This window comes from Scomber scombrus, chromosome 2 (genome assembly GCF_963691925.1).
Source record: "Scomber scombrus chromosome 2, fScoSco1.1, whole genome shotgun sequence".
Lineage (NCBI taxonomy): Eukaryota > Metazoa > Chordata > Actinopteri > Scombriformes > Scombridae > Scomber > Scomber scombrus.
Window position 1 is genome coordinate 32,202,370 of NC_084971.1, and position 72,089 is coordinate 32,274,458.

General features: G+C 38.9%; 2 protein-coding genes across 2 annotated transcripts; one reads left to right on the forward strand and one right to left on the reverse strand.

The window, feature by feature from the left end:
* Positions 1–16,324: 16,324 nt before the first annotated feature.
* LOC133998841 (ectonucleoside triphosphate diphosphohydrolase 7-like) lies at positions 16,325–34,985 on the reverse strand. Its single transcript, XM_062437898.1, is given in 16 exon segments — positions 16,325–17,981; positions 19,244–19,405; positions 23,175–23,260; positions 23,376–23,495; positions 24,503–24,520; positions 24,522–24,614; positions 24,616–24,681; positions 24,683–24,707; positions 25,694–25,860; positions 26,569–26,717; positions 26,825–26,884; positions 27,474–27,577; positions 28,465–28,615; positions 31,002–31,207; positions 34,600–34,785; positions 34,896–34,985. Coding segments are annotated over 16 exon segments (1,818 nt in total). The 5' UTR covers positions 34,904–34,985; the 3' UTR covers positions 16,325–17,764.
* Positions 34,986–38,277: 3,292 nt separating this feature from the next.
* On the forward strand, positions 38,278–52,122 carry LOC133997310 (mitoferrin-2-like). Its single transcript, XM_062436881.1, has 4 exons — positions 38,278–38,746; positions 46,330–46,558; positions 47,229–47,285; positions 47,930–52,122. Exons 1-4 carry the CDS (start codon positions 38,396–38,398, stop codon positions 48,514–48,516), a joined length of 1,224 nt encoding a protein of 407 aa, XP_062292865.1. The 5' UTR covers positions 38,278–38,395; the 3' UTR covers positions 48,517–52,122.
* Positions 52,123–72,089: the final 19,967 nt, after the last annotated feature.

Here is a 72,089-nt window from a genome sequence, read left to right on the forward strand (position 1 = left end):
GCGCAAAGAACCCCCGCAGGGAGGAGACGAGGCAGCGGGATAAAACTCACCCGGCTACTCCACCTCCTCCTCCTCCTCCTCTTCCTCTCTCACCCTCCTCCTCCCCCCCTTTCTTCGGGAGCACTACCGCCGCGAGCAACCTCCACGCCACATAAACAACCTCCACTCTCACAGCTTCCTTCCAAGTAAGAGCAAAGATGTGAAGTAGAGGTGTGGAGGGAGGATGTGAAAGAAGAAGACGAAGAAGAATAAGAAGAAAAGGAGGAGGGAGGGAGGGAGGGAGGGAGGAAGGAGTAGCCTAAACAAAAATGGGAGTAAATTGCCACCCTTGTTCCTCCTCCTCCTCCTCCTCCTCCTCCTCCTCTCCTGTTGGCCCTCCAAACAGCAGCCTTCTTCACTGCTCTGTCTCTGCAGGCTGCACCACAACCACCACCAAGCCAGAGCTGCTGCTGCTGCTGCTGCTGCTGCTGCTGACGTCTGTGTAATCTGTGTCCGTGTGTGTGTGTGTGTGTGTGTGCGTGTGCGTGTGTGTGCGTGTGCGTGCGTGCATGTGTGTGTGTGTGTGTTTGGACATGTAACATACCGTATGAGCGTGTATAGTGTTCCCCTCTCTCCCTCTGTGTGCTGTATTTGTATCCCATTGTGCCTATGAATAGACATTGCACTGTTTTTTGTAGATGGTCGTAGTTGTCGGCAGGGGAACCGGTAGTGAGCCGAGGGCGAGGGGGCATTTGAGGATAGAGGAAGCGCTAAAATAAGGAAGTGGGGAGGAGCCCTGGCCCCTGGAAAACAAAGAAGCGGGTGTATGTTTCTTGGTTTTTTTTTGTTTTTTTTTTATAAATTTGGCCGGGCTCCTATAGAAGCACTGCATACCATTCGGATTGCATCTGCATCTGAAATATCAGTAAGTGCTGCGACACACACACACACACAGCGAGCGATGGAAGCTCCAACGCCAGGCCAGCTGTTAAATGGAAACAACAGCTTGCTTGTTGTGGAAAAGTCCTTGGAGCTTTAATTCCCCAACCTCCCACCATCACCCCTTCTCTTCCCAATCCTCCCTTCCTTCCTCTACCCCCTTCACATCAAAATGAAAGCTAAGTCAAAACCGAAAGAGAGAAAAACTGCACCTTAATTCAAACTGACCAAAGATAACTGATACTGCTGAACCACTCGGACACCAAAACCTCTCACGTGCTTCAGATGCTGCCAATCATTAAAAACACGTCTTTTTATTTTTTATTTTTTTATTTGGGAAAATGAGGGATAAGAAACACCTTTTTTTTTTCTTTTCCTTTTTTTTTAAATATCGGATTATTCTCGTGTTTACCAGCATGCATCCTTCTTCTTCTTTTCTTTTTTTTTTTTCTTTTTGAAAAAGGATGTCGTTACTGAACCGAACTTTCACCTATAAATGCACTACCATTGCAGATCTGAGAGATTGCGGTGTGACACACAGGAAATGACTGACAGTTCACAATTCGGTCAGCCTTCTTAGCTCTGCAGCCTGGTGCTCCCTTTTTTAGATTATCTGCAGTGGCTTTTTATTTCTAACCCACAAAAGGGAAGAGTCCTCAATGCCTTCCCCAAGCCCTCTCCTCAAGCCCCTGACTCGATTATGTAGCGCACCTTCCTGAATTGCAATGACAAATAGAGAAAAAAACACTTGTAGATGTAGAAAGCAAATAAGTTTAAGTTGTTTTTTTTGTTTTTATATATATATATAAATATATATATATTATTTTGTTGTTATTTGACAATGTCACAGCTCACATAGTGGGCGATAAGTCTTGAGAGTTTTTTTGAAATCTGCCTTTTCTTCTGTGGTCTTTGCTGAAGCTGTAGACCAACCTGTCCAAGGTCTCTAAATGTTGTTGGACATAAAAAAAAAAGTCAAGGACCCTTTGATTTGCACTGTGGTAAGAGCAACTAAGCACCTTCAAAGAGGGCGTCAGATCCTCCAAAAGAAAAAAGAAAAAAAGACTCTTGGCACCTTTTTCTAAGGACAGATATTGATTGAGAGACTTGTCGTAGGCGCTCGGCGCTTTGTGACCAACCGGTGGTCTCGGTGTGTTTCGGCACGGTGCTACTGTATGATGAGAGAGAAATTTAAAAAAAAAAACAAGCAATGCAAACCTGAGCGGAGGCATCAGGCAGTAACTGCTGACTGGGTTTTGGCTCTGGAGCATGTCCTGTTGTAATAGGCAGTTTGTTTGCATAATGACGCCTTTCTGAAGTGCCTGGAGCTTAAAGCCACAGGGACATGTGTTATTATGCCTGATCTTTAAACCCTATTACAAAGTAAAACGTAACCCATGACTACTGCTCTGAGCCCAGCCTCACTTGACTTTACATGGAAGAATAAAAAAGCTGAAGGCCTGTGTTAGGTCCCCGTCACATGTTCAGCCAAAAAAGAGTCAACCAAAATATTTTCCTCTTCAGATTAAAAACCTAAACATGGGAACAGTAGCTGGCACTGGTTTCTGTGAACATCATCTCTGGGAAATATAAGTAGAGGAGTGGCTGTTAGCTAAGCGATCCTCTTTTGTTTTCCAACCTTGATGAGCTCCCGTCTGGGCTCCGATCCAAAGCTGCTGCTCTATAACACGCTGCTCTCCTCTTATGGAAACTCAAGTTTCCCCCGTCTCAACCAGGAAAGGAGCAGTTAACCTTTAACTCTTCGCCTCCTCGAGGTTTTTCGTCGCTCGTGGTCATTTTGGAAAGCTGCGGATCAGGGATGTGCGTCTCCATCGCCGAGGCAGATGAGATATACGTGTCTTGGTGCATCGCCAAAAAACTGGATAAATTAAAAACACATGACTCAACTACTGATGCGATACAATTCAACCGTTTTTTTCGATGCTTGTCTGATTTCACATGATTTGATTTAACACAATGTGATGCTATGCAAATTCACCATAGTACAAAGAGTTTGACTTTATTTCTTAAGCATTGTAGTTTTTTCTGTCTCCAGTTTACATGTAAATGCTCTATGATGCAAACAGTTACAGTCTAAATAGTTTAATAATCCACTTATTCCAAAGTGTGCAACAATACATGGTACACAGAGTTTGACTTTATTTCTTAAGTGCCATTTTTATTTAATTTATCTTCTTTCTTTTCGACACTTTCACACTCAGGTCTTTTTCACAAGTCCTTTTTGTAGTTGAGTGTTCTCTGTTTCCAGAAACCCAAACAATTACAGTCAAAATAGTTTAATACTCCACTTATTCCACTAAGTGTGGAACAATAATTTTATAGCTTAAGTTCCACCTGGAACATTTTGGCTGCGTACCACTTAGCGGCAGCATGGCATCGCCCTGGAGAAACAGTTAAGAAAAGAGGAATCAATCATAATATTAAATTATTGGCCACATTTCTAAATCATACAAGGCCTTCTACAACCGATACACAGATGTTAGAAACGATGCATCGAGAGTTCATCCCAAATTGTATCCAGCGCACACGTTTTTAATCAGTTTTTGGCGGTGCACCGATGCGAATCTGTGACTCTTCCCTCCCCTGCTATGGATACAAGAGTTCAGGGTGTTCTCGCCCATGTTTTAGTGTCTGTATCCTTTGATTTCTGGGAGATGTTGCTCATGATCGCATAGTACTGTACTGTAAACAGCGGATTCCTGTCGCTCAGCTGGAAAGGTTTCGTCATGGAGCTCTGCAGCTGGTGAACAGAGCTCCGAAAGCTCTGATGCCAAAGACCGAATCTGAGTCTGCGGCTTTTGCAAGAAAAGGATGCAGCAGCATGAGGCCCTGATGTCACCGAGGCTCGCCACAGAAACCTGGTCTGCCCGCTCAGAGTTTCATGTGATTATTTTACTGTAAAAAAAAGACTTATGATCGAGGACAAGGTCATTGAAGCGAGTGAGAAGAAGAACCGCTCTGTCTGTTTTGGTTAAAGGTGCACTCTGCACTGTTTTCTGCTGCTGAGAATTGCGTTCCTCTCTCCTCCCACTTCTCCCCGAAAGGCTTGGGAAGCTGACTGCGCTGCCAGCAGAGTCACAGGATCTCATGCTGGCAGCAGCTTCCTTCACATGCCCTCATGCAACAACAAACAAAACAAAAAAAGAGAGGGAGAGAAAGAGCGAGAGAGAGAGAGAGAGAGAGAGAGAGAGAGGAGGCCGCAGAAAACAACTGTACAAATCACAAAAGTTTAAAAGGTTGGACGTCCCATCTGTCACGTTGGAGGACGGCGAGGTCTTTGGGTTTATGGAGGGATTCCACTTTGAATGCACAAGTTTTTCCTGATGTTTTCCTTCCTCCAAAGTGGTGTTACGTAACACAAAAACACCATCTGCTGTGTACATTCATCTATATGCCAAAAAAAAACCGAAGTGAAGAGAAAACTGTTATAACACACAGTGAATTCTTGCCACAAGATTCAATCAAACAAAAATAAGACGCGATGTCGGATTTTGTAGTGTGCATGTGTAGCATTTTTTTTCCTCTTTAATTAACAACACACACAAAAAAAAAAAAAAAGCAACAACATTTTTGACATTTTGTATCATGGCATATCCCTTTAACTGTAAAGCTTTAATGGGGAGCGGCCAGTCTTGGCAAGGCCGCTCACATTCCTGACTCAGTTTCCCAGAAAGTGTCTGTTTATGTATACCTGGAAACAGGAGGCAGATATGTGGGGTAAACCCAAATGACCCAAAGATGTCTGCTGTTTGATCATGTTTCTGTAGCTGTGTGCAGCGAGAGCTCGGAGAGGGAACAGCCAGGGATTTAAAGACCACAGCACTGGTGCTCTCCGCTTACAGATTTAGCCAGCTCTGACCTAATATGGACGATGACTTTGCATAAACTGGACGATTTCTATCTGAGTAACTTCCTCTCTGGGTGTCAGCGTCTGCCAGACAGAGAGAGAGAGAGAAGTAAACAGTCGTGAAACTCTCGTCTGTCGCTGATGTCGCTTTTCGGAGAAAGTTTCAAATTGACCTTTGTCCTCACTGTGAGTCCACCTCAGCTGATCGGGGGGGGGGGTTTGAAACTCCCTCACAGGCGGAGGAGGAGACTGAGCTCAACAAGTCTCTCAGATGTTTAATATATTAGCCGGGCTGCTAATGAAGAAATGTGTTTCTATTTAATTCATTTAAGTCTGTAACATTTTGGCTCCAGCCTTTTAAGACTCTGCTGTGAACCAGTGTTTGAAATAAGTCTGATTAACCCCCGATGTCCACCAGAACTGGCTCTAAACTTAAGGTCCGTAATGTTTTGGTGTCATTTCTGGTCTCCTGTCTGTCGTCTCCTCTTCACCAGTGAACCAGATGAAGTGAAAGATAACGTTTTTAAGGTTTTACTCCGCTTTGACGACTATAATAAAAACCTACTAGTTGTTAATTGTTAGCTGTTAAACTAGCATGAACGTGTATAAATGTGATATTTTAACTGCTTTGCCGTCTGCCGTCCACTGCCGGTATGTTTAACACAGCCGCAGCACGCTAGTTAAGCTAATAGCTAATTACTGCGAACAAATTTAAACAAAAGCTGTCTGTGCCGTTCATCGTAGTTTGCCACGTAATTTATTTTATTGACATTTTTTACATTTGTTTCCAGCGAGTTTATACGGTAACTCTGCTGTTAGCAAACGTTACTTTTGCTGCTCTAGAAACAATATTTAGATATATAGTTGAATATATTGTTGTTGTTTTAAAAAAATAATATAGTTTTTAAAAAGCAATTCTGTAGCAATAAAAACTGATACAAGTATTGATAAAGAACCGACCCGAACCGATACTCCGTAGTCGTAGCCGTGTGCCGACTTAAGCTAACGTCTCTAAACAGTGAAATTCACGTTTTAATGTATGTAAACAAACATGAGTTTAATATTTAAAAGAGTAGTTGCACATTTATGGGAAGTATTTTCTTGCTGAAAGGTAAAAAAAAAAAAAAAAAAAGTTAGATACCGCTCTCATATTTGTCCGTTACATTTTAGGCTACACCCGGCAGCTAGCTTAGCTTAGCTTAGCTTAGCTTAGCATAAAGACTGAGAAACGGAGGGAAATAATTAGATTTGTCTAAAAGTAACAAACTGCTCTCACTAATCAACACGTTTTAATTAATCAAAATGACACCTTGTGGTTTAAGGGGGGGGATTCTTTGTGTGTGTGTGTGTGTGTGTGTGTGTGTGTGTTAAACTGCTTGAAGACGCTCTGCTTTTAAAACCCTCCAGTGGACATTTTTGAGGTGATCGTGGACATCCGGGGGTTAATTAGTCATCAGAAAAATTAATCAACAACCAATTTAATCGATTAACTATTTAAATATTTAGCCAGCAACACCGAACATTCACTACTTTCAGCTTCTATGTTTGAATTTGCTGCTTTTCTCTATTATCATCATCATCATTATTATTATTATCATCATTATTATTATTATTATTATCAAAAATCTTCTGTTTTGGACTGTTGATCAGACCAAAACAAGCAGCCTGAAACAACTTGACTTCTGAGAACTTGTTATGAGCATTTTTTTTTTTTTTAATAATAATAAACTAAATAATTGACTAGTAGATGATGCATTTATAATAATAATAATTAAAGCTGGTGAGGTTTGAGCTTCAAACCTGTGTCATATATATAAATCCTGCCTTTGCCTGGAAACATTTCCCTCCATTTGTGCCGGCGTGCTTGGGTCAAAATGTCCAAATCCTACAAATTGTCCCAGTTTTGAAAAACACTAAATGGGAAGTATAGTATTAACAGAGTGAAGAGGGAACGCCTCCTTTTCCTTTTTCACGTCACCTTTCATATGACTGCAGCTGGGTTTGATTTTTTTTTTTTTTGGACCAGTTGCGGAGGTGTTGTGGAGCGTCTTGGCTGAATAGACCCATCAGTAAACCTACACTGGTGGGACGGCGCTGACCTGCGGGTGCTCGTCCCAACTCTGCTCCAGCAGTCGCATTGTCGGAGAGACACTCAGGCTTCTCCTGTTTCAAAGGGGGGACGGGCAGAGGAGGAGGAGGAGGAGGAGGGGAGGAGGAGGAGGGGAGGATAGCACTTAGCAAGGGCAGAGGAGTAGTTTATCTGAAACCTTTTAATCTCCCTCCATCACCTCCTTCAACCCTTCAGCCTTCAGTCGCATTGCCGCCAACGCCACTCGCGAGCCGTGGTGGCCTGAATCTCGATGCCCCCCCCCCCCCCCCCCCCCCCCCCAACCCCCGTCTCGTTTGACACCGACCTGGAAACCTCCCTCTGGGACGGAGCCAGATGGGTGGAAGGTGTCAGGTTGTTTTTTTTTTTGTTTTTTTTGTTAGACCACGTGGAGTTTTTTCTTGGAGGAAGCCGGCTGACGCTTGCTCCAGTTTGTGCCTCTCGTGTTGTTATTGTTACGTTAAAATCATCGAGCTGAGCGTCTTTTATCGTGAGGACATTGAATGTGTGGCGATATTTCAAAAAGCCAGAAGATTATTTAAAGATTGTCCTGCATGAACACACCATTTTCTGACAAAGTTGGAACCATTTTAACGTCAGTATTTATGTTTAAACTCTTCTTATTTATTAAAAAGCAGACAAGACACAGTTTTAAAAAAGGTGATTTTATGTATTTTCATGCACCAATCAGGATTTAACTACATTTAAATCAATATGCGATGACTTTTTGGTTTCATTTCTCACTCAAATCTGATCAAACTGAACCAGAAGAAGCAGATTTAACTGAGTTTTTGAGTGTTGAAGTCAACTACTGTTATAGAGATTTACTTAAGATTTAAATCCTAGTTTTTTGGGAGGATTTATCAACACTTTTAATAGTATTTCTACAGTCTCTAAAGAGTCTTTGCATGTCCAAAAATATCCTGTTTTCCAAGTTGTACCTCTTACGAATCCCCCCAAAAAAGAGAGAAGTGTTTATTCTTTATATCACAAGAGAAAATGAGACCATGTTGTGGATGAAAATGTAGAATAATGAGAAACCGTAGGGATGCTGCCATCCAATTAGCGGATGTGTATCAGCAGCGATGTTGGCGTCGACCAGGTGTGAGCGTCACACGGTGTCTTTGTTGGTGTAATGAGTAAAATTCACTGTGGTCGCTATCGGTAACATTTATTCAGCCATGGAGGGGGTCGGGGGGGGGGGGGGGGGGGGGGGGGTGTCAAGGTTTCAGTTTAGCTTATCTACACCCTCGTGTTTCCTTATGTAAACAAGTGAAGGTTACATATTTAAGGAATCAGTGCATCCTTAGAAAAATAGCACTGATATTGATAAATGCACCTTTAATGAAACATTTTAATCATATTCATGCTTCTTACAAACTGTGGAAGCAGATATATGTACTGTTTTACTTCTGGTCTGTGTCTTTTTTTGACCAATAGACATTTGCATTAAATTTGGACATTTAAGAACAAGGAGACCATATTTTTTTTAAGGTTTAAAGGAACAGTTTGACATTTTTTTAGGAAATATTCTCTATTATAACCTTTAATTACTGACTGAAAACATGCATCCTTAGAAAATAGCATTGATATTGATGCTTCTTACAAACTGTGGAAGCAGATATATATATATACAGTATCACATCTGGTCTGTGTCTTAAAGCGATGGTTCGGCGTCATATGCACCATGAGGTCTATCTAATCACCGCCTCAGCCCTTTTTTTTCATTTGGTCGCAAAATAGTGGAGTTAGAGCCATCAGCCGAATGACTTAGTACAGGCGCTAACGGGACCACCAGTGTATCTCGTAAATTACCCCACTAATAATGCCTGGATTGTTATCAAACTTAAAATAAACACTTACCTGATGGCTTTTACTCTGCTGCTAATGCTAAAGCTGTAAACATCGGCGAAATCTCGCGCGATCACTGAAATCCCGTGTGGTCGCGCGAGATCCCGCGCAACCACACAGGATTTCAGTGATCGCGTGAGATTAGGTCGAAATTACGCCGAACCATCGCTTTAATTTGGAAAAAGAGCCACAACTTGGGAAATAAGATGAAAGGATCTGATGATTCTTTATCTTTTTTTAAAAGATTGACACAATAAATTAAAACAGTTTGACTATTTTTGACCAATATTTGGACATCAAAGTACAGAGAAACTACATTTTGAGGGTTTAAAGGAACAGTGTGACATTTTGGGAAATACTCGACACCTTTTAAACTCTTTAATTACTGACTGAAAACATGAGAGTCTAACCTATAAACACAAATATTACCAGTATATATATTCATGTATTTGCACTAGCCGTCTCTTAAAGTAACACACATCCTCCTTTTTCTAGTTTCTAAAATATCGCCAGTGATCTGAAATACAGATGCTCAGCTCCGTGTCTTTAAATGTAATGAAAACAAATACGAGACGCCGCTCAGACCAAAACCAAGTCAGTCAGTCAGTCAGTCGTTTCTGTCGAGATCGACGAACGAGTCGAGATCAAAGAGCCGGTTGTTGTGGATGTGAGCGGGAAAAAGAAACATGCTATCTGATTAGAAAATGAAAAGGTAGTTTGTTTTCCTGCAAAGACATCCTGTTGAGAAAGAGAGAGAGAGAGAGAGAGAGAGAGAGAGAGAGAGTAATCACTTCCCTGATGGTTCTTTAATCTCTCTGAAAACATGCTGAATGATGGGAAAGGAAAACCAAGAGACTAGCAAACATTCCACGATACCATGTCATATAATGTACAGCAACCCCCCCGACTTCTCTCCCTCCTCCTTCTTCCCCTTCATCTCTCTCTTTTTACCCTTTCCCTCCTCTTCCTCCTCCTCCTCCTCCTCCTCCTTTCCTCTTCTCTCCGTCTGTCTTTTCAGTAATCCAGTAATCACAATACTTCAGTAATACTTTTTGGACCTGTTAACACATTAACACATCTTTATGTACAGCTCCCTTCGTCAGTAACCTTTAAAAAATATTTAAAAAATTAAAAAAATAGCACAAAAAAAAAATGAAACAAACAAACAAACGAGAAAAAAAAATTACAAGAAGTGCCGTACAAATAGAAGCCTAATATTTTTTGTTTTTTTGGTTTTGTGTGAGTGTACTGTAAACCTGTATAATGTATATTTTAATATTTATATGCAGCTGTTGTATTAAAGTATATTTTTAAAATAAAACAAAAGTGCTGTTTTCTTTTTCTTTTTTTTAATGTTTAATTAAGTAGAGATGAAGCTGAGAAATGTCTCCATGTGATGAATAATGAAGGTAAAACTGACAGAAAGTTGTTAATTGGTTTTTTGAGTAAATTTGGCAGCAAGGTGACAGTGAGGATAATTAAAGGGTGTTGCTTTGTCTTTTTTTTTTTTTGTTTTGTTTATTTCATCTTGTTGCACCATTAGGCATCAGAAGTTCAGATTTTTTCTCTAGTTCATGAATGCACCACAGCGCCTCCAGCAGGTCACACAGGCTTCCAGCAGCAGTTAATTAAACTTTTTACTAACTTCATCCTGCAGGAATGAAGGCACTTTTTTGGCGAGTACCAGGCGGTGATTGTTTTACACGTTGGCAAAGAGTCTCGGCGAAGGATCCAAGTCACACCAGGTTTATGTGCTCGAGTGCCAAACTGCTCATCGGTCTCCTGCTTTTAGCTTTTTTGTAGAGTTTCAGCCCCTTCAGTGTTTTCTCACAGAGAGAGAAGCGACAATCTCCACCAATCTAAATCTCTCCAAGTTTATAATCCCATCATTCCTGTTTTATCTCACCAAACCCAATTTTTAAAGGGCCAGTTCACCTAAATTACACTTATTTTCAGAAGCAGTTAAATTTGCATTAAATTTGGACATTCAAGAACAAGGAGACCATATTTTTTTTTAAGGTTTAAAGGAACATTTTGTCATTTTTAGGAAATATTCTACAACTCTTAAACTCTTTGATTACTGACTGAAAACATGCATCCTTAGAAAACAGCACTGATATTGATGAATGCACCTTTAATAAACTTTTCTAATCATATTAATGCTTCTTACAAACTGTGGAAGCAGATATATATACAGTATCACATCTGGTCTGTGTCTAAATTTGGAAATAGAGACACAACTTGGGGAAATAAGATGAAATGATCTGATGATTCTTTGAGTTTCAGCCCCTCAGTGTTTTCTCACACAGAGAGAGAGAAGCGACAATCTCCACCAATCTAAATCTCTCCAAGTTTATAATCCCATCATTCCTGTTTTATCTCACCAAGCCCAATTTTTAAAGGGCCAGTTCACCTAAATTACAAATAGTCCTTTAAGTGTCCGAAATCTGAAGGTGTCAGTTTGTGCAATTTGTCTTTTAGCCACGACTTAATTTCAACCAATAGACACTTACGCAATAACTTTGGACTTTTTGGACTTTTTTGTAAGGTTTAAAGGAATAGTTTGGACATTTTGGGAAATACTCAACACCTTTAAAGCTCGGGTGAATAACTACTATATTAGGTAACTTCCATAAACATCCAAAATAGCCTCCACATGCCTCTCTGTGAGGTTTTAGAACCATGTGGATTTATTATATTTAGACTTTTTGGAAAATGTTTTACCCTATAGACAGTGAGAACCATATATGGTAACTTCACTGATCTTGATTTGCAACATAAATATGAAAAAGCAAAAAAAAAGTCATGTAATATCCCCCCAATAACTCTCTAGGGTTGACATTTTGAATTTCCAAGTATTTCAATGAGTGTCCTGTTATAAGATGTTCCTTTATTAGTCCCACAGAGAGGAAATTTACATTATTGCAGCAGCAAAGTGGATGTAAAAATAAAAAAGAGCATCAATAAAAAGAAAAGAAAAGAAAAAACAGTAGTAGTAAAACATATAGTAAAGAAATAGTAACATTATGTACAAGAGTAATATTGGTGTTGATGATAATAAACCTGAGTTCGATATTGTTATTGTGCAGATTTTAAAGTGAAATATATATTATAAGGGTCAATGACGGGGTTTTATTGTTTGTGTCCATGTGGTTTAATTTAAATTTAAAACATATTATATTCTATCAAATGTTCTCCTGGACCATAAAGTAGTGATTGTGAATGATTGTAAAGGATTAATCAAACATTTATTAATAATTAACGGGGGAATTTATGCATGTGAATTAATGTAGAGACTAATTATGAGTCAGAATATGAACAGTATGTAAGTTAGTAAGTCAGTATGCTTCCACCGGAGGAGCTGGACCCCACCCCCCCCCCCCCCCCCCCCCCAAACACCTTTCCTACCTCACATCCAACAACATCTTTAACTTTCCAAAACTGACAATCCAACAAACACCTTCCCCTCCTGCTGTGATCTTACAGCGGTTCAGAGGTGAGAAACTAAGCAAGATTTAGAATTTCTCCCTCAAGCCATCTGTTTGGGGTTTTTTACATCTTTTACACGTTTTCTTCTGTCGTTCATTTCGTCTCACCTCTGCTCGGAGCAGCTATGAACACTTTTGCCTCCTCTCGTCTTTTACAGACTGCCAGTTCAAAAAAGAGTTACATCAGGGGTGTCAAACATGCGGCCCGCGGGCCAGAACCGGCCCGCCGAGGGGTCCGATCCGGTCCACTGTCCTTCCTTCCTTCTTTCCTTCCATCTTTCCTTCCTTCCATCCTTCCTTTTTTCCATCTTTCCTTCCTCCTTCCAGCTTTCCTTCCTTCCATCTTTCCTTCATACCCTCCTTCCTTCCTTCCTTCCAGAACCAGCCCGCTGAGGAGTCCAATCCAACCCACTGTCCTTCCTGTGTTCTTTTCCTTCCTTCCTTCTTTCCTTCCATCTGTCCGTCCTTCCTTCTTGTCTTCCTCTCTTCTTTTCCTTCCTTCCTTCCTTCCTTCTTGTCTTCTCTTCCTTCCTTCCTTCCTTCCATCTGTCCTTGCTCCCTTTCTTCCTTCCATCTTTCTTTCCTGTCTTCTTTTCCTTCCTTCCTTCCTTCCTTCTTGTCTTCTCTTCCTTTCTCCCTTCCTTCCATCTGTCCTTGCTCCCTTACTTTCTTCCTTCCATCTTTCCTTCCTCCATTTCATCCGTCCCTCCTTCCATCTGTCCTTCCCTCCTTCAATCTGTCCTTCCTCTCATCTTCCCTTCCTCTCTTCTTTTCCTTCTGAATTAAAACATGTTATATTCATTATATTCTATAAAATGTTCTCCTGGACCATAAAATAATGATTATGAATGTCTCCCCCCCCCATAAGATGAATTAAACATTTATTAATAACTAATGGGGTGATTTATGAATGTGAATGTGGTGTAGAGTCTAATTAGGAGTCAGAATATGAAACCTCTAATCTTCTTATAGGTGGAACCAGGGCGAACGTGCACCAGAAAGCTTGTACCTATTTAACCAAGCAGCCAAAAATACTACCTTTTTACCTGCAGTGAATGCAACACAGAACTGAAGACACTGAAAACTGATTTCCATTGAAAAGATTTATTGGATTAGAATCGTTTTTTTTTTTATTATTCACATTGACGTCACACAGGTCCCTTAATTAAGAACATCCAAGTCAAGTTTCTCCCCCTTCAGTGAATTATTGTTCAACATTGCACAATGCCCAGCTCTGCAAAGAACACACTCGACGATTGGTCCTTTGTCAGAAGTCGAAACATCAAAAAAAAAAAAGAAGAAAAAAAGAGCAGCAGAAATCTTAAAAAATACACGTCAGGATGGATCAGAAACGACAGCGCGGGTGTTTGATCCCCTCGTTGTCAAGGTGTGTGCAAAGGAATCAGAAATTAAACAGAAATTAGTCTGTCAGCGATCAACTATCAGGCCGCTGTCTGCTCCTGTTACCGAGAGTTCAGGATGAGCGGTGTAAAGAAAAGTGTTTTTTGAAGTACCGACGAAAGAGAGATGCAGGTTACAAACACACACTGACAGTTTGACAGCTGCGTGTCAGGATTCATCTGTCAGGGTGAAAGAAAAAAGAGGAACGAGTGTGTACAAGACATATTTAGCACACTTGGAATCACATTATTAAACCGTACAAAGCTTCAAAAACAGTACAGGTTACAAAAAAAAACAAAAAAACAAAAACATTGGAGTCCATGAATCATGTCCGTACACCTCTGGAAATCTATACAATTAATTACTCATTTACAATTTGGGTACATAAAAAAAATCTCCCACTATGGGATCAACACTTTATTCAACTTCCCAGGAAGTTTCATCAGGTGCTTCTCAGACACACAGGTTTGCGTCGTCATTGTTAGCACATAATATAATGTCAAGAAAAGAAAAAAAAAGACGAGACACTAGCTGTAAAAACAGAATAAGGGTGTTAAATTCCCCTTTAAAAAATGGCTTTAAGAGTTTAGTTGAAAGTCTTTTTATATATTCTGCACATTCCCAGATCTATGGATTTAATCTGGAATATATTTGCATGATTTAAAAGGTCTTTATTTTATCTTATACTGGTCCTTTATGAAGCAGCTTAGTTCAGCCTCTGTCTCTTCACAAGTCGTTTTTAGCACCTGTCTCTTTAATACGACCCCCAACCACTGAGCCCACTCTGGTGTTACTGGCCAAATGTTGGAAGCTCTGGAGCATGGATGTATTATAAGAACTGGATACCAGACTTTTTTAATAAAGGTCTATGAGGAAAATGCTTTTTAGGACTGAGGGGATTTTTTTTATAGATGCAATACCACAAGTGGCCACCGGGGGAAATTGGCAGTATAGTCAGTTGTTTTAATACAGCCACGCTGCAGAGGCTACATTCATAACCTACATCAAACTAAAATAAGATTTCACTACTTTTTCTTGTTTTTCCCTCCTCAAAAATGGCTTTAAAAGAGATCTAGGGGTTTTAATCTGGAGCTCTACTGGAATACCTTTGCATGATTTGACCATCCTTATTTATCTTATACTGGTCCCTTAAGAAGCCCCTAAATTCAGCCTCTGTCTCTTTAATACCCCCCCTACCACCAACCACTGAGCACACTTTGTTGTAATTGGCCAAATGTCGGAAGCTCTGCAGCTTGAATGTAGGGGATTTTTTTGGATGCAATACCACAAGTGGCCACCGGGGGAAAATGGCAGTATATCCAGTTATATTAATACATCCACGCTGCAGACTACATCAATAACCTACAACAAACTAAAGCAAGATTTCACTACTTTTTCTTGTTTTTTCACTCAAAATGTCGACTTCTCGAATATATCCGTACACATTCGAGCCAAAATACGATCTAAAAAATGAGTTGTCGATTGTTGTTTTTGCTAAACAACCTTAGCAACGACCTTAGCAACGACGGCTATGAAAACAGATGGCTGTTAATGTGTATGTACAACGAGTTGACATAAAGAAAACAAAAAAAACATTGCAAAAGAAGCATTAATTAGAGGTTGAAGCAGGGTTTTTTGTGTTTTTACGTACATTAACCTCAAGTTTTGGACCTGTGACCATGTTTAACACTGATATCTGACATTAGAAACAGTTTATAAATAACAGAAAAATCCAAAAACAGCATAATATGGTCCCTTGTTTCTCTGCATTTCACCACAACTGGCCTTTTCATGGAGTTATTGCGTTGAGAAATCAGCCTCCGGGGGTCTTTCGCCTTTCACCGCCTTCATCCAAACACTGAGCAGATCTGTCAGCTTAATTCCAGCTAAAATTGCCTCTCGGCTGCTTTTCCGCTGACAGAAATCTGCGCTGGAGGACGAGAGGAGCCTTGGCAAGACAACAGTGGCATTCAAGTATCAAAGCTCAAAATCTGAGGCCAGAGCTCTGCGGCTGACATCATCGGGGCTGCGGGATCGCTCTCGAGGAAATCATCCCATTGGTAGATGAATGGAGGTGTAGATGAAACACTCAGAGGAGTACTGCTGCAGCGGTAACAATAACCCACCGTGATATCACCTCAACGTGAAGTGCAAGTGCAATGCTAAATCACTTTTTTTTTGGGTGGTGTGAACATTGCAGCTGCTACATTGATGGTGGTTTTTGTAGCTGACGTTTCATCACCATTTTATTTTAATTTGGGGAGTGAAATCAAAGTCGCAGCTCCTCTACATTTTTACATTTTTGCTCTCGTTGCAACACGAGGTTCAAATCTGTTACCCGTCACCTGATGTAGATAGAAAAAGAGTCACGTACATGTCAAAGGGAAGTGGACACTGCTATAAAAGGAACTGATCCTCACGTGCAAAGAACGCTGGGAAAGCAGGGGGAATTTTATGTTTGACAGTTAATGTTATATTTTCACTTTAACCTTCGTCTTCATGTCAATTCAGACCCTGAGGCAGCAAATGTAAAACATGTCCTGAGGGAGGCATCAGAGGAGAGACTGTGTTGTTACCTGAATTAAAATGAATCCTCTCACAAAAGATAATATATTTTTTAATCTTGAGCGTCCAAATTGGTATGTTGTTTGCACAAGATTATAATATATATATCTTTCAGGATGCTAACAGTCCCATTTACAGCTGCAACATTTAGCTGATTGACAGAACATTGATTGCAAACTATTTTGATAATCCATTAACTGTTTTAGTCATTTTTCAAGCAAACATGTCCAAAAAGTCTCTGGCTAAGCGTGAACATATTTGGGTTTTGGTCGGGTTTTTTTTGGTCGGACTAAAGCAGCGATTTGAATACATCTCTCTGAGCTTTGGGATATAATAATAAGAGACATTTTTCAATATTTACTGACTATTCGTAGACTAAGCGATTACTCAATTATTCGGGAATTCAGATCTATCGATAATGAAAGTAATTGTTAGTTACATTCCCATGCTCCGAATGCTGAAATGTTAATGTTTAGCATGTTAAAAATCTGTACAGCCGGCCTCGTAACAAGACGATGTTTGGCATGTAATGTAACGTTGCGTTCATGTTACATCTGAGTTACTGTAATTTCCAGTTTTTCAATCTCTAAAAAGGTGTTTTTCCAACCAATTTACGAACGTACATCTGTGATTAAAGCAACGTGGCACTACAAAATACAGAAGTACCTGAACCCATCACCAAAGGTAATAAACCCCAATGTAAAGGATCCGTAACCTTAGATGACCAACGTTGCAAACATATGACAGTCATTAGTTGACTTTGCTCACACAAATCTTTCCCTTCTCTACCATCTATCTGAAAACGACACAAGCTGAGGCTGATTTACAGGATTAGTTTTGCAGATATCCTGTCATGAACTACAAAATGTTGGACAGGTTTAAAATTTTAGTGGCGTGAGATGAAACGTCAAACGGAGATCGAGGCTCGTTCTGCGATGATGAATGTCTGAAACGAATTAAACGGCGACTGGAATGATTGAGACGTAGTTGAAATGTTTCACCCTGGACGGTAAGATGATGGGAAGGAAAATATGAATCCTAAGAGGAAGATCACAGGAAGGAGTTTCATTGCCATCAAATGTTGATTCAGATACGTTTTCCTCAACAGATGTTTATAGACGCCAAATTCAGTTCCAACGTCCAGACAGGACTGTTGATCTTGAATGAAAATGGAAGAAAACAACTAAGAGTGGTTTAATCCTGTGATGATGAGTTGATTCTTTTCTTCCGAAGTTTTTTTTTCTTGAGAATAAAAGTTGAACCCGGAGAACAAGTTTCCAGCCTGAGCTCTGGACTTTGAGTTTAAAAGCTGCACGATCAAAGAGTACACAGAGGAGTTTGTTTTCAGGCTCATTAAGCTTGTCTGTGCTGTGATGTTGTTCCATGTTCGAGCCTCTTGGGTCCTCCCATAAATCCTCCTCAGCTAGCTCACACCCTCGGCCTGTGAGAAGGATCTTTATCTGTCCTCCGTGTTCACATTCTTCTATTGTCGCGGTGTGCAGATACAGTACGAATAACACATCACGGAGGCCATGAGAACATCTGGAGAAAGACCCAACAGGTGAATCAGGGGAGTAGAGCTTCTCCCTCCTCCACCCAGAGCAGGTTCAGGGCTTCGGTCTGCCGCTGCTCTCGCTGGTGGATCCTCCGCAGGCGCAGGATGTAGAGCAGGATGGCCAGCACCACCACCAGGATGCAGAGGGAGAACAGGTGGTGGTTGTAGACGAAGGAGGAGCGCAGCCAGTTGGGGTGGTTCTGCCGCAACGTTTCCTGCTGCAGGTCCCTGGAGAGGACACGAAGGGGGAGGGGAGGGGGGGGGGGGGCAGGAAGCGTCATGAACAGACATACCGACACACGTTTAAAACTGATGAGCATGAAAATACTAACAGAAATCTGTACGTGTGGATCCTTTCCTTTAATTCACTTAAAAACCGAGTTATATGCATCGTCTGTGGCGCCCTGAGGCAAAAAAATTACCACCTTAAGAGCATCTCACGGATCAGAGATTTAATGTCAAAGGAGGATTTGGAGAAACTGGGTCATGCCTTTGTGTGTAGCAGGTTGGACTACTGTTACAGACTTTTCTCAGGGCTCTGTAAGCAGATCCAGTTGATCCAGAAAGCTGCAGCTAGACTCTTAACAAAGACTCGAAATAAAAAAAAAAAATCTGATCACATTACATAAGTTCTTGAATCACTACACAGGCGGCCGGTGTGTCAAATGATTGAATTTAAAGTGTTGCTGCTTGTCTGTAAATCTCTGACTGAGTCATGTCGGATCTTCTCGTGCAGTGTGAAGCTTCAGCAGCTCTCAGATCAGCTGCTTCTGGGCTTTTTGTGGCTCCTAAAATTTGCACTAAAGACCGTGAAGCTGCTTTTAGCTTCTATGTAATAAATTAGCTGAAGATCTTGAAACCAGAAACAATACTAACTACTTTTAAATCTAAACTTAAGACTCATAAATCTGCCTTTTAATGACACTTTCAAGCCGTTTTTATCTTTCACGCTGCCTTACTTTTTATCTAAATGATATTGTTCTATTACTTCTACTTCTGCTTCTTTGTCAAAAACCCTTCATGTTTCCTAGTTCAGTTAATTAGAGGTAGTTTAATTACTTTATCCTCTTCATTTAATCCTTTATAACTGTAGGTGAGAGGCAGACTGTGTTTTGGGAACACACTACTTCATTTGAACGACCGTGTTTTCATCCACTGCACTGTGATTTTTTAACAAGGCACATCTTCCTTTACCTTATTGAATTTGAACTATTTAATTTTAAATCTAGCCTCCGAGGTTTCATTCCTGTCTCATAAAAGAAATAAATGGCTTCTACTTGAATTCAGGGAAATTGAGTTGTTATGAAAGGATGTGGAGGGATGTTATGTTTTCTTTCATCCTTCTCAGACTTAACACATTCCTCTGAGAGGCTGTTGAACCTGAAGGTAAAAATGTCACTTGGTATGGATTCAAATTCAACACTCATACTGACTAATAACAAGCTTTTATCAGAGGTGCTGTCCTGGTCGGTGTGGATAAGGGTGTTTACCTGAGAGGCAGGAAGCGGGTTTTGAACAGGATGGCTCCCAGAGTCCACTGGACCTCCTTGTCATAAACCAGCTTGACGGTTTTCAGACTCGGGTAGTCGCTGGGGAAACGGAAACCGGAGTGCAACACCTCGTACATCCAGGCCGACTTGAAACACTGAGTCCTGGTTTTAATGAGAGCAGAGCGATCAGTCAAGAGAGGGATTCATTCACAAAAGGACGAGAACTGCAACTACTGATAACTTTCACTATCTGATGTTTTCTCAATGAATTTACTAGTCTTTTGAAACAGTAAAAAATGCCCATCACAATCTCCTAAAGCACAGTGTAACACTTTGAAAATGTCTTGTTTTGTCTGACTAAAAATGTTCAATATTCAAATACTCAATTAACCATAATAGAAGAGTATAAGCACATGTGAGAACCTGTAACAATCAAATATTTTACATTTTTTGCTTAAGTGATTCCTTGATTATTGCAGCAGTTATGGATTAATTTTCCAAGGGACAGTAAATATCATCTGGCTGCACAGCTGCACCTCCAGCTGTCTCAGAGCTGCAGTTACAGTTCAACATGCGCCACCTGCAGGCCAGAAAAGTAACAGCAGCTCAGACCAATTTGGCAAATTTGACACTTACAACAAGAGTCATTTTTCCTTTTAACTGGTGTTCATGTGAGAGTTTGATCTTTTAATTTTAACTTGCAAAGTATTAAAACTGTAGCATATATTACTGAGAAAGTGTGCGGAGTCATTTTACAGAGAGTTTACTTTGAAGAGGGAAGTTAAAAGCGAATCATTTATGTAGAGCTGAATATTTAAATCATGAACTTGGGTGAAGAGAAGTAATTTACTAAATCTGCTGTTTATTGGTGCAACAGGTGGCTGTGAGTATTTTCTCCAGACATTCACACTTAGTCTCACATATCTGATGACGAGGCTTTATATCGAGTCCAGTTCACAGATATTTAAAAAAGGAAAGAAGTTACAAATACATTTTAAAAATAATCTTGCAGGAACCAAAGAGTCTTTGGTGTTTTACAGGTGGTTCAGGTCAGCAGAACGTATCTGAGTGAAGCTGCACATACTTAAAAAAGGCTTCAATTAAGGTTAATATAATATCAGAAAATTGTATGTTTAAGATGATGGTGCAGGCCAACTTTCTAATTCATCATTAATAACAACATAATCTACATGAGCTACTCCTTGACACATTTTCTCTTTTGCAGGATGTCTGTTTGATTTAAAAGCGTCATCAATATTAAAATAAAGAAGTTGCAGAAGGCGATAAAGAAACTGGAGAAGGGTATAAGTAGACATTTAAGAAGGGTGATTTGTTATTAGTATGTATTTTAAATAGTCTAGCAGTCTTGGTTTGGATGTTCAAGGAGCCGCTCTGTCTAGAAAAACATGTCTACGAATGACGAATATCAGACCAGACTAGCAGGCAGAGCCCCAGAAGGATATCATACATCTGACCTTTCTGTAAATGTATAAGAACCTTGTACTCAGTGTTTCATGCGTGAGGACATGAACCGAGCTATAAACCATGCATGCATTGAGAGAAAGAATTCCTGATTTGATTCATCATTGCCGATCGACGCTCAGCACAGAAACGCGTATCATCAGGTTTTTGGACTTTATTTAATTTTCTTTTTGTCTTCACAGCTTGAACAAAATGACAGTGTGACATTTTTAATTATGAAATGACTCCATTGACAACATAAAAGGGTCCATGAATAAAATGGAGATTAACTAAATTCATATGTTTCTTATGTTTTTCGAAACACAGACTTGACAAAAGTGATGTGATGCTTAAATTAGTGACACAAACCAGACTCTTCCTTTATCCATCTTGACGTAATTACCACCCAGGTGTAGAACTGGTCTGATAAACACAGAACAGCTCCCCCTTGTGGAGGCTCACACAGAGGTGCCTCACATTTAAAACAAGTCTTTAACCCTTACATACTGTTCAGGGGCTAATTTGACCCATTTTTCTACATTTGAGAGTAGAAAAAAAACCCATTAAAAACGTTTCTTTTAGTCAGAAGTTTGTTGACTTATCCTCATGTCTGCAATATACATATAATATACATATATTTCACTTTAATCTGTGCAATAACAATATAATCCACTCAATATCAATATTACTCCTGTAAATAATGTCAGGAATTTTTTTTAATATATATATTTTTTTACTATTTATGTTCTTATTGTTTTTCGTACTTATTATTTATTGTTCTTTATTCTTTTTCTTAATGTTGCTCTTCTATTTAACTGTCCACCTGCTGCTGCCATTGTGGGACTAACAAAGGAATATCTGATCTTATGTGATCCAGAATATACAAAAAAAATGGAAATATTTTGCAACTTTCTAAAAATGTTTTTTGTGCAGCTGATCTACAAAATTATGTAGAGAGGTTAATTATGAGGGGATATTAACAAAAGCCTGAATATGAACAGTGTTGAAAGGGTTAACTTACCATAACCATTAATTAATACACTAATAGGTATAATATTAACCTTTGTAAAGACTATTCTACTTTAAAAGACACAATCTGCATTAATGTGCCTTTTAATAATTGACATTTTTGATTCCTTTAACTAAAAAAAAGTTTTTGTTTTTTTATGTATTTTATTTTTGGGCTTTTTATGCCTTTATTCAGACAGTCAGTGACAGTTGGCAGAGAGACCAACAGGAAACAGGGAGCGAGAGGGGAGTGACCTGCAGCATCGGTCCCTGGCTGGATTTGAACCAGGGACGCTGCGATTATATGGCATGCGCTCTAACCACTTGACCACCAGGGTGCCCCACAAATTCGCTTTTTTTATTGAGTATCTGATAGTTTCCTTTAAAAAGCTCTGGCACACAGAAGTGATCAGTTGTCAAAGAGAGCAAAAAAACAGTGTGACGTGTTTTCCTTTTAGAGCAAAGTAGTGAAAATCATCATGACTGGACAGAGGACGTCTTTATAAACCCAAACTACACAGAAAACATGATGATTGTATGGTTTTCATGTCTGTCTTCCACATTTGGTTCACGGTATGGTCAGTGGATCATTGTAAATGGTAAATGGACTGTACTTATATAGCGCATTTCTAGTCTTTACGACCACTCAAAGCGCTTTTACACTACATCTCATTCACCCCATTCACACACATTCATACACTGATGGCAGGCAGCTACCACACAGGGTGCCAACCTGCACATCAGGAGGAAGCTAACCATTTACACACATTCATACATCATGTTCTGGTGTCAGACTTTCTATAAATATTAGAAAATATCGACACATTGGAGAAGAATACTTGGCAAGGCCTCAGATGCATAGATCATATTCTGTTTAGGTTACTTCTTGGGAAATACCTGATATGCCATCAAGACTATATATGCTGTTTTCTCTCGGTCGTCGAGTATCATCACAACTGTATTTATCCTGCATGCTGTCTGATGATCCAAACCCAGCATTTAATATACGTGCATTAAGAAAAAACTTCAAGATCATCGCAGAAACATCCACTCTCAATGCTGAAGACACATGAGGAGGAGGAGGAGGAGGAGGAGGAGGAGGAGGAGGAGGAGGAGGAGGAGGAGGAGGAGGAGGAGGAGGAGGAGGAGGAGGAGGAGGAGGAGGAGGAGGAGGAGGAGGAGGAGGAGGAGGAGAAGAAGAAGAAGAAGAAGAAGAAGAAGAAGAAGAAGAAGAAGAAGAAGAAGAAGAAGAAGAAGAAGAAGAAGAAGAAGAAGAAGAAGAAGAAGAAGAAGAAGAAGAAGAAGAAGAAGAAGAAGAAGAAGAAGAAGAAGAAGAAGAAGAAGAAGAAGAAGAAGAAGAAGAAGAAGAAGAAGAAGAAGAAGAAGAAGAAGAAGAAGAAGAAGAAGAAGAAGAAGAAGAAGAAGAAGAAGAAGAAGAAGAAGAAGAAGAAGAACAACTTACTTGAGTCTGCTGATGTCGGCCTGCTGAGAGAACAGCTTGTTGTCCAGACGCTGTTTCAGTGTCGACCACTTGGTGGAGCAGTAATCCTGCATACAAACCAAAACACAAGACACCAACCTTTAAACTCTCCATGAACAAATAAAAAAAATCCAAATTCTTCTCAACCCAGTTACAGTTTTTCTGTTTCATCTTTGTGGTTACCGTGGCGAATCTGGAGTACTTCTCGCTGTCGTACTGTCCTCCGATCCTCAGCACGTCCTCCATACAGTAAAAAAACTCGGAGAAGCCGTAAAACTCGCTGTTGCTGAAGTTGATGGGAGCCTGGAGAAACATTCAAAGTATTTAAAAGTTAATTTCAGGCATTTCTAGGATTTTCATGGTATAGATACAAATCTAAGCTCAGTGGAAGCCTCTTGATTTATTAGTTTATATAAATGTAAAAGGATGTCAAGGAAGGAAGGGAGGAAGGAAGGAAAGGAGGGAGGAAGGAAGGAAAGGAGGAAGGAAGGGAGGAAGAAGGAAGGAAAGGAGGGAGGAAGGAAGGATGGAAGGAAGGAAGGAAAGGAGGGAGGAAGGATGGAAGGAAGGAAGGTAGGACGGAGGAGCGAGGAAAAAAGGAAGGAGGGAGGGAGGGAGAAAGGAAAAGAGGAAGGCAGGAAAGGACAGAGGAAAGAAGGAAGGAAGGAGGGAAGGAAAGAAGTAGGGAGGGAGGGAGGGAGGAAGGAAGGAAGAAGGGAAGGAAAGAAGGAGGGAGGGAGGGAGGAAGAAAGAAAGGAAGGAAATAGGGAAGGAAGAAAGGGGGGATGGAGGAAGGAAAGAAGGAAGGGAGGAAATAGGGAAGGAAGAAAGGGGGATGGAGGAAGGAAAGAAGGAAGGGAGGAAAGAGAGAAGGAGGGAGGGAGGAAGGACAGACGGAAGGAAGGAAAGAAGGAGGGAGGGAGGGAGGAAGGAAGAGAGGAAGGAAATAGGGATGGAAGAAAGGAGGGATGGAGGAAGGAAAGAAGGAAGGGAGGAAAGAGAGAAGGAGGGAGGGAGGAAGGACAGACAGAAGGAAGGAGGGACAGAGGGAGAAAGGAAAAGAGGAAGGGAGGAAAGAAGGAACAGTCAAAACAGACGGGGTCAATTTGACCCGGGAGGACGACACAAAGGTTAATATTACATGAAAATATTTCACTGATTTCCAACCTTCCCATACTGAACAGGTTTTTTGTTTACTGACTTGAATTTATTGTCTAATAATCACTAATGTTAGACTATCATTACACTACATCTTAACCTAACACATCTATATTCTTCTATCTTCCTCTAACGCTTGAAACGAGTCGTACCTGGTAGACTCCTCCCGGGTGACATGGTGCCGTTGTGCAGACGGAGGAAGGGTCGTACGGCTTCCTGACAGCGAGCCCAGTCGCCCTGACCCCTCACGTACAAGGTGCGGTTTGTCCCGGGAAACCGTGTCAGACAGACCGACCGGTAGACACGGCTCCAGGTACGGCTTGTCCTCGCCTCAGGCCGGTCTGAGCGGTTAGAAACCTGGAAAACAAGGGACACACTCAATCAATATTTACACAAAGGAGTCAAATTATGTGCATTTAACTACAAAAATAAAGGATTTAACAGTATAAAGTTTAACACATTAGCATTTGTACAGACATATATTAGAATAATAGATAATATGTAATGGATTTCCCAGTAATAACCACTAAACCACTATTCAATTTTTAGGGTTAATATCTCACACTGCACTGTAGCTTTCATAATATTTAAGCTTTATTTTATTGCCAATTTACCCTTTTTATAGTGTTTAAATGTCTTTTTATTTTGCTGTGTGTTGCTTTTATATTGTGTCTTGATGCATTTTATGATTTATGTAAAGCACTCTGAATTGCTTTGTTGTTGAAATGTGCTGTACATATAAATTTGCCTTGGAAGGAGCAAAATGCTACTGGAAAAAATAGATCTACAGACCTTTTTAAAAGAGCTGAAAGTAAATCTTTATACTGAGAAATAAATACAGAAGGATGCAACAGCCCTAGAGTGTGTGTAATGTACCACTAATAATACTTGAAGTATATGAGGAGACCATACCCATTATCTAGAGTAGACTGTGGTTTTATTTATTAATGGTATTTTTGTTACTATCATAGAAGCATTTAAAGGGGAAGTAGTCCAATTAGTCCTCCATGCTGCCTGTACTCGGACTCTTCCATGCATTCCTCCACATGAGGCTTGTTTGAACTACAGATTGTACTTCTGCATTTTCTAGTATGCTCATTTCCAGGGACAGTAAGCTTGTTTACCAGCCGCCATTAAAACTTAGAAGAAGAAGAAAAAAAAGCTTCTACACTGCTACAGATTTAAAAACAACCTCATAACTGTAAATCAGCCAACATGGCAGAAGGAAATGTTACCTCAGATGTGAAAGAAGCTGATTTTAACAATGTGACGCTGGAGGAATTGCAGCGTAAGGAGGAGGAGTTTGTGTGTGTGTGTGTGTGTGTGTGTGTGTGTCTACGTACCTGTTCTTAGCCAGTGTGTTGTTGAGCAGCTGGTCCTCGTAACGCTGTCTGGCCATGTTTCCTCCGAAGCCGAGGAAGGTGGTGACATAGACTCGGTAAACGTGTTGCGTGTGCTCCACATCGCAGCCCAGGTTAAACTCGGCGAGAACGCTCTTCCCTGACTCCTCCTAAAAAAACACAACAACACAAGGGATCAACATGATGATGAGAGTCTTGCTGCGATAGATGTCTCACTCCTTACCAGGGTTATTATAGCTAATTAAAACTAAAACTAACAGTGAAAAAATAGTTTAGTTAACTGAAATAACAATAAAAACGTAATAAAAACTACAATAAACAATGCAAAACTAACTAAAACTAAACTGAATTGCAGATAAAATCAACTGCGTCCTGTTCAATTTGACTTCTTGCAATAACAGGCTGCTTCCACTAGGTGGCAGCAGAGCGGACGCCACATAATGCACAAGAAAAAGATGCTTAAAAACATGCAATTTATGATTTTCTAGAAAGAAGAACAATATTCCAATAAGGGGAATATTTTGATTACGACCCTGTAGTATATAAAAGTAAAAGTGTGGTGATGAAGAGTGATGAAGAGGAACATTTGTGGGATAAAAGCTAAAAGGGAAAAATCCTATTGATGTAAAAGTCCACCTTCGACGCTCTCACAGAGAAGCAGGAGACAGCTAACTTTACCTAAGAGTCAGCATTATTTCATCCTTTACAGCTTCTACTAATCAAATCTTTCCTCCTAATACCTGAAAAACTAAAACTACATAATCACTTGTTAAACTAACTAAAACTAAACTGGAATAAAAAAAACACAAACTGAAAAAAAACCGACAAATTTAAAATATAACAACTCTGCTCCTTACTTGTTCTGGTGAGCTGAACGTGATGGCGCTCGGCACCTCGTAGGCGATCTGCAGTGAAGCTCCGCCCATATCTATGATGCCCACGGTGCGCCGCCTGCTGATTGGCTGCTGGTTCTGCGATCCCGTCGTCACCTCAACAGTGGCGTCCTCTGAGAAGGAAACGATTTTAAGTTTTTTTATTTGATTTTTTTGCACATCTGAAGAAAAAAAAAAGGCATTGTAAAAACCTGAACACACGATTCACTTTCACACTCACCGTCGTCAGCGTGATCAAAGCGACCCAACACGAAGTTAATACCAATCCATGCGTACACTCCTGCAGGATTCAGCAGCAGCAGCAGCAGAAACATGTCCGATAAAAACACAGAAAGCAAGCGAGCAGCGGTTAGAAAACATCATTCCTGCTAAAGTTATGTTGCATTCCTTTAATTTAGTACATATATACTCCAATAGGCCTGTCACGATAATTATCTTACAACTTATCGTACAATAATGTGACATCATCACGTCTATATATATCGACTTCTTGTGAGGAAAAGGAGCTAGAATAACTAATAACAGCCTACTATTATTAGTGAAAGTTTTATTATGAAGGAAGATTTGATTTTAACGTAGACTCATGAGAGCTGTAGTATTTCAACGATAAGAAAATAATCATCGTTAGGTTGTTCTTCCTCTGTGTGAAGCACTTTGGATCAACCAATTATGTGTTTAAGGTGTTATATATATATATATGAAGTTGAAATTGAAATAAAATGATCTTAAAATGACAATAATATTGTTTATCGCGATTATTTCTGAGTCAATATATCGTCGTTATCGTGACAGATCTACACAGTAAAAGTCCAGAGACAACAAAATATCACAGAAAGCGAACAGGTCCCCCTCCTCCTCCTCTTCCTCACCTTCCTGCTTCCCTGAGATGACCTCGGCATGCGACTGTGAAAACAGGAAGTCAAACTCCAGAGGAACATCGGTGACCAGATCCTCCAAGATGGCTGTCTGTTGGCTACACACAGAGAAGTACAATGTGTTTCTGATTACTGGCTTCTTAACCCTCCTGTTGTCCTCGAGTTAAGGAAGGAAGGTAGGGAGAAGGAAGGAAAGGAGGAAGAAGGAAGGAAATGAGGGAAGGAGGAAGTAAGGAAGGAAGGGAAGAAAAGAGGGAGGAAGGAAGAAGGAAGGAAAGGAGGAAGAAGAAAGGAAAGGAGGGAGGGAGGAAGTAAGGAAGGAAGGAAGGGAAGAAAAGAGGGAGGAAGGAAGAAGGAAGGAAGGAAGGGAGAAAAGGAGGGAAGGAAGGAAGGGAGGAAAGAAGGAAAGGGTGGAGGGAGGAAGGAAGGAAGGAGGGAAGAAGGAGGAAGGAAGGGAGGAAAGGAAAGAAGGAAGGGAGGAAGGACAGATGGAGGAAATAAGGAAGGTAGGAGGGAGGGAGGGAGGAAAGAAGGAAGGAGGGAGGGAGGGAGAAAGGAAAAGAGGAATGAAGGAAGGAAGGAAAGACGGAAGGGAGGAATGTAGGGAGGAGGAAAGAAGGAAGGGAGGAATGTAGGGGGGAGGAAAGAAGGAAGGGAGGAAGGAGGGAAGAAAGGGGGTTTTGAGGAAGGAAAGAAGGAAGGGAGGAAAGAGAGAAGGAGGGAGGGAGGAAGGAAGGACAGATTTAAGGAAGGAAGGGAGGAAAGAAGGAACAGTCAAAACAGACGGGGTCAATTTGACCCGGGAGGACGACACAAAGGTTAAATGTGAAGATTTACTGATTTTCTTTGTCATAAATGATAGAAAACAAGACAAAGATTATAATTCTACTTGGAAATCAGTCAAATATCTTGATGTTATAGTAAGAAATTAGTCTCAACAAACCATAACGTTGAAAAAAAAGACGACTACATGGCTTCCTCTTACCCCTCTGGCAGCAGCCTCATGCCGGCGGTGCAGAGGATGTAGAGCGGTGTCTCCTTGTGTTTGTTTTTCGGGACGTGAGCGGCGGCGAAGCTGAGGAGAGGATGGAGGTAGTCGCTGGCCTTCGTCGGAGTCTTTGCCAGAGTGGAGATACCTAAAACAACCGAGACAACGCTGATATTAGGTGTTTGTTTTACTCAGGCGGGGAGTTCTGGTCCTCTGAAATGAGGCCAAAGCGGAAGTAACTTAAAACTGCATTCTATCAAAAGGCCACCAGGGGGCGACCGTTTTGGTGTCAAAAGGACTTCCGTCTCTATACAAGTCAATGGAGAATTCACCAACTTCTCACTTGATTTATAACCTCAGTAAACGTTTTCAAAATGTGTTTATGATCTCAATCGCTAGTTTAAAGCCTTCTTCAATGCAGTATGATGTTCATTTGGGACATTTTGGCCTCCCTGATTTTATATGTGACGATAAAGCAGGGTATGCATTAGGGCGTGGCTACGTCGTGATTGACAGGTTGATTGGTTCACAGGTTCAGGAGGGTGCCTCATGCTCCTCCTGATGCCCATATAAGTAGAATCCGTGTTTTTATTTTTCCCGGCATGCACCTGAAATTTTCAAGATGGCGCTGCTCAGAGCCGATACTATTCGCTTCGGATCAGCAGTCCACAAACCAATGGGTGACGTCACAGATGTTACGTCCATTTCTTATATACAGTCTATGGTTTTAACGAGGCATCTAATTACGAAGATATAGTTAAATGAAATCAATTTAGTGCCGACAAGATGAATTCAGCCATGTTTTTACGTGTTTAATAGCACAACTTCTTCCATTAACAGTGTTACAGTACGTCCCAAAGGGTTCAAAGTGCCACGTAGACTTTAAACTGTTGTTCTCGGAGCAAACTGAGTGTATCTAATCTGTCTGCTGTGACTGAGATAACATAAAGTCACAGCTGCTGCTGCTGAATGAGGAAAAACAGCCACAGAGTGATCAGGTATGTTATCAAACCTTCTAATATTTTTCTTTTTCTTTTTTTAACCACCATGTGTGTTCTTTCTTATCTCTTTCACACAGTCTGTCTTTCACACTTTTTTTTTTTTTTTTGGCTGTGAGCCCTAAAACAGGGACACACAGTGATAAGCAATGATCCCGTTTAACAATGAATGAGCTCTGACTGACTGACTGTGTCTCAATGGAGCGATTGTGATTCCCACATTAAGAAAACAGCCGTGATTCCAGCAGTGGAAAGAGAGACAAGAGTCCTTTTCACCCCTGACTTCGCTGCATTGGCGCTGAAATTATTAATAAAATAGAAATGGAATAAATACAGTAACAGTTGTTGCTTCATGGCTGGTTCTTGATGAAAAATGGCTAAATGAGTCTGTAATGATCTCACTACAGCTGTTTAGGGTAGTAACTAACTAATTATATTGCAGATATGTTTCTTTATCAATTGATTAATTATCAGAAAACAAAGGGAAAACGCCTGTTATGATCTTAGAGTCAATGTGATGTCAACAAATGTCGTGTTTTGTGTGATTAACCATCCAAAAAATTCAAAAAATATTCAATTTATGGTCATGAAAGAGGCATAGAAGCTTCCAATCTTCACATTGGAGAAACTCTAACAAGTAAATGTTGGTGTTTATCCTTTAACAAATGACAAAAACAATATTTAATGATCAAAATAGTTGGAGATTTATATCAAATCGACTAATCATTGCAGCAGATTTTTTGTATCTTCTGGTTCAGGATTAAAAACGGCTCCATTTTCTGTCCCAGAATGAGTCTATAATGAACTCACTACTAGTTTCTCGATCAACTGATGAATCATTTTGTCTATAAAACGTAAGAAAACAAAGATAAAATGCCTGTTATGATCTTAGAGTCAATGTAATGTCTACAAATGTTGTGTTTTATGTGATTAACCATCCAAAAAAAACAAAAATATTCCATTTACAGTCATGAAAAAGACATAAAAGCTTCCAGTCTTCACATTTGAGAAGCTCTAACAAGTAAATGTTGGTGTTTATCCTTTAAAAAAAAAGGCAAATAGCAGAAATAATGATCTCATTATCAAAATAAATGCAGATATCTGTCATCGTTGCAGCTCTACAGCTCTCTCTACTTAAACCCCTAATCAACCAAGGAAGTTCCTGTGCCGTTTTCGAGGCCAATGCTTAATTTGGAACCAGTTTTCCTGTTTCGACAGACAAGGAACTGGCTCTCGGCCAGAAAAAATGGTTCCAGAGTGGCACCAAGGCTTTGTTGGACTAGAAGAACGAACCGTTTACGTCATGAGGCTGGATTATCGTGACCAACCAAAACAACAAGACCAGTTCCAGTTGATGGAAAAGGGGTTTTATTGTATTATTGGTTTTAATGTGTGCAAGATTGTTGGCATAGCAACAATTTAAAGCAAGATGTTAAAGGATGAATCTTTAAAATCTAACCTATATTAACTAGAAAGCACTAAAACACCTGTTAAGTGACGATAACTGACTTAAAAACACCAGTTCGATCTCCTCACCAGGTTTAATCTTCTTGACGACCGGTTTGCGTTCGCGGTCCTTCATCTGTCGGATGTCCAGCAGGGTGTGAGGGTTCCCGTTGTGGGGGGGCCAGTAGTACACGAAGACCCGGGAGCCGCTGCTGCCACAGTCCACCACGATCCCGTAATTTAGAGCCATGTTGAGGACGTCGGTGGACTCCATGGACTCAGCGATGGAGAGATACCTGGAGGAGAACAAAACAGAGAAACATGATGAGACGAAGGATTTAAATACACAGCTGGATACGATGTGTTGGCTCCTTTCTACAAAAATGGTTTAATTTGTTAATTTTATATCTGTTTAATATATTTATGTTTGACTATTGTTATTAACCCTTTACATACTGTTCATATTCTGACTCATAATTAGACCAATTTACATTCATAAATTCACCATCAGTCATTAATAAATGTTTAATTAATCTTAAAAAAAGACATTTACAGTCACTATTTTATGGTCCAGGAGAACAGTTGATAGAATATGATGAATACAACATGTTTGAATGCTGATTGTTGTTGTTTAAAAAATAAAAACAGGTCAAACTTGTATATTTGCATATATAGAAATATGTATCAGCTGCATAAAAATAAAAAAAATTATGCATTTTATTTCCATTTATGTATATTGTGAGACACATAAGGAAAAGTCCACCTAAAATTAATGTGTATATGGTGTTTTTACAGCTCTCAAATTGGTCAAATTCTGTTAATTTTAATTTACTTAAATGGTTTATATTGCTTTATGTGAAGCACCTTCTAACTTCGGTTTGGAAAGGTGCTATAGAGATTAAAAGTTTATTATTATCTCCACACAATCTTCTCTATCCTGCTGACATCATTCTTGAAAAGCTAAGTTTACACAGTCACTGCGGCAGGTTTCATTCACACCACCGATGCCCACACAAAAATATTCTTCATTATATAAGATGAGCTTCCTGAAATACCAGCAGGTGTCAAGAGTGATTAAACACACCTCAGTCTTCTTATGAAAGGATGAGAACATATCCTCATTTAAATTCATCTCTAAAGAAATGTATTAAAGTCAGTGTTGAGGAGTAACTAGTTAAATCTGACGGTGTTAGTGTAATTCAGGTACTGAGAAAAAATGTGTCATTAAATTATAGTTACTGATGAAAATGTTGATGATTATAAAGGAGGTTACATCTGAATCAGACCTTTAAGATTTTGCTCAGGAGGGTTTTTACCTCATTTTTTAATATTTAACATGTAACTGAATACATATATTGATGTTTTTAATTCTTTGAAATCAATATTTTTTATTATATATTTAGTAGATAAATCATGACGTGGGATTATTTGGAGCACACATGGAGCTTAAATGGAGTCACAGTACCAATTAAACCCACTTTATTCATCAGATATCTTTATTTTATATTCCAAAATCTACATGAACTAATGAATACATTTTCAAATGAGAGATAAATGTTGCTTTATAAGAAATGATCTCCCTTATAAATCATGTCAGTATCCATGAAAAACAGCTGGACTTAGATTTTGGTGCTTAATGGGAACATTTACCCTAACAGCTGATCTTAGATCTTAGGAAGGAAGGAAGGAAGGAGGGAAGGAAGGAAGGAAGGAAGGAAGGAAGGAAGGAAGGAAGGAAGGAAGGAAGGAAGGAAGGAAGGACAGATGGAGGGCAGGAAGGAAGGAAGGACAGATGGAGGGAAGGAAGGAAGGAAGGAAGGAAGAAAGGGAGGATAGAAGGAAGGGAGGAAGGAAGGAAGGAAGGAAGGAAGGATGGATGGATGGAAAGAAGGAAGGAAGCACAGAAAGAAGGAAGGAAGGAAGGAAGGGAGGAAGGGAGGATAGAAGGAAGGAAGGAAAGAAGGAAGGAAGGAAGGAAGGAAGGAAGGAAGGAAGGAAGGAAGGACAGAAGGAAGGACAGAAGGAAGGACAGAAGGAAGGAAGGAATGAAGGAAGATAGGAAGGACAGAAGGAAGGAAGGAAGGAAGGAAGGAAGGAAGGAAGGAAGGAAGGAAGGAAGGAAGGAAGGAAGGACAGATGGAGGGAACATTTACCCTAACAGCTGAAAACATTGTTTAGAAAATTAGAAAAGAAATCAAATGTAATAAGTTACATTACTTTGATGAAGTCATTGAAATAGTTACATTACTTATTCAATTTTAGATAGTGTAACTAGTAATCTGTAATCTATTACATCTCCAAACCTTCACCTCCCTGATTAAAACACACAGTCCTTGTTATAAAGTCTTCATGATTAAATGATTAAACTTTTACTCTGGTTGCAGATAATAAAACACCTGCAGTCAGTCTCAACATTAGTTTTTATCTGTCTGGCTTCAAAACATAAACTGTTCTCACATAACTGGTTATCGTCTGTTTACTGAGCATTTTGCAGCTGTGAACACATCAGGTTTACATAACAGAGGTGGGGTTTGTGGTAAAAAAAGAAAAAGAAAAAAGGCAACCGGTTACAACACTAACAGATCAAGAGAAGCTTAGTTAGAATTAAGGCTGCAACTAACTCACTTTCATTACTGATTAATCTGAAAGTTATTTTCTCCGTTAACTGTTTAGTCTAGGACAGTGTTTTAAGTTTCTCTCCACTGTAACACACCTGATTCTAATCGTTAACTTGTTATCAAGCAGCTGAAGCTCGTCAAAGGGCTTGATAATGAGTTAATTATTAGAATCAGGTGTGTTAGAGTGAGGAGATACCTGAAACATGCAGGGCAGGAGCAGCATTGGAGACCACTGCTGTAGGAAATGTGAAAAAGTACCTTCTAAAATGTTAATATAATCAATTTATTGTCATATATGCCAAGGAAAGACAGCAAATAGTCACATTTAAGAGGCTGAAACTCTTACAATGTTGGGTATTTTTGCTTGAAAAATGACTGAAATCAGTAATCTGTTGTCAAAATAGTTACTGATTCATTTTCTGTTGTCACAGCTCTAGTTGTTCAGGGTTAGGGTTAGGGTTGTGACGGAAAATAGCGAGGAAAAAAGGCCTTCACGGTTTCCCAGAGCTCAAGGTGTTATCTCCAAATGTCTTATTTTGTCCAGATCGAGAGCAGCTTAGTTAGAATTAGAGCTGCAACGAACTTACTTTAATTACTGATTAATCTGACAGTTATTTTCTCCATTAACTGGTTAGTCTAGGTCGGAAATGTGGGGGAAAAATAGTGAAAAAATGGCATTCACAATTGCAAATAGTCACATTTGAGAAGCTGAGACTCTTAAATATTTGGCTTTTTTTGCTTGAAAACTGACTGAAACTAATTGATTGCCAAAATAGTTGCTGATTCTTTTTCTGTTGGTGCAGCTTTAGTTGTTTGGTCTATTTAAAAAAAGGCCTTCACAGTTTCCCAGAGCTCAAGGTGATCAAAATGTCTTGTTTTGTCTAGCCAAGAGAAAAGCCCAAATATATGCAGTTTTCAGTGGTGTAAATAAAAGCAGCAAATCCTAAACCTGTTGAAGCCTTCTGTAAACACCAAGAGATTAAATGACTAGAATAAACCTAAACATCATGTGTGTGTGTGTGTGTGTGTGTGTGTCCAGCTCTTAGCAGTAAGTGCATCCGTTCACTCACTTGTTGAAGTGGGCGCCGGGTTGCCTCTGGCTGCCCCACAGCTGCCTCTGGTAGGTTCCCAGTAGAAGGAGGGCGGAGGTGAAGAAGAGGAGCAGCAGCAGGAGCAGCCTCTGTCTGGGAGCACAGCCCAGAGACAGCAGGGACACGCTGCAGTACCAGGAGGCCGGCAGGCAGGACAAAGTGATCCTGTGCAGGAGGTAGAAGAAAAAGAAGATTACAGAACATTAATGATGGAGACCCAAACATCAGGGCTTGTCACAATAACTTTCTAATAAATGCAGAAGTCAGTTTATTACCTTGCCATAAGTCTGCCTTGGGAAAGTACAAGATGTCACAGTCGTCACCTCATGGTGCCAGGATCCTGTTCAGAGTGGGAGGCTGGTTTTTCTGCGTGAAGGAAAGATTAAAAAAAGAAGTCTTTAACAATGTAAATTAAAGTTGGTGAAAGGAATAATTACAGCAAGAAAAAAACAGGTTTCAATGTTCATTTAGGCGCCTGATTTGATTAGTGATACCTGTATCTTAGCCAGTGGGATCAATAAATAACTTTAATCTATATATAATGATACAATAACCTTACTGTACATTATAGTATTCTTCTATTTATCTTGGTACACTACTGCACCACTACTAAATGTTGAGCATTGCTGCTACAGGTTACAATAAGAGTGGATTATCTGGTAGTTATATAACTATAAAACTGTTGCATAAAACAAAATAGCGGCACACAGAAACCTACATTAGCTCCAATAGCAGCTAGTGTTGGTATGTTTTAATGACGCTTCTAGTCAATTACAAACAGGGGTTACGTCGAATTCGGTACCCCCGTTAAAAAGTGTCCCCCCTCTTCTCACATATAACAATATAACCCCAACCAGCTGTCTTCAGAGGGCTTAACTTTAACCCTCAGTCAACTAACCTGTAACCATAACCAACTTTGGATATGATGCTATAAAAAACGACATTTTAATAGAAAAGAGACAGGGGGCATCAATTGAGAGGGGGTACGAACTTCGACGTAGCACCGGCAAACGCAACTGTTCCACTGCTGCTATATCTGCTATAAACTCACCTAAAGAAGCCTCTCCTCCGCCATGACTGGAGTTTCTGTGTGTTAAATGTGTCGTCCCTTCGGTGGAGACGATGGTTATATATCTCCTTCTCACACTGAAACTTGAGACAAGATTGTTTTTTAAAAAGAGGAAGACGACGAGGCGTTAAAGAGAAAGAGAGAAGAGAGAAGAGAAGACGGATACCCAACAATCTTCCGGTTGGCATACGTGATTACGTCAGCGACAGCGAACACGTAGACGAGCTGGGTTTGAAGTGCTGCGTTCAAACGCAGTAGGAAAAATGAAAACACGTGTTAAAATGTATAGTGGCCAAAGAAGTGCAAACAAACAAACAATTACAAAGCGTGAAAACACTTTTACAAAGCTTGAGACCAGTGACGTTTTGGATCCTAAATTTGATCTCAGCACCCCTAAAAATAAGTAAATTATTGTTGTTTTTTTCCCCCTAAAAATTATTTTATATAACTTTAATTATTTTTGTGAGCCTGTCTGTTAGAGATGGGACAAACACTTATGCTACAGGTTCAAATGGTTTTATTTTAACAGGTTTAATGTACTTTGGATAGTTCTGTCATTAATATTGTTTTTCCCTCAGGATTCATTAACTATCCTAGAGTCCTTCAGAATAAACAATCACACATTTCTACAGAAATGTGTGATTGTTTATTCTGAACCATTATTATTATACATTATAGTAGACCACTCTATGTATTCATTTTTCTTGTTGTAATTTACATTATCCACTGAAATGAGTAGTTTAGCTGGGGGTTTGAACACTTGCAGGTCATTGTATGTCAAATGCTCATATGGAGCTGAGCCACTCTAAAGGTCTGATCCTAGAATCGCCCCTGCTTGAGACAAATTTACATTTTTGAAGCACTTTTAACAACAACACTTTGACATTTTAGAAAACAAACTGACAAGATGTGAACACAAAAAGGTCAGTCATAAATCAGTGTACAGAGGTATTCATACATTGCTTTTTTCATTTCACAACATTTTACACACTTTTTATTGTCCCTGATGGTGGAAAAATGTATTTGGCTCACCAATAACAGACATACAGTATACAGAAATGAAATAAACACCATAGAATCCATAAAATTACATAAAATAATTTCTTAAAAATACATAAATACATAAAATATGTGAGGTATAGAAGTACAAGTACATAACAGTTCCTGTATGCATATTGATCATTTGCAAGTGTTTAAAATATTAATTGCACTTGGAATAGTATATATAGGAATAATTTGTGTTTGTGTAACATTTGTGTATGAAATATTTTGCCAAAATAATTAAATAATTATTCCCAAATTTCTTTTTTTCTTGTCCTCCTATTTCATGGAGACCAGATTTAATATTTCCATCTGCTTAGATCAAAGTATTATAGTTTATTCAATATTGAAAAGCCTCCCAAAAGGTCCTTGTTAATCTACAAGAGAGAACAAAAAGATGTATGGCGCTCAACCAAGTTGAGAGTTACAGAAACCGACCCCAAGGTCTGCCTGATATATTTAAATCTAAATTAAATATTTGTTGTAAGAAGTCTTTACACGGGTAAATCTCATTCATCATTTTAAAATGAACCTCTTTAGTTTTAGGTGTAACCGGAAAAGAGAGATAACTGATTCTTATCTTAACTATGGCATTACCAGTGTATTCCTGTAACACATATTTCCTCTTCAAGGGTGTGGATTTACTGAGAATATGATACTTCAGTTATGTTTTGATACACACACACAAACACACACGCACACACACACACACACACACACACACACACACACACACACACACACACACACACACACACACACACACACACACACACACACACACACACACACACACACATCAATCAATTAAGTTCATTAATAAGTGTCAGGGATTATCTAAAGCAAAACAAAAAATTGAATCCAGCTTTTCAAACGTGAGGATTTTCTGCTTTTCGTTGTTTTATATCTTCTTTTTATTGTTATCATTATTATTTGACCTTTATTTATACAGATGATCTTACTTTACCACCACTAATTAAAACTCTTTTACCGTAATTACACGTGACGCCCTGCATTATAAAATCGTCACTGACAGTTAGAATCGTCCCACTATATTTTAGGCCGCCTCTTTTTTTAACGACCAAATTGACCAATAGCAGCGTGTTCTGAATGATTGACAGCTGTGGTATCGAATCACCTGCTGACTTTGTACCGTAATTACACGTGACGCCCCACGTGATGCATTACAAACTCGTCACTGACAGTTAGAATCCGTCACACTTAATTTTAGCCCTTTTTTACCGACAGAACTGACCAATAGCAGCGCTTTTTGAATGATTGACAGCTGCCGTATCGAATCACCTGCTGATTTTTATACCACGTGACGCCCCTGCATTACAAATGCATCACTGACAGTTGGATCCGTCACACTCAATTTTAGCCCGCCTCTTTTTTTTTTTTAACTGACCGAATTGACCAATAGCAGTGCCTTCTGAATGATTGACAGCCGCGGTATCGAATCATTTGCTGACTTTTAACGTGACTCCAGGACAAGCCCACCGATGTCCCCGCCGCAGCCTGCTTTACCCGCCACGCAGTAGCGGCAACCCACCACAGGCTCAACCGGGCCGGGGGACTCCTAATTCATTAAACCACCGGGGGGAAAAGTACCGGGGACAAGTGGAGTCATCGATTTGAACCAGCTTTATCGGGACTACATTTTGCATGGAAGCGGACGGATTCGTATCCCGGCGATCCTCCGTGGACACACCGGGCGTCGAGGGCGCTTCAGACATCCGATGGCTGGGTGGCCGCCTCATGAGCGCCACGGGAGGATTAGTCGCTGGTGCTCTTTCTTCCCCACCGAAAAGAATGACCGGGGAGCAGGACTTTACCCCGGCGGTGGTGTTGCATCGAGCGGCGACCCCCCCTCCGGAGCTCTCGACCTCTACTGCCGAGCCAGACATAGACTATGAAGGGCTTCCTCAGGGAGTCGCCACCAGCACACACATGCTGGCAGGAGCTGTAGCTGGAATCATGGAGCATTGCCTTATGTATCCCATCGATTGTGTCAAGGTATCTAAAGCTTAAAAAACAGCAACAAAACAAACACACACACATGCATATATTATGTAAACTTCAGTTTAGGCCTCAAAACAAGCCTGAGCTACATGCTAATAGGAGTAACCTTGCAAACAGAGGTCAGAAAGATAAATCAATTAAATCACATGATTTTAAAGGTTAAACTATACAAATGGGATAGTTTTAATACTGTAGTTTAGGTTAAGTTTGTAATATATTAGTGTAATCGTGTGTGTGTTACGTTTGTGTCCTCCTCTAGCCAACTTACATAAACTAGCCTGATTAGCTAAACTGGTGTTATGGTGAAGTTGGTTACCCCTTTCAAATAATGTCCTCTCCTCCCTTCTCTTCTCCTGTTAAAATTGTGTTTCTCATAGCTACAACATCTGCTTTTAGAGTTTAGGTTATGGTTGAAGGGTTAAAATAAGTTTGGGTTAAAGTTAAGCACCTCAGAAGATGGTTAAGGGTTATAATTTGGAGAAGAAAGAGAGGGGAACTGATTTCGACATAACACCGTACCTTGCTTCTATTATCGGACACTTATTTAATAACACATTTTTTCTCCTTTTTCAATCATAAACTTTACATGTTATGACAGTGTTGTCTTTTAACTAGTCAGTGGGACCACATGCACCACATTTTGTAACCTAATAGTTTTTTTTGCAGCTCTAATTCAATTGGATATACACACATATAGCACTCACAATCGATAGAGACATTACTGCTAACATTGTGTTATTCTGAGCCCCAAACCTTGTGATCATTGCACTCTTATAAACATATAAATGGAGGGGGATCTCATAGCACAACATCCGCTTTGAGAGTTAGGTTATGGTTACAGGTTACAGCTGGTTGGGGGGTTAAAAGTTTGGGTTAAAAGTTAAGGCTGGTTAAGGGTTATATATTGGAGAAGAGAGAGAGAGGGACACATATTGACAGGGGAACAGATTTAGACATAACACACTTATTTAACAACACATTTTTTCTCCTTTTTCAATCATTAACCTTGCATATTATCACAGTGTTGTCTTTTAAATAGTCAGTGGGACCACACATGTACCACATTTTGTAACCTAATGGCAGAGTTCCCACGGTCATGACATTCCTGCAAAAGTTGTGAAATGAGGAAAAGCTGTTTCCAGGCCTGGAAATGGTTTGGAAAAGTTTTGAATTAAGGATGACCCGCTCTGATGTCAAAGATAACGGATATATATAAGACAGGTAGACAGACATCAGTAGATTAATTTAATATGAATATACTAATCATCAACGTCAATACTTATAGCTTTTTAATATCTTCTAATCTGTGATCTGGGGCCAAACACTTCCTCTGGATGTAATTATAACATGCACCCATCATTTAGTTGAGATCAAAGTGTCAAAACAGCTGCTTAAAAAGGCACCAAAATACAGGAAATGAGATCTACTGTTAAAAATGTTCTTGGGGAGGACCCTTTGTTAAACTACTTAAATTAAGTCATGGAAATGGGGTAAAATATTATGGAATAGTTATGAAAATTCATTGGTAGAAATGTGTGTGAACCCTGTAATAACATATAAACATGTGTCACTCACAATGGATAGAGACATTACTGTTAACATTGTGTTATTCTGAGCCCCAAACCTTTTTATTGTTGCACTCTTATAATCATTTACATGTAGGGAGGGGATACTAGTACAATAAGCCAGAATGATCAAATCAAGAATGCATAGCTTTAGCTGTGTGGCGATAGCGAAGCAGTGTTTCCAACAGACCAAATAAATAAGGAAAGGCTTAATAATAATAATAATAATAATAATAATAATAATAATAATAATAATAAACAGTATTGTTAGTCTGCGGTCTGTTTATGATTTGCAGGGAAATCACCGAGGATTTTATTGTAGAGACAAAAAAAAAAAAGTTCAATGTCAAGAGATAAAAGTGGGTGATTATTAACAAGGGGTTGGCTCATCACTCTCTAGATTACCAGGAAACAGTTAAGGATGAGTTACTGCAAACTAAAGAGGCGTGGTACTGTTACAGATGTTTGAACAATTAGGCGTAAGTTAATTGTAAACTTGTGACGCAGCTAGTCGTCTTCTTACCCAACCTCATAAAACCCACGTCAAGGTAAAAGCAGACTCTGCAACACTCATTATTAAACCTCTTAACAGCTCATTTACCTGCTAGAGTGTTTTAAACATGCTTCTTAATTACATAACATAGCATTTAAAAAAAACAGCTGTGTGTCTGTAATCTGACCTTAAACCCCCCCCCTCCACCCCCCACCTCTTCCCCACATGACTCCCACTCAGCAGTCCAGTTACACATTACCACCATCACTAACCAGCATGTAATTGCACTTACGCAGATAAAGAGACTAAATTAAGCACATGCAAAATGTCAGTATGCATACAAAACACGCTTCATTTAGACGGAGGTGTTGATGGTCGCTGTTTTGCGCCACAATGCACAACCCGAAAAAAAAGAGCTTCCTCTTTACAGACAGGAATGTATTCGTTAAGTTTTTGGGATTGTGACACAACTTCTCTCATTTTCTACTGAGGTTTTTAATATTTAGGTTCAACGATGCAATGGAAACACAGCTTTATATGTTTATTTCTTCTAATTAATATAAGAATAAAACAGATTTACAACACAGTTAAAGATTTGAATGTAAAAGAGGGAGAATGGCATCAACGCAGCATTTCTCTTCCACTGCTAAAAGTTGTTAAATTTCACGTATTTAAACTTTAATTTCTGGACAGTTTTAGATGTAACAGATTAGATCAACAGGAGCTTTGTGCTTATTTTATTATTTGTAGATTTTTTTGACGTAAACAATGAAAGTCAGAAGAGAGGGGAGACAATAATTTTTGCTTTGCACGGCCGAATTTGACCCGCGGGCCGCTGTTTGCCCACCGCTGCCGTAAAGGAGGATAAACGCTGATTCAGCTACACGATCCCAAACTGTACCTCAACAGAAAGCTATTAAAGTGATGCTGTAACTCCAATGTTAGACTAAGAAGTGACATTTAAGCTTTTATCTAGTCTGTTAACTTCCTCATATTGAATCAGAAGATTAAAAAGGTGCACTTCTCAGTTGTTAAACCGTACAAATCTCCTGTTTTTAACATATTCTGCTGATGATTTCACTCAAATAAGAAGCTTAATTGAACATAAACAAACCACAGATGATACCTGAACACCAGAGTATGATAGAAAGCTATAAGAGTGATACTAAAACCTCCTTTTTTAAAACATAAATATATAAAAATAAGAACCAACTACTTGAACATTAAGATGATATTTATCCAGACTCTTAACTTCCTTCTATTGTATTAAAAAAAAAAGAAGATAGGAGAAGAAGGTGGAGCTCTGAATCAGTCTCCTGTTTACAACAAATTCTTCGATAATGAGGTTTTCCGATTCATGGTGTGTTTCTTTTTTTTTTTTTTTGGCAACATCAGCTGATCCTGGGTCACCTGGTTTTATAAGACCCCTGTTTCACTTGCAATGAGTTGCATCAGTTTCAATATCAGGACTCAGACTCCTAGAAATATAGTTTTGACTCATCAGAATGAAATGAAAGTTAAGGAAGTAAAAAAAACAATACAGATGATTCTTACTTATCATGTTATATACTTTACAGACACTAATCTTGACTCAAGTTCCTCATTCTTAGAAAGCATTGAGATAATTTTAAGGCCTCCTACCTAGAATCTGCCCTGAGGTCGAGCTCCTTCTTCTTAGAAAGTCTCACAGCGACATAAAACAATAAAGAAAAAAACCTGTTTAGTTCATTAAGGAATGAAGAAAAGGAAGAATATAAAGAAGCTAAAGCTGCAGGAAGAGCTCAAGGTTTTTTTTTCTAGTTCCTCTTCTGGACTCAGATTGGTGCAGCAGTTAAAAAAAAACATATTTCAGTTGAAGGAAATGATTTTTGTCTTAAGGAAATGATTTTTGTCTTTTTACAGTAATGCTCTGCGGACAGCTTCCTCTATCTTGAGGTTTCTGTGTTTTCACAATCGTTTCCTGTTTCCGCCGCAGCCCGTTAACACCATCGTCTTTTATCTGTTACTGGTGTGAACGATGCTCATTTCAGACGACTCGAGTTTCCTTATTGCAGACGTACGTATCATCTGAAGCTCAACATGAAGCTGTAAAAGCTTTTAGATGTTGCTAAAAAAGACTTCCGGCTGGTTTTAAGCTGCTTCAGAGTTCAGAGTGTTTCATCTTTAGCTTGTTTTTGTCATTATGCAGCAGTTATAATTTGACTTATTTATCTGCCTGATTGTTTTCAGACATTGAACGAGACTATTAATATCATTTACAGACGCAGAATTCGAAGTTTAGTTTACATTAGTCGTATTTGGCTTAAAAAAACAACAACTTTAAAATCTCCAAAAAAGAGAAAAGCAGAAGCTCCTCAGAATAAACTAACACACACTGTCTGCAATATAATACTTTAAAAAAAATTTAAGATACTTTTTATTGAGTTTAAACAGAGAGAGCAACATACAGTAACCCCCCAGTCCACCTTAAACAGCTGTACAGCCCAACACAAGAGAGGGAGGAGAAAAATAAAGTAAAATAAACATTAAATAACACCGAATAAATATATATACTTGAATAATATCAGATAATGGCAATAAAGCAAAAAAGGAATTAAATAATTAGAAATACCTCTTTAACTTTTTAAACTTTAATACATTTTGTCCGTCGCTTTGCCTCAAGACACAGAATAGAGCTCAACCTAAACTGGATTTTTAGGGCTGATATTAATATTAAAAAGTGACAAAACAAATCTTATATTGATATATCGGCCAATATAAATCAATCAATCTATCTACGAATGAGAGAGATAAATAAATAATGCATGATTCCTCAAATTTGTGACAGAAATATGTAAAGGAGGCAGAATATTTAAGGGTCTAATAAACATCAAATTCAGCCTATATATATATTTATATGTATATATGTTGCGCAACAATTAGCTGAAACCAGGATACCTGAGATCAGCCAGTATCCGTTATTATATATATATATATTATTTATGTATATATATGTCGTTCGGGCTCTATTACGCAACATTATGCATCACATGAGTAACTTTATCATGATTACCTTTCCAGCTGTCGTTTCTACTCATGATTTCTTTGCACAAATTCAGCTTTAAAATAAGATGTTTTTCCTTTTTTAACCCTCAGGCTCTTTGCTTAGTGAACTTCCTCATTATCTAAAATAAAGTTTCCACGTTTACGTCAGGAGACTCTTTCTCAATGTCTTTTGGCCTTATTTCAGTGTCAACAGACGGGGACTGTGATACGGGTTATTCCAGCCTGGCTCGCTCCCAAAAGCAGCCACAGTGGATGTTGGAAGCTAGTGGGGGTTTTTTTTTTTGGGGGGGGGGAGATATATAGGTGGTGAAAATAACATTTAAACATATTAATTATTGTGTTTTGATCACTGACACCTGATTTGTTTTTGTCGCTTCTGTCTGAGTTGCTCTTGGTTTAATAATCTTGCAAGTAAACGCTCCGAAAAACCTAAAAAAAAGAGAAAAAAAACCTTCTTCCCCTTCCCCTCCCTCTTTCCCCTTAGACATGAATGCACTCCTCATATAATTGTGCATGACTGTGCACATTCCCTTCAGAGTTATCATTTCCCAGAAGCACGGAGCGGGAATTTCCACGGACGCCTCCAGGAGGCAGACGCGCTCCCCAATCTGCTGTAAATATTTACCCCTGAAGGGAAAGGAGGAGGAGGAGGAGGAGGAGGAGGAAGAGGAGGAGGAGGAGGAGGAGGAGGAGGAGGGGGAGGGTGAAGGCTGGGACTGTTCCCTTTTATTGCATGTAGAGAAAAGTTTGAGAATTGCACCATCTTTGACTTTTTGCACATTGCTCCAGTTAGAAAAGAAAAACACACACACACACACACACACACACACACACACACACACACACACACACAGCGGCTTCTTATCTGTGAGGAATGTGAGTGACAGATCTGAGTGTTTTTGATTCGCACCACTTCCTCGCTGAAGGCAGCAATCAATCTTATTTGGCGGTTTGCGGTCGGCTGCTCGTTACAAAAAGCTGCCGTAATAAAAACTCTGATATGAACTATGGAGCTGATTTATATCTGACAGGCTGATCTGCAGCAGCAAAGCCTCAAAGTTTTTACTCTCAATAGGAGTTAAATTTGTCTCCACATGCTGTCAGAGCAACAAGAACCTTTTATAGATTAGGTTAATACCTGTCATGCTCTCTTACACTTCTTTTCTTGTAGTCGAAATGACTTCGATTTCATTCATTCAAACATAGCAGGTCTGTCGCATGAGATATTGTGATGAGATTTTTGATAAATAATCATCAGTAATGTGGATATAATGACTAAGTGGATAAAAGGCAGATAATAGAACAAGTCAATTAAGCTCAGAAAGTTACATTTTTACTGTAATTCAGCCTCTAAAAGCAGGAAAAGACACTTATTCCATATCACCATATTACGATATCTATAAAATATCAGGATATATTGCTCCAGCCCTAGGACTGTATAATACCTTTTTGACTCAGCTCACACATGGATCAGCCTGCCAACACTAATCAGAAGCTCTGACACATAAAATTAAGTTAAAATCATCTTTATAACACAGTGTTATAGGAGATAGCTCGTAGATAGATTGTGTAAATTAAAGGAAAAACCTGTAGACTGTATTATGAAGTAAATATAAATAAAAAGTAAGGCTGGGAATCACCAGAGGTTCCACGATACGATATTATTGCGATTTTAAATATATTGCGATATGCTGCGATATATTTCCTTTCCTTTATTATTTATAGAAGCTTTTCTCACCTGCAAATTATGTCTCCAAAGGGATAAAAACTTTGAAGGTTGAGCAGTGCGCCCCCCGGTGGTCAGCAGGCAATATGGTAGTAATACTTTTCCAGAAGTGCAACAGTGCAGTTTCATTGCAGTCATTTTGGCTCCGAACACATCAGATTTGAAATGAAACAGTGACTATGAAGCTTAGAGTGCGGACTTTAAGCTTTAAGGGTACTTGAGGGTTTTCCTCATCCATATTGGGTCAACGGTGGATTACTCTTTAGCCCCTTTTATATATGTGCAGATTCCTATAAAAGATCGATATTTGGCGTCCATGTATCAATACAATATTGCCACGCAAGATATCGTGATACTATGCTGTATAGATGTGTGTTTATTGTATTTTAGATATTAAGTGTGTGTCAGTATACAGTCCATATATAGACGTGATGATGCTGATAATTACGTTATTGTACGATACGTCGATGATTATTGTGACGGGGTTAAATGTCATTAAACCTGTGAAATGTCCCTTTAACTTTAAACTATATAAAGAAAGAAATACCCACAATTCATTGTTTTTTTTAAAGATATTTTGCTGTTGCAACACTGAATATTAGAAACCTCCTATAGGTGTTTTGTTAAATCTTAATTCTTACTTAATTATTCCGTCAGTATCAAAAACACGTATAAAATAATTCCCTGTTTCTCTATAAAAAACAGGAATTGATGCTAATAAAATACTTTGTTTGTTCCTCTGGTTTAGACTCGCATGCAGAGCCTTCATCCCGAGCCTGGAGCGCGCTACCGCAACGTGATGGACGCGCTGCGGCAGATCGTGCGGACCGAGGGAGTGTGGCGGCCGATCAGAGGCGTGAACGTGCTGGCGGTCGGAGCGGGACCGGCTCACGCTCTCTACTTCGCCTGCTACGAGAAGATCAAGTTCTCACTGAGCGACGCAATCCATCCCGGAGCTAACAGCCACTTCGCTAACGGTGAGATGTCAGAGATGTCAGCCTACTTACTTTTATTAAAATAGCACAATCTAACCTATCGAATAAAGAAGGGAATGAAAAGAGAGGGACAAATAGATGGAAAGAAGCAAAAGAAAGGCTAAAAAAAATGATGGTAAAATAACATTTATAGGCACATTATGTTGCTAAATATGAAAGCTAATTATTATTATATTATTTAAAATATAAATATGAGTTGGTTTAATAATATTTACTTTATTAAAATAGCACAATCTAACCTATAGAATAAAGAAAGGAATGAAAAGAGAGGAATAAATGGATGGAAAGGAGCAAACTAAAGGCTAAATAGATAGAAAATTAGTGGTAGAATAACATTTACAAGCATATTATGTTGTTTAATATTAAAGCTAATTATTATTATATTGTTTAAAGTATAAATATGAGTTGGTTTAATACTATTTACTTTATTAAAATAGCACAATTTGACATATTGAATAAAGAAATGAATGAAATGAGAGGATAAATGGATGGAAAGAGGGAAACTAAAGGCTTAAAAAATAAAAAATGCATGGTAGAATAACATTTACAAGCACATTATGTTGCTAAATATTAAAGCAAATTATTATTATTAATAGTATTATAAGTATAAATGTCAGTTTGTGGCTTTAACTTCCTCTCTTGTGCTCTGCAGGAGTGGCGGGCTGCATGGCCACGGTGATTCACGACGCCTTGATGAACCCAGCTGAAGGTAAAACCACCTCCGAGCTTATGTCAGATCACCTTAGAGACACACACACACACACACACACACACACACACACACACACACACAAATGGTCATCATCCTATTTACAGAAGTTCTCAATCTCTAGACCATTATAGAAAATCCCTCTGAGCTGCACTTCCATTATTTGACCACCAGGTGGAGCCAGAGACTGATCTATGAAACTGGAAGAGCTGCAACTTAAATGCTGCTACACCAAATAAACCAATCTATTAATCACATAATTACATTAATAATATATGTATTTATTGTATTTATTTGTTAGTTAATAAGACCGAACACATTATAAGACACAGCATGAATTAAAGCGTCTTATTAAATGTGTGTAATTGTGGCAGCATGCTGATTTTACAGGATGTGTTTGTGTTTGTGTCGCTCATTAACAAATTACTGATGACTCATATTTCAACCGCTGTAAAAATAGACTGTATTAAGAAGTAGATGTTGGCTTTTTCTTTGGTTTTGCTTTCTCATATATCTCCCCACTTCCTGTCTAGCTTCCTGTCTTCCTCTCAGTTCCTCTTTTCAGTCACCGATCTGAGTCCTAAAAGTATGTGAAATATATTCTTGCTGTTTTACTTTCTTCCTCTTTTTTTTTTTTTTTGTAGTTATGAAACAGCGTATGCAAATGTTCAACTCCCCGTATCGCGGCGTGATGGATTGTATGGGCTCCATGTTGAGGCGGGAGGGCATGGGCGCTTTCTACCGCAGCTACACCACCCAGCTGACCATGAACGTGCCCTTCCAGGCGCTCCACTTCATGACCTACGAATACCTCCAGGAGCTGCTCAACCCCCACAGACAGTACAACCCTTCCTCTCACGTTGTGTCGGGCGCGCTGGCGGGAGCGATCGCCGCCGCAGCCACCACTCCCCTCGACGTCTGCAAGACCCTCCTCAACACGCAGGAGGCTCAGGCGATACACTTGATCCAAGCCCAGGCAGCGACGGCCGGCGGCGCCGCTGCCACCGCCTCGGCGCCCGGCAGCCGCCACATCTCTGGTCTGGGCGAGGCTTTTCGGACGGTGTACAGAATGGGCGGCGTGCCTGCCTTCTTCAAAGGCGTCCAAGCCCGCATCATTTACCAGATGCCCTCCACGGCCATCAGCTGGTCCGTCTACGAGTTCTTCAAGTACATCATCACCAAGCGGCAGCACGAGAGACGGCTGCGCAGCGACCGTGACGGAGACAAATAAGCAACTGGAAAACACGGATCGAAAGGTTTTATCGCACCGTGCCGAAATATTGGTATCGGAGGTTTATTGATTTCCAGACATCGGAAGGTTTTTTCAGAAGCTCTCGAGTTTTATATTCTTTGAGTGAAAAAAAATAAGTCATCGTTTGATCGTTTACTGAGATCAGTTCGGCGTGGTCGGTTCTAGTTCACAGCAGGTGTAGACAAGTACAGCTAATTAGGATTACGACTTGTCTCGGATACTTTGTTACTAGACGTGGGGGGTTGACGAAATGTTCAGCTGCACCCATCAGTAAGGAGAAAAAAAGCCTTGTAATGGCTGACAGGAAGTCCCGCTCCCTCCCCTCTCGCTGATTTCTGATGCTTTAACTACATTTTTTTTAGTGTTAAAACTTGACAAACTGCTTTCAAAAAGCAAATTATTTATGGAAGACAACATACTGTACAAGTCTGTTTGAATTCAGCCCTTTGAACCATGAAATTCTCACGTTCCCTTTTTGACCACCTACTGAGCAGTTCTAGCATTTGGACGTTTTTTTTGTTTTGTCTCTGAACTCGAGAACGTTGAACTAAAGAAACTTTTGACTGTGAGGTTTTTTTTTGAAGTGCTGACTTTAAGCTTTAGTTTAAGGGTGTTTATCCACATCTTTAGTAACTGTAACTGTAGATGTCGGAGCGTTTTTTAAACAGACCCCCCAGGGATATAAAGGGGGCTAAAGAGTCATCCACGGTTGACCCAATATGGATGAGGAAAACCCTCAAGTACCCTTAAAGCTTAAAGTCGGCACTCTGAGCTCCATAGTCACTGTTTCATTTCAACTCTGATGTGTTCGGAGCCAAAATGACTCAAATATTTCCAAATACTCAAGAACTTTGCCGTAAACTGGCTCGAACACCCCTCCCGTAAACTGCACTGTTGCACTTCTGGAAAAGTATTGCTACCATATTGCCTGCTGACCACCGGGGGGCGCACTGCTCAACCTTCAAAATTTTTTGAACTAGTGGATAAATAACTATGACATCAGGGGAGAGGAATGAGTGTTGTTACACAGAACCAGCGTTTACTATCAAGATTAGTTTAAATACTCGCGCTGAGGGGGTTCGGTAACACTTCACTTAGAGCAAGAAAGAAACATTTGAAAGGTTATTTGATTTAAATAAAAGCAAGAAAAATTAAATTCCTCCATCATCCATCAGTCCTGTGAGACATGAGGAGTATGCAGCTTGTACACTATCTCCTCTATTTTTTTTTTTTTTAGGAGGTCAGAATTAGTTTTGGATCAAAAATACTGAACATCTTAGTGAGACAGGTTCATGAGTGAAAGAGTGTGTGTGTGTGTGTGTGTGTGTGTGTGTGTGTGTGTGTGTGTGTGTGTGTGTGTGATATAACAGTGGAGTGAATGGAAATTCAGTTTCATAGCATTCAGCAGTGACTCTGACCAGATTTGATCACAACTAAGCCTCACTGTGCAATTAACTGTCGTTCCTTGAAAGAACCCCCCCCCCCCAAAAAAAACACACAAACACACATAATTACACAAACTCAAAAAGTTTCGGTGAAATTAAATTTAGGGCGTTTTCAGACCAATTGAATCAGGATTCTGGTTCGATTTTTACCTCCAAATGGTTCAATTTGTGATCCAACCTTCATCCAAATCAAGAGTTTCTAGCAGCTAGTCGGAGAATGATGGAGGTTCGATCAGGAGTAGCTGGAAAAAAAGAAAGAATATTGCATTTTAATGAATTGACAGGACATTCTTCTTGTGGTTTTATTATCACATAGCAGTGCAAAAAGCAGCTTTAGTGATGCATTATGGGCCAAAAAAACAGAACAGCAACCTTAACCTACCGAGACCCTTTTGAGAAAGTGATCCCACCTCCATCTGACCGAACTAGTAGAAGCTGCATTTGAGTAAAATCAAAAGTTTCTAGCAGCTAGTTGGGAGAATGAATTAAGGTCCAATCTGGAGTAGCCTGGAAAAAAAAGAGTGCATTTGGCAGATAGGATCGTCTTCCTTGTCTTAAAATTCTCACACATCGGTGCAAAGAGCGTCTCTAGTGATGCATTTAGGTTCTGTTGGATTTTAACTGTGTGAAAAGAAACCAAACTAAAAGGGGAACCACCTGCCAAATTGACAAGTGAATGTTAAAGCTCAGCCAGACACTCAATAGATTATCATTGTGTGGGTTGTTTTGGCACATTTTACCTCCATTGTGCTGCTGCTAATTTTTTCCCCCTGTTACCAACAAATCCATTGATTCAAAGGTTTGATAAACGCCCTTTATCCGTAAGATTTCATAAAAAAGACGAGGTAACAGTTGCATGTTGTCTCTTTAAATATCTTCTGAGTAGCCGAGCACACCTGAAGGCTGCAGATCGTCTCTGGATAGAGTCAATAGAGTGGCGAACACATGACTGATAGGCTTTGCACATTGACGCCGTTACGTTTCATTAGATTCCAATTTAAAAAAAAAAAACATCCATCATATGTAAGAAGAAGAAGAAGAAGATGATGATGATGATGCCACATGTTGCACTCTGAAACACTCAGTGCTAGCAGGAAAAGATGCTACGCCTCTTAAAAAAGTAAGAGTGGAAATGTTCATATTTCCAACAGAGAAGTATTTTTCCATAGCGCATACGTAGAGAATCTTTTTATTACAAACTGAAATGAAAGAAGAAAGAAAGGAAAAAGGCAAAGAGTGTTGTTTTTTTTTTTTTTTTTTTTTTTAAGACAATCACGTTGTTTTTCTTTTTTGCTTTAGTTTTATTTCATCCTCTTAAAAAATAAACGCACAGCATCCTAGCACTTAATAGCAATTCTGTGTTATTCTTAAGGTGAATTTAAAATTTAAAAAAACAAAGCAGCATCTTTTTACAGTGAAATCAAGTGCAGAGGATTTTAAAGGAACATTATTATTACTACACATGCCTTCAGTTAGCCGCTATACACCCAACGCACAACTACTACAAAGAGATCCTCAGATATATAGATAAATATTGTGTTTTTTGAAGCCATAAAACAGGAATAAATTGTATATAATATATCTAAATATGGGTAAATATACATAAACCCGAATTCTAACCAGCTAGGTTTTTGAAGCTTGGACTTGTATGTCGAACTATATATATATATAGTATAAAAGTGTACAAGTTTTATCAAAACCACGCTGTAAAAAATGCAGGTTTTTGTAGAAACGCACACAATACAATACTCATCTGGAAAGTAGCAAAAGAAAAAAATAAGAAAAACCTGGATTACTTCAAATTCAGTTTACATATGTGAGGAAAACTTTAAAGTGGGTTTAAAAAGGGTATTTAAAAAAAAAACAATAAAAAAAAAAAAGTGTTTCCTCTTGTTACGCCAAGTTTTTGAGCTCGGGAAACCAAAGACTGAGAAGCAATAGAGGAAAGAAAGAAAGAAAAGCAGGAGAGAGAGAGGAAGCAGTGGTTTGTCAGAAGCCGACATTAATGTGAAATGCTTGAGCACTGTTTGAAAGCGACACCTGTATTTTTGTGAATTGTAAATAAAACTCGCTAAGGCAGCTCCTCGCAGAAGCAGGGTCTTCTCTTGGTGCTGACTCTCCAAGCGCTGAGAGAAACTTACACTTGGTCTCTTGTCTTTACTTTTTTTTTTTTTTTCCCTAACCATCCTTTCTTTCTTTCAGCAAAATGTACAGTAAAAAAAAACGAGTTTGGTAATAATTAACCTTCGTGTCGTCCTCCCGGGTCAAATTGACCCCGTCTGTTTTGACTGTTCCTTCTTTCCTTCCTCCCTCCTTCTCTCTTTCTTTCCTTCTTCTCTCTTTCCTCCCTTCCTTCTTTCCTTCCTCCATCCCCCTTTCTTCCATCCTTCCTTCCTTTCCTTCCTTCTTCCTCCCTTCCTTCCTCCTTTCCTTCCTTCTTCCTCCCTTCCATCCTTCCTTCCTTCCTCTTTCCTCCTTTCCTTTTCCTTTCTCCCTCCCTCCTTCCTTCTTTCCTCCCTTATTTCCTTACTTCTTCCTCCTTTCCATCCTTCCTCCCTCCTTTCCTTCCTTCCTCCCTCCCTCCTTTCCTTACTTCTTCCTCCCTTCCATCCTTCCTTCCCTCTTTCCTTCCTTATTCCTCCCCCCTTTCCTTCCTTCTTCTTCTCTTACATCCTTCCTTCCTCCTTCCTTTCCCCCCCCCCTTTCCTTCCTTCCTCCCTCCTTTCCTTCCTTCTTCCTTCCTTCCTTCCTTGACTCGAGGACAATGGGAGGGTTAATGAACAGATTTGTCCCAAGTGTTCATTTAGGATTAAAGGGACATATAACCAGCTTTTTGGGATTTACTGTCATTTTTAGAATAGTAGTAGTATGTTCGATACCAAATGTTGAACCACAGATGTGTTTAAAAAGCATCAATAGTCGATCTGACTGATTAATAAATGTTGAACTGATTGTTTATATATAGCCTCTTAAAGCGACAGGAGCTAAAACGGCCTGTTTCATACAGAGGCTGAACTGAGGGGCTGCGGAAAGAGCCAGTGTACGATAAATAAGGAGGTTTATTTTAACTGTAAATCGTGTTAAGATATTTCAGAAGAGCCCCAAAGTAAAAAAATATAGACCTGGAAATGTACATGATATGTCCCCTTTAACTAAAAGTCTTGAATCCAAAACATCAGGTTTGGTTTTATCTTTAGATTTTTGATAAAATGAATGAAACTTGGCTGCAGCAGGATGTTCCTTCCACAACAGCTGGCAATGTAAGTAAAAAATCACTTCATCTTTTCATCACATAAGAAACTTACTTATGAGCTGTTGTTGTTTTTTGTTGCTTGTTGCTTTGCTACAAGGCAAGACAGAAAGAGTTGGTGAATCCCAAATGTTTGATCACGTAGTTAGAAATGTCAAAAGTCACAGTTAGACCCCTCACAATAATTATCGACTTATACAATAATGTAATTATCATCATCATCATGTCTTTATATGGACTTATCGTATGATACATGGACCTGACCTTTGACCTCAGTATTGCCACACTTCACATTAGCAGCTAAGAGGCTATTCATGTCATATTGGCTAAGTGAGTAGTGTCGTCCATTCCTCACTGTGCTCGTCCTGAGTGGAGACTGCAGAAGAATTAAAGGTAAATAATAAATCCGCAAACATAATGGGAGTCAGCATCCACTCTCCAATACAACAAAAGGACACCCAAACATCTCCCAGCTGTATCTGATGTTGTAATAGTTTTTTTTTGTTGCTGTTTTTGCAGAAATCTTTCCAGCAGATTTTTGGAGCCTGACTGCAGGTTCATCAGTGAGGTCAGCCACTTACATTGGGCAATCCTTGCTCTGCGTTTCCCGCTCAACCCAGTTCGTTAACGGGAATCTGAAACTCTGTCCACATACTTTTGGCATATTTAGTAGCTGATGCACTTCATAACAAACACTTGACACAGTGGTTCAGTGTTTGGCTCAAGGCGGGAATGTTGGATCGATACAGAGCCAGAGAACACATGGGGACAGATTTGTGTTGAAATGATTAAATGGTGTTAAATGTTCAATTTTCAGTTGGGTTTAACAATAAGGAGATACTTGACAGACTTCCATACTTACATGGGTTATAAAATAAAAACAAGGAGGCTCCGCTTCTTGAACAGGACGGCCACACATTTATTACTTCTTCACTTTTCTAATCACATGTCAATTGCTTCTCATCCACATACACTCACTTCCGTTCTACTCCTTCAAGTTTATGAAAAAATATAGGGGAGACCGGGGCATGTTGTCACATTGCAATTATCTTCTCCACCAGAGGGCGCAACTAAAAAGTGGAATACTAGTTTTCTTCCTTTACATGGTCAGGTGTCCTGTCTGAGAAGAGAAGAGCACCAATTAACCATTTTGCTTCCTCCCTCCCTCCTTCTTTCCTTCCTTCCTTTCCTTCCTCTCTTCCTTCTTTCCTCCATCCCACCTTCTCTCTTTCTTTCCTCCCCTGAGCTTCCTTCCTTCCTTCCTCCATTCCTCTTTTCCTTTCTCCCTCCCTCCCTCCTCTCTTTCTTTCCTACCTTCCTTCCTTCCTCTCTCTTTTCCTTCTTCCTTCCTCCTTTCCTTCCTTCCTTCCTCCCTCTTTTCCTTCCTTCTTCATCCCTTCCTTCCTTCCTCCCTCTGTTCCTTCCTTCTTCATCCCTTCCTTCCTTCCTTCCTTCCTTCCTTCCTTCCTTCCTTCCTTCCTCTCTCCTTTCCTTCCTTCGTTCCTCCCTCTTTTCCTTTCTTCTTCATCCCTTCCTCTCTCCTTTCCTTCCTTCTTCCTCCCCTCCTTCCTTCTTTCCTCCCTCTTTTCCTTCCTTCTTCCTCCCTTCCTTCCTTCCTTCCTCCCTCTTTTCCTTTCTTCTTCATCCCTTCCTCTCTCCTTTCCTTCCTTCTTCCTCCCTTCCTTCCTTCTTTCCTCCCTCTTTTCATTCCTTCTTCCTTCCTTCCTTCCTTCCTTCCTTCCTTCCTTCCTTCCTCCCTCCCCCCTTTCCTTCCTTCTTCCTCCCTTCCTTCCTTCCTCCCTCTTTTCCTTCCTGACATACAAAATATATACCTGAGACTTTGGTCTTTCATCTGGTACACTGCACACTGGACCACGATTGGCTCCAGATTACTTGTGATGTCATAAATCACGCTTGTAGATCGACGCATTAAACTACGATTTGAGTTGAGCCCCCGAAAAAAACGTCCCACTGTTTTTCAGATGAATGTGAAAACAATCGTCTTCTGTCAAACTCTGCACGGACGTCGTTCTGCACAGTGAAGCTCAAACATCCAACTGAGGGAAAAAAAACACATTTTGAAGTGGACAGTGGGGAGCTTTGGAGGGGGGGGGGGAACTGGGGGTTACTTTAAAGCCTCCATGCTGCCTGGTTGAAAGCTGACAGGCGGGAACACCACAGAGAGAGAAAGAGACTGACGATAAGCACCACCTTCCACCTTCCCTCACGCAGAGGATCCTGTTTCACTCGAAGCTCCGGGTTTGTTGTCATTCCCTGCGGCCTACAAGCTAAAATGTTGTCTTTCATGTCTTCCCATCTCACTTTACCCCCCCCCCCCCCCCCCCTTCCCTACACCCACCCGCCTTCTGCCAACTCCTTTTCCTCCCTCTGTTCTTTCTTCTCCAGCGTTAGCGCCTCTCTGAAACGTAAGGCGATCCATTTTGTCAGGGCAGGAAGGTCTCGGCAAGTGAGGTCAAGCCCCCTTCGTCGTCTGGAGGGCCGCACGGCAGCAGCTCCGGTCAGGGCCAATGTCAACATGAGGCGTGTGTGTGTGTGTAGATGAAATACAAAGACGGATGAGGTGACGGAAACCCGAGTCACATTCTCCAAATCCATCAAAACGGTCACTCTGAGACACTGAGAATGGATGTTTAGGGAAAAGACAAGAAGGAGAGATTTTGGTCTCTGCCTGAGTAGCGATCAACACGCTACCTGCCGCGCTCCTCGGTTTGATAGATGGTGTGTCTTTGGTGTTTAAATGTGGGAGCGAGTTTCTAATCTCTCCATCGGTGATGCTCCGCCTGCAGGTCACACAAATAGACGCGATACTGCACTTCATATGCACTGTAAGGATTAGTATAAACAGCATTAATCATAATTCAGTTTGGCAATGTGGCATGAAGTAGCGTTAGCTCGCCCACGTGCCCCGCCGCTTTATAAATTGCCGTGTTTTACAGTTGGGCTACTCCAGAGGAACGCACCCTGAAGCCCACAAGGATGATAAGTGTGTGTTTTCTATAGAGTGATATATTACCCTCCAGACAACGTACACTTGGAAGACGCTTATCTCGCTGGTGTGAGTTGAATCGTTCGTGTTAACTGAAAGAAAATAGGAGATTACCACCGGCTCTCGCTTCTCATAAAACACGGCTTTTTTAAATTAGTGTCTTTTTTTAGTTTCCCAGCAGGATGCCAGCCAATCAGAGACCATGTGTTTTACAAAATACAGTGTGTGTGTGTTTGTGTGTGTGTGTAATCATGGTCCCCAGAGGATGAATCCTAGTGATTTCGGTGACCCCTCGGACCTTTAATGTAGCGCCCCCATCAGGCCAATTAGACACAAGATAGCTCAGAATCTAATTATCTAAAGACAAAGAACCCTTTCTCAGTTTTTGGGTATAAATGACTGCAGTTCATCCTGTAGAGAACCACATTTCATGGCCCCGATACATAAGGGTCAATTATGTTTTTTTGTGTCCATGTGGTTTAGTTTAAATTTAAAGAGGTTAAAATATGAAAATAAACGTATGAATAACTTGCACACATCCTTTTTTTGTGGACCCAGCATCAAATTTCTGCTTTTAATCCATTTAGAGAGAATATATTAGAGGATTATGGTAAAAATGTCTAAGTGGTGTAACCATGAAAACTTTGTACCAAATAATTCAACTTGCTTAAAAACAGTAAATTGTCAATAAAACACCATATCAACTAGTTTGGCGTGATCTTACATTATAACTTTATATTAAATAAAGGTAATGGAATACAATTGTTCTAAATATTACATTTAATCTGGTAACCATGGAGATCAGGAAACATTTACATTTTTTGTAGTTACACCATTTGACATTTTCAGGAGAATCTACTTTTAGCGTGTTTTTTTTACATAATGTTTTTAGCATATGTTCTGCTCAATATTGACAAAATGCTTTAAAATGTAGAAATACTCCAGAAATGTTTCATTTGATGTTTTTAAATGAAGTAATTATTAGTATAAGTGATAAAATATTTAATATTTATCATTCTTTTGTGGTTACTTCTTTTTCTTTTTTTCTCTTCTCTCCTTTTTTTCCTCTCTTTCTCTCTTTCTTTGTCCTTTTTCTTTCTTTCTTTCTTTCTTTCTTTCTTTCTTTCTTTCTTTCTAGGTTGATAAAATACTTATATTTCTTTAACCCTCCTCCTCTAACTACTTGTTCTGTCTTTTATTTCTTTCCTTCTTTTTTTTGTCTAGGTAGATAAAATCTGTAATATGTATCATTATTTTGTGGTTACACCATTTGACATTTTCAGGAGCATTCAGTCTTACTGCTGGTTAAAAATGGTGCAAATATCATTTAAAATGACATAAAACCAACAAAAATTTAAAAAAATGTACACTTTAACAAACCTGATGCTGCTTTTAAAACTATTTTTTAAACATATTTTTGAATTGCTCATCTTGCCAACCCTTATTTGATCTATATATAATAAAATAATGAACATCTACATAATAAGTCAATAAATAAATAAGCAAATAAAATGAATAAATACAAATATAAAGTGAGTAGTGCAGTGTATTACCAAACAATAACGTCTCACAGGCCCAGAGACATTACAGCATGGCCTGAAGGATATAATCAGTAGTTACAATATAAAACCTCATGGTGGCGCTAGAGGAACAGTCTGAGGACTCATCTGGATTCATCCTGTGGGAACCATGAAAGTCATGAAACACATTTTGTACCAGTCAGTGTCGATGTGGAGATATTCTACTTGATATGTTGAGAGAGAGGAAGAGGAACAGTCAAGGATTCTTAAAGCCTCTTAAAGTTTAATCGTTAATCCATCTTATCTTCGTCGAGGTATTTCTGTTTGGACCAAAGTGGAGTTTATATATCGTCATTTAGCAAGGAAAAAAAAACTCATGTGTATATCTGCAGCCTCCTCATGCTGCATTATAGGCTGTGATACATACTGCAGCTTCAGATTATTTACCTTGATGAGTTTACTGCTTTTTTCATGTTATTTTAATACAAATACATACAATTAAATAAAAACCCTCTGAGCACTTCTACTGAAAACTTTCTACTTGCTGAACTAAAAAAGTGGCTTATCTCACATTAAAGATATTTGACTTATGTGTCACCAGAAAAGGTAAATTTATTTTACAAGAAAAGTAACAAAGTAAGGTTAATAATTCATCTTAATAGAGTATTTTTCAGCTAAATCTGAATGTTTTTCTGCTCTTTGCATGTCTAGAAAATATTTGCTATCATAGTTCTTATTTATAATATATGAAAATATAATATTGCATTTATAATATATCAATCCAGTTGGTCACAAGTCAGGAAATTAGATAAAAAACAAGTATAGCAAAAAGACAACTGTATGATTTTTTCCCCTTTAACCCTTTACATACTGTTCATATTCATATTTAATTTTGACCCAGTCTAAGAATCCCCTCATAAAAAGTAAATGTTGAGCCACAGATGTGTTTAGAAAGCATCAACAGTCGATCTGACTGATCAATAAATGTGATTAAACCTTTGATTAATGTCTCAGAGAGCAGAGAGAGTGTATTTATTAGCTTTTACACCACTAAACATCTCCTATCACACAATATCATGTCCTATTTTACCTAAGACATGAAAATATAACATAGCAATAATGATTGAAATGTCTCTTTTTGGTAGTTTGGAATCTCTTTAGTCATTCCATCTCATGGTTGCTACGGTAACTAGATGGCAGCTGTCACTCAAACTAACTGTAGGGTGTTTTTAGTCATTTTTATGTCTCTTTTTGGTAGTTTGGAATCTCTTGAGTCATTCCATCCCATAGTTGCTACGGTAACTAGAATGCAGCTGTCACTCAAACTAACTGTAGGTTGTTTTGAGTCATTTTTATGTCTCTTTTTGGTAGTTTTAAGGTTTCTTTATTTAATTTGTGTCTCTTTTTAGTCATTTTTATGTCTCTTTTTGGTGTTTAAATGTTATTTTATATGTAAAGGTAAAATGAGCAGAACTTTATGGAGCTGTGGGGTTTATTGTATAACCATTAGAGCATCAGTCTTCACTGCTACATCATAAAAAGAAATCCTCATAACTACTATCTTATTAAAACTATTAACTATTCATTTCACTAAAACACATGTCAATAGATACGGAGATAATTTAACCCAGAACAGCCTCAATGGACAAAATAAAAGTATAACATTTAAAATATCTTGTGCCACTTTAGGAAAAGTCATTAAATTTCTAAATGGGTCAAATTTGACAGTATGTAAGGGTTAAGCTTTTAAATAATAAAAAAAAGTGTTAAAGCACCTTGGAGGTAATTGTGAAGAAGTAGTACTATCAGCGTTGTTGACCCAATCTTAACAACACTTGAGAAAATTGCACTTAATTTGAAGGAGGTAGAAGAAAAAAATGTGTCTTTATCAGCGGTTTGAGATGTGGCATTAAAATCTAAATCCTAGGCTCGTTAAGTAGGTTGGATAAAGATTTAAGAGACTGTATTGAGTACGGGATACAAAACAAAACACCGGTGCGTGTGCAGTCTTGCGTCCTTCTGGATCTTCATGTATGCGTTCAGTCCACATCCATTAAAGGCTTTTTTATTCTTAACCACCCACTTGAATGCCTGGAGTTGAATGTTTTACACCACACCCTAGCTAATCATGAATGAAGGCATATTTCTTCTTCTTTTTTTTTCTCTTTTTTTTTTACCCCTTCCAGGAGCAATAAGATAAGAATCCCATTTTCTCCTTATTACTCCAGTTTGAAATGTCTTAAGTCGAAGTTTCTCAGCTCTCTACTGTTGCTCATTGATCAACTTTATCAGCTTTACTAAAGAGCACCTGGTTATCAGCTGCTGACAGAAGCTAAAACTCTTTTTCTTGCACAGCTTTTCCCAGCTGGAGCAGACGATTTCTTCTTTTTTTTTTTTTTAAATGAATGATTCTAATGATTTTTTTAGTGAGTCACACTCAGCGAATTTATGTGTGTTATTGTAGACCCTGACAGTTTAGGATAAATCTTCGCGGGTAGCACTGCATAAACACTGTATATACTCTTGTATCTTCCCAGAAACATAATGTTTTTGACCCAGAAAAGCTGCACCAAGTGAATGGATAAATGTGGATCTCAGCATAAATATTTAGATATCTCGGGGGGCTGATGGACGAGGCGAAGTCGCTCTCTTGGCCGGGGGGCCTTCCCTCCTTCTTGGACACGGGAAACCAGTTAAAAAGACATTTTCCAAACATCCACGTCCATTGCAAAATCTATTACGCTGACGTCAGGAAGCATTACATGTAGAGAGCTGACTAGAGAAGGAGACACTGTGCAGCCTCTGAAGAGCACTTACACACTAAAGCTCGTAGGTGTCACATTTTCAATTGGTGGATATCTCATTTTGGAGCCAAACTCTCACAGACGCCACAACACACACTGCTCGGTTGATAAAGCAGACTTTAACAAATGTTGGATTTAAAAATGAACACCTCCTATTTTTAAAGCCTAGTAGATATTTAGTGCGAATAGCGTCTTTAAATTTCACTGTTTATTAGTATTTATGATGAAGGTGTTGGATAGGAGACTAAACTCAGCCACAGTCATCGTCTTGTGAGGCCGTGATGTTTCTTTTTAACATCAGGAAACCAAATCATTACACTCATAAAACATGGAGGATAAACTATCGGCCATTTTGGGATTAAGCTTGTCAGGCTCAGCTGTTGCCTGATTCAGTTGTTCCTTAACTTTTTTCACGTAAAGGACGTCAAACACGGACAAGATAAGATAGAAAATGTATGAAACTCATGAATAAAACAGTCATAAAGTCAGTTTTTGTGTTACTTATTGATGGAATTAAAGTAAAATTAGTCCTATTTTTTTGCTGTGGACGCCCTCAAAGACCCCACTTTAAGAACTGCTGACCTAGTTTGTTAAACTCTTAATACTATTAATTAGTCTAAGCTGTCAAAAAGGCATTTTTAGTTTCCACTCCTGTCTTATCCCTCTGTAGATCTGCTCAAACGTTTAGTAAAAGTCACTTTGTGTCAAAAACACAAAATCTATTGAACCCATTTAACTTTTTTGGGGCAATCTTTACCACTTGTATGAGGAATGTAATGCACAGCAGACCATCAGATTGTGTTATGGTTGCTATAGATACAGGTTGTTCTATGGTTGCTATAGATACAGGTTGTTCTATGGTTGCTATAGATACAGATTGTGTTATGGTTGCTATAGATACAGGTTGTTCTATGGTTGCTATAGATACAGGTTGTTCTATGGTTGCTATAGATTAAGGTTGTTCTATGGTTGCTATAGATACAGATTGTTCTATGGTTGTTATAGATACAGGTTGTTCTATGGTTGCTATAGATACAGGTTGTTCTATGGTTGCTATAGATTAAGGTTGTTCTATGGTTGCTATAGATACAGGTTGTTCTATGGTTGTTATAGATACAGGTTGTTCTATGGTTGCTATAGATACAGGTTGTTCTATGGTTGCTATAGATACAGGTTGTTCTATGGTTGCTATAGATACAGGTTGTTCTATGGTTGCTATAGTTACAGATTGTGTTATGGTTGCTATAGATACAGGTTGTGTTAGTGTATAAATGAAAAATAACACAAATCACTGCTGACATAAGAGATTCCTGCTGGAGACATTTTTTGAAGTTGAGTTTAATTTTTTTCATCTTGTAAATGAACAGAATGAGTCTCTAACATGTTTTTTTTGTTTGTTTTTTTTTTTTTAAAGTTTTGAACAAATGAGGTCTGAAGAGGTCTGTAAAACATCACATTTAGGGTCAATGAGAAAAAAAATCCATGTTTTATGTTGTCTACAAAGGATTACATCAGTCTGCAAACGTTCCTCTTTTGTTGAGCATTTATTCTCCGACTGAGGAGGTCAAATAAAACTAAATGGTGCAACACAGCTAATAAACTACAGTAGCTTTATTCCTGACTTTATTTGGACCGTCCAGTTCTCTGATCTCATTCGTCAACAGCATGAAGGAACAGATTTAACCAATTTTTTTACATTTGAAAACAGTAAATGCACTCTAAATACTTTTTACTTTCAACCTGAAATGTGATGACTTCTTAAAACATTTGCGTGCAGCTGATATATATTATTCTTATTAGAGTTTTTGACCCATAATTATTCAAAAATCTCTCTCTCTCAGCTCTCTGAAAGCTTCATTAAGGATTCATGTTGCTTATTATCTGAGACCGAATGTGGCAGAGACTAATTATGAGGCGATATGAACAGTATGTGAGGTTTAACAAAAGCTCTCAAACATTTGCAGTGATTTCATTAAAAATCATTGATTGTGAAGCTGTAAACGCTGCTGTGACCTTAATGGTTCCCCGTGGTGACGTGTTCAATTAATCACTCTGAGTGTGTTGTGCTGGAGATTTCCACATCTTGTATAATGGTGCGTTCCAGTTTTACTTGGAAGTCGGAATTTCCAAGATCCGTAGTCGGGAATTTTTAACAGGAACGCCTCTTCAAATCAGACGAACCTCGGCAGCCACAACCCTAAAATCCAACATGACTGCTCTGTTCATCAACAGGGTGAAAGTTGTAGTTATATATATGGTTTATTAGCAGTTTTTATCTTATTTGTGTCTCTTCTATCTGTGGATGTGTTGCTTATGTGCAAAAATACAGAAAAATGTGTTTTTATCAGCTGCTATCAATTCTAAATACTTCTAAACTGGAATGATTTGTCTTTCCTAGCTCCGATTTCCAACTTCCGAAGTAAATTGAACGCAGCGTTAGTTACATACAGAACAGGTGATTGGCTCCTCAAATTAGTTGTGATGTCATAAATCCTGCTCGTAGCTTCTCGCCTTAAACCCGAACTTTCAGTGAGCAAAGAGAAACTTTCCTTCTGATTTGAAACCAACCTTCTAGTGTGAAACTGCAGATAATCATTCAGCACAGTGAAGTGGGTGGTGGTTCGAGGGGTTTGGGGAGGGGGGGGGGCTTTAAGTATTTTAAATCCTTCATTGTTTACATCCACGTTTACTGGCTTGCAGTCTTCTTCCTCCCTGTGTTTGCTGTTAGTGTCGCTGTGTGTTTCCTGTAAATCGCTCCGGATCGTGTGAAAGCGGCCGAGCAGGACTGGATATATCGTGTCACCAAGACAAACAAAACATGGAGCCACTTGTAAAATGAAACTGCTCCATAGCGCTAATAGAGGTCAGAAACTCCTCACGCCACCTTTAAGGCAGATGCTGCTTTATTATAGAATCTTTAAGGTGGATTTCTGTATCAGTTTTGGGGTTTAAATGTTCCTGAATTTACTTTGTTTGACTCTTACATAATGTTTATATTCTACCCTCTCAGTTTGTTCCCCTCAATTTTAAAGTACAGATGTGTTTATAAAGCATCAATAGTCGATCTGACTGATCAATAAATGTGATTAAACCTTTGATTAATGTCTCAGAGAGCAGAGAGAGTGTATTTTTTAGCTTTTACACCACTAAACATCTCCTATCACACAATATCATGTCCTATTTTACCTAAGACATGAAAATATAACATAGCAATAATGATGGAAATGTTATTTTATTGAAACTTACCAACTTTATTGAGCTGTGGGGTTTATTGTATAACCATTAGAGCCATCAGTCTTCACTGCTGCATCATAAAAAGAAATCCTTATAACTACTATCTTATTAAAACTATTAACTTTTTGTAGTTTCACACCAAGAAAGTTCTATTTAAAAAATGATGTCTTTGCGTTTCCTTCCTGTTTGATGCCATGACAACATAAAACATGGATTTTCTTTCTCATTGACCCTAAATTTTATGTTTTACAGCCCTCATTTGTTCAAAACCTTTTTTAAAACATTTTCATCATTCTGTTCGTGTACAAGATGAAAAAATGAAACTCAACTTCCAACTTTTTTCAGCAGTGATTTGTGCTATTCTTCGTTTATACACTAAAGCACAACCTGTATCTATAGCAACCATAGAACAACCTGTATCTATAGCAACCATAGAACAACCTGTATCTATAACAACCATAGAACAACCTGTATCTATAGCAACCATAGAACAACCTGTATCTATAGCAACCATAGAACAACCTGTATCTATAATAACCATAGAACAACCTGTATCTATAGCAACCATAGAACAACCTGTATCTATAGCAACCATAGAACAACCTGTTCTGATGGGCTGCCTGTCTATTACATACCTCATACAAGTGGTAAAGATTGCCCAAAAAAAGTTAAATGGGTTCAATAGATTTAGTTTTTGACCAGATATCATGACATAAAGTGACTTCTACTAAATGATTGAGCAGACCTACAGAGGGTTAACTAGATAGATATGGGTCAAATTTGACCCAGAACAACCTCAATGGATAAAAATGTATAGCACCTATTCAAAAGTATAACCTTTTTAATTATTTTCATTTTTGTGCATCAAACTTCAGAGTAAAAGAACATTATTTAAGGTGTTTTTACAGATGTCAAAAATGGGTCAAATTTGACCCTTGACAGTATGTACAGGTTAATGAAACCACCAGTATATCTGGAATTAGACATTATTCCAACATGTAGAAACTGTATATTTTGTGGAGGAAAGGGGGGGGGGCAGTAGGAGCTCATATTTGCCTCAGGCCCCCCTGCAGGTTCATCTGGTTGTGTAGCACCGGTTGCAACAGCTGCAGCAGCTGTCGTACAAGTAGTACTGGTTGGTAGCAGTAATCCTGGCTGCAGGATTAGGTGTAACTGTGCTGCTACTGTTAATAGTTGCAGTGTTAGCAGTATTAGCAGTAGCAGTAGGAGCAGTAATAATGGCAGTAATACATGTAGTGAGGCCTCTGCTGTAAGTTCAGATCACTCTGCTATAAGTTGTGTGTGTGTGCAGCCTGTCTGGGCCTGTCGGTACTCAGCACTGCAGCCTCAGCGGCTCACTGATCGGCCGCTGATGGGCGGAGTGTTGCTTTTTAATGACCAATGGTGAGAGCTGTGTGAGTGGAAGCAGCAGCAGATATACAGCGACTTCTGCTAACAACATGCGGGTGTTATGACAGAAACAGAGAGCGAGCCAAGAAACACTCTCCAAACTGATAATGATGCCGACGAGTCAGAGAGGGAGACGAGAAACATTTACACATGAAAGACAGATTTTTTTTATTTTATTAGACTAAATAGAGTACTTGAGTAATCTCAACGTTAAAATAAAGCATTAGTATCTGTTAGTAGATTAGTGATGGTGTAGATCTGCTCTTCTAGCACTACTATAAAGGGACATCATGCACATTTGTTGTTTAAAGTCTCAATTTGATCCCTTTTTAATACTGAAAAATGCAACATTAAATATAATTAACCCTTTAAACATGCATATTTTAGAGAATGTGAGGTAGTATTTCTATATATTGAAAGACATTCGGGCATTGGGGCGACATACTTTTCTAAAAATGGACACACAAGCTCTCCACAATGTTGGAGACACACTTCAGTTCAGCGTTAACACTGTAAAAAATGAAGTGAGGCTCAGTGATTTAACTTTACACCTCCTAAAACAACTATAACACTTAACTTATTGTATTTAAATGAACCTTTTGGTGCTTTAATGTTGACAGACTTCAAATCCAGTCCAGTGTCATTTATTATATGTGGTATTTCTGTATTTTTATTATATTATAGATATATTTCTGATGTATGTTAAGTGTATTAATGGTTATTCTAGTGGATTAAAATACATTTTAAATTCACACATAGTTTTATACTGCAACTTAATGGTGTCTCACAATAGAATTTCATTATATATTTAATTGCACTGATGATAAATCATTATTATATCCTACTAAGTACATTATTAGTACATCTAAAATATGCATTAGTCATTAGTGCACACAGTCGATGATAAGTATACTTAAATTAACAATAATTTAGTGTAATTTCTCCACTTTGGCCAAAGCTTGCACCATATCTATCACATTGCTCCAGTCATATATAAGAACATAAATAACCCAACAACCTAATTTAAACTATCAAGTCTCATGTTATAATGTATGTTTATTATAATATTGTAACCTGGATTTAAGCCTGCAGCAGCTCCTCTCGCTCACATTTGACGTATTTTTATTGTAAATTCTGTATTGTTTACATTGTTTACGGCTACTTCATTTAGTGTATATGTATCACTGTTATGCACGACAGCACCGAGGTAAATCTCTTATGTGCAAACTGACTTAGCAATAAAACCTGATTCTGATATATGATGAACAAGTTGAGAGTTAAACTACATTATTGCTCCCAGAAATATAACACACACTGGTTCAAGATGATTTCTGGCTTCTTCTTTCTTTAAAACCTTAAAACACACACATGTAATAATAGAAATGATCTTCAGGTGAATAAGGAAGCATTTTTGTCAATTGCAATTTTCTGCCTATTTTAACTTTAATATCAGTATTTATAATGTATGTAATGTTTTTATTTCAGTGTTTTTTTTCCACAAATGCTGTTTAACTCTTCATCTAAGCTTCTGCTAGTCCAACAGAATATCAGCATGGATCCAACATTAAACTATCACTATGATCAAGTTATCGATAAAGGTCAGTATTTCTTCTTTATACCAGATGTTGTGTTTGTAAAATATGTTAAGAAGTGTTTGGAAAACTTTAAAAAAAAAAGAAGGAAAACCCCCCAGATTAAATGTAAGTGTGATGTTAGAGGTCTGTGGTTGGACTAACTGAGTCGTGGATGTTTGGTGTGTGCAATCGAACACCTACACACACCTACACACACCTACACACCTACACACACACACCTACACACACACACACACACACACACACTCCAAACTGCAGAAATACACTCCTAACTTTTGTGGGAAAACTGGTAAGAAAAAGGCGCCTTAGAGGAAATATAAACAAAGAGTTTCAACAAATCAGAGATTAAAAATTAGTCACATCGACACACATACACGCACACACACACACACACTTACACACACACACACACACACACACACTCCAAACTGCAGAAATACACTCCTAACTTTTGTGGGAAAACTGGTAAGAAAAAGGCGCCTTAGAGGAAATATAAACAAAGAGTTTCAACAAATCAGAGATTAAAAATTAGTCACATCGACACACACACACATGCACACACACACACACACGCACGCACAGAGCGTACTGTACACAGGGTGATGACTGGTGTGTGTTTGATCAGGCTGAGTCTGAGAGCAGCTGTAACCTCTGGCTAGAAACACATCAGCCATAAACCAACAGATGACAGTGACACAGATCTGGTGTGTGTGTGTGTGTGTGTGTGTGTGTGCATGTGTGTGTGTGTGTGTGTGTGTGTGTGTGTGTGTGTGTGTGTGTATATAAGGATGATATGGCCTTTAGGCATCCTGTTGCATGCGTTACAGCCGTTAATTTAGGTTTGATTAGTGTTATAACTGAAGATATAACCGCTGGCTGCAGAAACAATCGTCCACAATAACTGTAGAATCACAACTTCCTGTCTATAAAATAGCATTTATACTTTTATTACTGTGGTGAAATGCTACTAAGCACATTTACTCAAGTACAAATTCAAGGTGTGTATGTTTAACGTGTGTGTTTCTGTTTTAGTAGAATAAATATTGTCCTTATCCATCTGTATTTATGTCATTTAAATATGTATATAGGTACATTTAGATGACCCAGTTTATGAAACATGATGCATTGTTATAGATTAAACTGCCCAACCTTATATAACACATCAGTAATAATAATACAATAGTATATATATATAATAATATAGCTGTGTTTAGGCTCATTTTTGCTGTTAAGTGAGTATTTATATTTTTAATTGTTGATACTTTAAGTACATTTTACTCATGTATGATTTTTCTAATGGATGATTTTTACAGTTTGATATCATCTCAACACTGATTATTTGGTGACAATAATCTTTTAAGGAAGTTTAAGTTAAAGTTTTCCGATGAAACTAGACGTTAAGAGGAAGTAAAAAATAACAGGAGTGCCTTTAAAATGACGTCATTCATTACAGCTGCACCGCGCTCGTAGAGAAAATTGTGTTTTTAGGTACATTTTTAAGGTGGTAGTTTCAAGATATCAACATTATTATTATTATTATTATTTAAGTAGATTTTACTCATGTATGATTTTGCATGCAGATGTTTTACTTGCAATGGATGATTTTTACAGTTTGATATCATCTCAACACTTCTTCCATCTCTGATTATTTGGTGACAATGATAGAAGCTAGAAACTGTGGTAATAACAACAGTATCATTAACATTATCAGGACTTTTAGGAAGTTTAAGTTAAAGGGAAGTAAAATGCCTTATTGATATCTGTACAATGACTTTTTTTTATTTTTTTTTTTTTATAACTCAGAAGAGACACATTGTAGTAGAACTGACTTTATATGTTTAATTTTTAGGAAGTCAGAAGTGTTCAATGGTTCATGTGTTTTAGTAGCTCATTACTTCCCTTCTTCAAATTTCCACGAGGAGTTATACAGTATAAAAGCTGTTGGTATTTTTGCAGTATAGTGAGCTTTTTTATTTTATTTTAATTTTTGATACTCGGGTATAATTTTGCATGCAGATCTTTTACTTCTAATGGATGATTTTTACAGTTTGATATCATCTCAACACTTTTTTCCCATCACTGATTATTTGGTGACAGTGGTAGAAGTTAGTAACTATGGTAATAAAAAACAGTATCATTAACATTAGCAGGACTTTTAAGGAAGTTAAAGTTAAAGTTTACAGATGAAACCGACAATAAGAGGAATTAAAAAATAACAGGAGTGCCTTTAAATGACGTCATCATTACAGTTTTCGACTTTTTTAGGTCAATTTTGAGGTTGTAGTGTCAAAATATCGACATTATTATTATTATTATTATTATTATTATTATTATTATTATTATTGTGTCTGTATCGGGATTAGCAGGTAGTGGTGTTTACCTGACAGACGCCTCTCTGTCTCGTCTCTATTTGCGCTCATCAGTCTCTGTCCTGCGGCCGCCTGGCTGCACCTCTGGGCGCAGAGCTTATCGGCTTTCTGTTTACCTCTCAATTAATCCCCCATTAGTAAGGAGAGGGGGGGTTTAGAGGGGCATTAAGGCTGCACCCGATGGACTTTAACTTTTGTTTTGTCCTAAACAAGGAGAGGAGATCAGTTGGTTAACAGCTCCAGACTGACAGATCTCAATCTGAGCAGAGAGACCCGCTGTCTGGCTGAGAGGAGCCGGGCAGACGCACTGATCACTGCTGGATAAGAACTGATATTTATTTAAGGATAATTGTGCTATCAGATCTCACTAAATTAACTGTTAAACTCAGTAGATTAAAGCCAATTAGCTAGAGATGAGGTGAAACAGAATGCCAGCTTGTGCGTAAAATGCGTAATGAATCACCAATGGAGTTAAAAAACCACATTGCGTAAACATTCATTATAAAGATAATTTAAAATATTTTATAACTTTCCCCCCTTTTTGGATTTGACATCTAATCATTTTGACTTAATTGCTCAGCCTCTGCTCCACTTTCTTTTTTTTTTTTTAACGCGCGGAGCTGTAAAGCAGAATAAACGAGGCTTGGTGTTTAATTAGGAGATGTTACAGTGAATGCGGCTCCTGCTGTTTGCTCTCAGTCTTAGCTGCTGTCTCACATTAGGACATGAGAGCGGCTGTAATTATACCAGAATGGGTTTGGGAAACAACTGTTCTCAGGGGCTGGAGGAACAATTACGCGCACAGGAAAAACAGCAATTGATGCCTTCTCTTCTCTCTTTCTCTCTCTCTCTCTCTCTCTCTCTCTCTCTTTCTCCCCAAATTTTCACACCACCCTCCATATAATAAGAATTATAAAAGCAAATAAGTTGGCAGGTTTCTGTTTTATAAATAAAAAAAACGGATGTTGGAGATTAGTGTGGTCTGAAATGATTTATTTAATCCATGGGAGCGTGTTTTTTTTTTTTTTAGCCCTGATTTGTGCGTAATGGCTAATTAACTGCGCCAATTAAACAGCAAGACGTTAAACAATAAAGAAAAGAACAATTATTTTCCTCTTAAGCATCACCTGCAGGCAAACTGGGCTCCCTCCCTAATTGCAACCCTATTGTCCATAAATATATATATTTTTTTAATTAATGCATTCATGGCAGGAAATAGTGAAAATACTAGAATCCAAGGTGATGTCTTTATGTCCAAAAAATAAAATAAAATAAAAATAAGTGGCAGTTTTACGTGACAAAATGTTAAAAAATAATTAAAAATAAGAAAAACCAAATCTGATCGACACATTAAATAATTGACATTTCAACACTAAACCAAATTTTGAGCTGAAAACTAAACCTCATTGTGGCATATTTAATAAATTACTATCATGTCCAATAACCGAAAAGCTGAATTTTAAATCTGAGTAGAAATATTATTACATTTATATAATATTATGTCTCTGTCAGGGCTTCACTTTCCCCCAGTGGCGCGTGATAAGGCACTTTGGCGACCTTTTGACACCCAGATCCTGTAAAATCACCACAATCTTCGCCTTTTTTTCTTTTTTTTTTTTGGATATATTTGTGAAATATCCTTTTAAATTTATAAATATTTATCACATGAGCTCTGCAGTATCTTTTTTAGTTCAGGATCAGACTGTTACCTGTGAGAATAACATCAATCTGGGGCTGAAATCTGAAATAACACCCTTAAAAATGACATAATAGGCAACAGGGCACGAACCTCGCCTCCCCCCTCCTCCCCTCCCACTCCCCCCATCCTCTTTCTCACCCCCTTTAAAATTCTCCCGTCCATTTTCCCATTTTCTCCACCGGGATAAATGGTGAAACTTGTAGCAATAATACCCCCTTCTTTCACACAAACGCCTCCCCGCTGCAATCACCTCCAGCCCCGGCCTGCCCCCAGAAGCCTCGCGGCTGGGGATCTCGTGGAGCCTTTCTCCGCGAGCACAAAAAGCCTCCTATAAAGGGGAACAAAAGTGACCACATTTTTTCCTCCGTGTCCCCCTTCTCTGCGCAGAATAACCCGCTGCCTGTCCCTCAAATGGGAATATTAGGACGTCAATCTCACTGCCCCTGTGCGCTTTTGTCTTTGCTGAGTGCCCGGCTCTGCCTACCACACACCTTTTGTCCGACAATCCAATAAGCCATTATTGTCGGTCTGTAGGCCGGCTGCAGCTCGCTCTTCGGGGGTATTTTAGGTGCTTAATCGCGTCCTTTAAAGGACCTCAAATGGAGAATAACTTCCTCCTTTCACGTCGCCTGGCATCAGGACAAAGAGTTCCTGTGGCCTGGCCTCCTCCAGCAACTCTCTTCTTAATATGTGTATTAGCCACACACACAAAAAAAAATTGCCACCGTGCATCTGATTCACTTCTGGGCTCAGTGACCCCGCATCATCATCATTATCATTATTATTATTATTATTATTGCTCTTATTATGTAAAGGAAACTTAAAGTGTTAAAAAAAACACGTTTCTCGTTGTTGTTTTTTTTTACCCGAATACAGAATCAAACGCACCTTTTCTCATGTCTCTGATTTATTTGAATAGATGTGAAATAGACTAAAACAATTCTCTGTTGAACCAAAAAAAAATAAAAAAAAATTAAAGCATTCTCTCCATAAGTCTAAAATATATCATGTTAAAAACAAACAATAAAAAACAACAACAAATCGTCTTTTTTTTTTTTTAGTTCAAAAAGGGAGAAAATGCGCAAACCAATGCGTATTTCTCCCCCTTTTCTCTGTGCTTCAGTCATGCAGTGCCCCAAACAAAAAGCACCGACAATTATTGGACCACATCATGAAATTTCACCCAAAGCTGATGCATCTGTGTGACTGTGACGTCCAG

Coding starts and splice junctions, on each gene's coding strand:
- LOC133997310 (XM_062436881.1), top strand. CDS start 38,396: ATGGAAGCGGACGGATTCGTATCCCGGCGATCCTCCGTGGACACACCG. Junction 46,559..47,228: donor TAACAGCCACTTCGCTAACG/GTGAGATGTCAG, acceptor TGTGCTCTGCAG/GAGTGGCGGGCTGCATGGCC. Junction 47,286..47,929: donor CTTGATGAACCCAGCTGAAG/GTAAAACCACCT, acceptor TTTTTTTTGTAG/TTATGAAACAGCGTATGCAA.